Below are 72,089 nucleotides of genomic sequence, written 5' to 3'. Positions count from 1 at the left end.
TACCATTTTCTTAATTGTTTTGGGTTTGTTATTGTAGATCTTTTCCTTCTGTTGTGTTTCCTGCCTAGAGAATTTCCTTTAGCATTTGGTAAAGCTGGTTTGGTGGTGCTGAATTCTCTTAACTTTTGTTTGTCTGTAAAGGTTTTAATTTCTCCATAAAATCTGAATATGATCCTTGCTGGGTAGAGTAATCTTGGTTGTAGGTTTTTCCCTTTCATCACTTTAAATATGTCCTGCCACTCCCTTTTGACTTGCAGAGTTTCTGCTGAAAGATCAGCCGTTAACCTTATGGGGAGTCCCTTGTATGTTATTTGTTGCTTTCTCCTTGCTGCTTTTAATGTTTTTTCTTTGTATTTAATTTATCATAGTTTGATTAATATGTGTCTTGGCATGTTTCTCCTTGGATTTATCCTGTATGGGACTCTCTGCACTTCCTGGACTTGACTGACTATTTCCTTTCCCATATTAGGGAAGTTTTCAACTATAATCTCTTCAAATATTTTCTCAGTCCCTTTCTTTTTCTCTTCTTCCTCTGGGACCCCTGTAATTCGAATGTTGGTGCATTTAATGTTGTCCCAGAGGTCTCTGAGACTGTCCTCAATTCTTTTCATTCTTTTTCCTTTATTGTGCTCTGTGGTAGTATTTCCACTATTTTATCTTCCAGGTCACTTATCCATTCTTCTGCCTCAGTTATTCTGCTATTGATTCCTTCTAGAGTATTTTAAATTTCATTTATTGTATTGTTCATCATTGTTTGTTTACTCTTTAGTTCTTCTAGGTCCTTGTTAAATGTTTCTTGTATTTTCTCCATTCTATTTCCAAGATTTTGGATCATCTTTACTCTGAATTCTTTTTCAGATAGACTGCCTATTTCCTCTTCATTTGTTTGGCCTGGTGTGTTTTTGCCTTGTTCCTTCAACTGCTGTGTGTTTCTCTGTCTTCTCATTTTGCTTAACTTACTGTGTTTGGGGTCTCCTTTTCGCAGGCTGCAGGTTTGTAGTTCCCATTGTTTTTGGGGTCTGCCCCCAGTGGGTAAGGTTGGTTCAGTGGCTTGTGTAGGCCTCCTGGTGGAGGGGACTGGTGCCTGTGTTCTGGCAGATGAGGCTGGATCTTGTCTTTCTGGTGGGCAGGACTGTGTCCAGTGGTGTATTTTGGGGTGTCCGTGAACTTATTGTGATTTTAGGCAGCCTCTCTGCTAATGGGTGGAGCTGTGTTCCTGTGTTGCCAGTTGCTTGGCATGGGGTGTCCAGCACTGGAGCTTGCTGGTCGTTTTGTGGAGCTGGGTCTTAACATTGAGACGGACATCTCTGGGACAGCTCTTGCCAACTGATATTACATGGGGCTGGGAGGTCTCTGATTGTCCAGTATCCTGAACTCGGCTCTCCCACCTCAGAGGCTCAGGTCTGACACCCGGCCGGAACACCAAGAACCTGTCAGCCGCACGGCTCAACCCTCAGGGTGAGAGATGGGACTACCTCAAGCTTTGGTCCCTTTTTGTGCTCCTGCTGTTCACATGGAAAGCGATGATGCTCAAAACCATCATCTGCTCATCTTCAGCTTCCAGAAGGAACTGAACAAGGGAAGTCAAAGTGTCCTAGTCCCAGAGGAGATAGCATGTCCAGCAAGGAATCCAGCAAGGGAAAAGTACCGATAGGTTGCTTTTTAAGGGAGAATTCCAGTTATCTATTGTAGTTTAACAAGCCACGCCAAATCTTAGTGGCTTAAAACAACAATTTATTATTTTCCCCCACAATTCTGTGGGTTAATGGCACTCATTCTGGGCTATTATTGCTTGGGGTCCTTCATAAGGTTATAGTCAGATAGTGGGTGGCACTGGAATCAGATGATGGTTTAACTGGGCTGGACATCAGGAATGGCTGGCTCATGTAGCTGGCAGTTAGTGCTGGCTGGGTGGAGCTAAAAGCTCAGTTGGGCTTGCCAACCAGGGTACCTGGATGTGGCCTCTCCATGTGGCTGCTTTCTTCACAGTGAGGTGGCTAGTTTCCAAGGAGATTCCCAAGAGGAAGTATTATGAACAAGCATCCCGAGGCCCAGGAAGAAGCCATAACTTCTTATGACCCAGTCTCAGAAGTTCTAGAAAGTCAGTTCCTTCTCCTGTTAATGAAGTGGGTTGTTAAAGCCCAACCAGGATTCAAGGGGAGGAAGAAATTAATGGTGGTCATCCTTGGAGACTATCGCAAAAAGAGATATACACAGGAAATAAACATAGGCAAAAAAGCATCTTAATTACCAATTGGTCTCTTTTCCCCCACCAGGCCCCCATTAAAAGAGATTTGAACTTTGCAAGCTTGGTTTCTCCTTTCCCAGTTCCCTCCCACAAATATAATTATTCCCCTGAAGAATAAGAAGCAAAGTTCCTAGACCATTTGTTGGGGTACTGGGTAATTTTAGAGCCAGAGCTCATTGACATTATATACTGTCACCAGCAAAGTGCTCAACTGTCCTTGATGATTTGGCTTTGGAATCCCTCCTCCTCTTACATCTTTTTTGTCCTCCGTTGAGCTCATGACTGCTTCTCCTGACAGCAGTGTGGTAAGACTTTACACAAACGGCGAACAAAAGATAAAAGCTAAAACTAACAGATGTTTTATTTTCCCAAAAATGTGTTTCTGACTTATGTTTTTAACAAATTAAAAAATTTCAGAACAGTTTTAGATTTACAGAATTATTGCAAAGATATTTCAGAGAGTTCCCATGTACACACACTCAGTTTTTACTATTATTAACATCTTACGTTAGTAGGGTATATTTATTATAATTAATGAATCTACCTTGATATATTATTATTAACTAAAGTCCATATTTAACTGAAATTTCTTCAGCTTTTCCTTAATGTCCTTTTTCCATTCCAGGAGCCAATGTACATGTACCACATGTACCTTTAGCTCCCTTGTCTCCTTCAGGTCCTCTTGACTGTGACACTGTCTCAGACTTTCCTTGTTTTTGATGACCTTTGCAGAGTGCTGGTCAGGTATTTGTAGAATGTCCCTGAGTTAGAATTTGCCTGATGTATTTCTTAAGGTTAGACTAGTACAGTGTCATTTGAGGCTGTTTTATTTTTCATCTTTCTGGCTTGATCTGTTCCTTTTAATTAGTCCCAATAATATGTTTCATATTTGGAAAGAAAATAAGGCTGTTAGGGGAATAATATTCTGATTTTTCTTAATCTGGAAACTGACTTGGAAGACCTAAAACTGTAGACTAACTGTTGGAAACCAGAGTTCAAAACACATTGGATTTTTGTATAATGGTATCAAATATAAATATCTATAGGCTAATACATGAATACACATAATTTCTAAAAGTGAAATCACTTTTCTCTGGGGTTTATAAAGCCCTGATGATTCACTCAAAATACCTGCTTGGAGCATAACTGTATTGTGTGTGTTTTCAACCTCACCAAAGAGCAGTCCTTAAAATCTGTCATTTTTCCTTGAATGGGAGAATTTTGGCTTCCCATTTGTGTAAGTAAATTTCATGACAACCTCTCCAGGAAAATTCACAGAGTAAACGGGACTGGTTTGCTCTGGCAGATGAACAGCTTCTCCACTCAACATCGCTTCAATGTGTTGTTTGTACTTCTCTCCTTACAGTTTCCTTTCCCATACGGAGTGAACATATTTTCACGCAAACAGAAATATGTTCATATCAATATTTGGTTGAGATTTTGTCACAATGTTCTCCCTTGGCATCTACTTAACTGCTGTTCAATAACAGACTTTCCATATTTACAGTGTCAACGAATGCTTGGGGAATTTTTTTTTTTTTTTTTTTTAGCCTTTAACAAAATAGTTTTATTAAATTAAACTCTCAGTAGGGAATACTCTGGAAAGCTCTTCCCCTGTCTCTCTCTCTCCCTCCTTCTTCCCTCCTCAGCACACACACACACTACTTTGTAAATAAAATCTGAAAATGAAAAAAAATAGCCAATGCTAGTAATATTTACATTGATTTTAAAATCCCAGCCCAGGTATGAAATTTGTGTGGAACCTTATTTACCAAGAGACTTGTGTTAGCCTTTGTCTTGCCACCAAGTTTCATCCTGGGCAAATTGGGTCCCTCCCTCTCACTGGGGTTCATTTCCTATATTTGAATTTAGGAGGTTAGATTAGATGAATCCTGATTACTCTTCCAACACTAAAACTGTATGACATTGTATTACTTTATTTATAAACTTCCCATAGTACCAGTGGGGTGCTGATAAAGCTGCTCTTTTGGGGGAGAAGCCCTGATTTACAGCATTTGCTAATTTCTATGGAGTAGATACTCCCATCATAGCCAATATCAAGCTACCAACATTTTAGCAACCAGCTTTCAAATTTCCAGGATATTTAAGATTCAGTTAGCATGGGATGGTACAAACTGGCTCCAACACAGCAATCAAGCAGCTGGTAATAATGACTAGGATTAAATTTCATTTGGAATTAAATTCCTTTTGGAAAAATAAAGTATATATATATATATATATATTCTTTCTGATTCAACTAACACAATTCCAAGAGTGAAAATATATTGTGTACATTCTAGAGAACCCCTTTCTGTCTATTCTCACTGCCACCATCTTAGTTTAGCCACCTCAAATTCAGGTTATTACAGGAGTCACCAGAGCTGCTTGAATTAGTTTGGAGTCCCCAGAAGCAGAGCCTGATAAAAGGATTCAAATTCAGGTAGTTTATCTGGGAGGAGCTAGGAACACAGATATGGGAGAAGGAAAGCAAGATTCTATATTGACTGTGTCTTTTATATCTGTATCTGGTGCTTCAATGTCTAGGTTCTTGTGACTCTGGAGGGACTACCCTCCCAGGGTTGGTCAATTCCTAGAGGTTGTTAAGGACTCGCTCTTGAGCACCTTTCAAACACAAACCAACCAACCCAGAGTCCACACAGGAACCACCTCCTTTATCGGGCTCTCAAACACCAGGCCATTATTCACCTGCCCTAATCACCCAGGACCAGGTACCAGACAACTAAGGGGCAGCCCCTATGCGTTAGCACCTGCTGAAATGATTCAAACTTGCCCACCCTAAACCTCCTTATCCTGCCTCATCTGTTCCTTCTCAAGGAAACCACAGTGAGGGCTCTTCCCCACAGATCCCCTCCCCTCCTGCCTCCTTCCCTGTTACTTTCCCCAGCCCCACCCCTTGATGGCACGGTGTGTCCCCTCCTCTTGAGAACCATGAGTCACAAGCTATTTTGCGATGGTGATATGTTGGCCTTCTCTTAATACACTCTCTTATAAACAGAGTCGAAAGTGAAGGTGGTCACTAAAGCATATGTTATCAAGCCAATGGGAGCTTAATCCCACTTGGGGCCAGGGCAGAACACTCACTTCAAAATGACCCCCTTGAGGGGCAAGGGAATTGGGCTATTTATACACCAGATCCTGTTCATCAGTGGGGAAGGCATACTGAGGGAGGGACATTACTATTCTGTCTCTTCTGGTGGCAAAGCCAGCTCCAGAGACAAGAGAGAGCCCTTCAGACAAGAAACCAGGGGCTGCAGCTGAAAGCGAGGCTAGCCCTGAGGTGACACAGACAAGGCAATGTGAATGGACACCTCCCTGACCACACTCTCCCCTGACAGGTCCCCTAGGGATGTCACCGGAATTTGCCTGAAACATTAGAGCCTGTTAATTCCAAAATATGTCACCTTCAACCAGTTGCAAAAATCCATGGTGACCAGGTTCTCCTACTGGCAAGTCCTACTCCAGTGGCTAATGGAACACAGCCAAATCCCTCGCAATCCTCTGGAAACATCATCTACCACCAGCACACTGACTCCTTCCTGAACTGACTACTTTTTTCTACTTCCTCGACAATATGGAAACTTCAGACCCTGCTGGAAATTAGCTCCGCTTTTGTTTTGTTTTGTTTTGTTTTGTAATAACTATTTATTTTTAATTTTTATTGGAGTATAGTTGCTTTACAAAGTTGCTGGAGTATAGTTGCTTTACAATGTAGTTTCTGCTGTACAGCAAAGTGATTCAGTTATACATATACATATATCCACTCTTTTTTAGATTCTTTTCTCATATAGTCATTACAGAGTATTGAGTAGAGTTCCCTGTGCTATACAGTAGGTGCTTATGGTTACCAGGGGGGAAAGGGAGAGGGGATAAATTGGGAGATTAGGGTTGACATGTACACACTACTATATATAAAATAGACAACTAATAAGGAACTTAACACCTTAAATTAGACCCATGTGAAAGCCTGCATGTACCTGCCAGCCGTGCAGCCCAGAGAAGCCCAGGGTCACCTTGTGCCCTCCTTTTCTTGCTTCTGTAACAGCTCTGACCCCACACTCTTATGTGTCCCAAGTTTATCTGAATCCCTACCTCAGTCCTTCCCTCTGTCCTTTGAGCAATCTGACTTCCAAATGTTTCCCGCACTCTGAACAGGCAACCTGAAAGGATGCTGCTTCCAGGAATTGTCTATCTGTCTATTACCCTGCCTCATGTCTCCTACATTAAATACTTGCTGGATGAATGAATACACCCACAGCAATGAAAAGCCAGAGATCAATGTTTATCCTGACTCCTGGTCACTACTTCCAGCTCTCTACTGCAGCCCTTCCTCCTCTGTGCCATCAGCTTTCCCCCTTTTCTAGACTAATATCTAGTCATTTCTCCACATAACCCTAAAGACTTTGCACAGGCTTTCTCCCTTTCCCCAAGGTTTGGCCAGGAACAAGATCGGTTATCGTGGTGGCTTGTCTCCAAGATGACGACCAATGATTTTCATTCCTGTGAAAGCACACTGATTGTCCCATCAAGGGGAGTAGTCTAATTGCCCTCCTCTTGAATCTCAACTTGGCCCCGTGATTTGCTTTCACTAATAGAATACAAGTGATATTCTGGGAGTTCTAGAGCCTTATCCACAAGAGGTCATGCAGCTTCCATTTTTCTTCTCTTGTGATCTGGCCACCATGTAAAAAAGCTTGAGCTAGATTCATAACTGATGAGACATCACATGGAGCGAGAGAGGTTAGGCGACCCCCAGTCATTCTAGAACCAGACGAGTTTCCAGACATGTGAGTGAAACCATCTTGGATATTTCCAAGCTGATTTGCAACCACAGGAGGATTCCAGTGAACCACTTGGAGCAGAAGAACTGCTCAGGTGATCACAGTCAACACATAGAATTATGAGAAATAATAAAATTGTTACTTGCAACCCACTAAATTTGGGGATTCATTACTATACAGCAATAGATAACAGTTTCTTTGGTTCCCTCTCTTAACTCCTTACTCTGCCCATCATTTATTTTACTAATAGAAAATAAATTTAATCATTAAAAAAAGGAATGACTTACAGTAACAGAACTCTGTTAATAGAAACTGGTGACTAGGTCACTGGTGAATGTATAGTGACTTCATAACAAGGCACTGCTTTTTAAAAAAGTCCCCAGTGCTAGCTAGTAGCAATAGCCCAAAATGGAGCCCTCCCAAACGCTCATCAACAATAGAATGGTTGGGGGTCTGGGCAAGATGGCGGAAGAGTAAGACGCGGAGATCACCTTCCTTCCCACAGATACAGTAGAAATACATCTACACGTGGAACTGCTCCTACAGAACACCCACTGAACGCTGGCAGAAGACGTCAGACCTCCCAAAAGGCAAGAAAATCCCCACGTACCTGGGTAGGGCAAAAGAAAAAAGAAATAACAGAGACAAAAGAATAGGGACGGGACCTGCACCAGTGGGAGGGAGCTGTGAAGGAGGAAAGGTTTCCACACACTAGGAAGCCCCTTCGCGGGCGCAGACTACGGGTGGCAGAGGGGGGAAGCTTCGGAGCCACGGAGGAGAGCGCAGCCACAGGGGAGCGGAGGGCAAAGTGGAGAGATTCCCGCACAGAGGATCGGTGCCGAGCAGCACTCACCAGCCCGAGAGGCTTGTCTGCTCACCCGCCGGGGCGGGCGGGGGCTGGGAGCTGAGGCTTGGGCTTCGGTCGGATCGCAGGGAGAGGACTGGGGTTGATGGTGTGAACACGGCCTGAAGGGGTTTGTGCGCCACAGCTACCTGGGAGGGAGTCCGGGAAAAAGTCTGCAGCTGCCGAAGAGACTTTTCCTTGCCTCTTTGTTTCCCAGTGCGCGAGGAGAGGGGATTCACAGCACCGCCTAAACGAACTCCAGAGACGGGCGCGAGCCGCGGTTATCAGCGCGGACCCCAGAGACGGGCATGAGACGCTAAGGCTGCTGCTGCCGCCACCAAGAAGCCTGTGTGCGAGCACAGGTCACTCTCCACACCGCCCCTCCCGGGAGCCGGTGCAGCCCGCCACGGCCAGGCTCCCGTGATCCGGGGACAACTTCCCCGGGAGAACGCACGGCAGGCCTCAGGCTGCTGCAACGTCACGCCGGCTTCTGCCGCCGCAGGCTCGCCCCGCCTCGCCCCGCCTCCTCCGTACCGCTCCCTCCCCCCGGCCTGACTGAGCCAGAGCCCCCGAATCAGCTGCTCCTTTAACCCCGTTCTGTCTGGGCGGGGAACAGACGCCCTCAGGCGACCTACATGCAGAGGCGGGTCCAAATCCAAAGCTGAACCCCGGGAGCTGTACGAACAAAGAAGAGAAAGGGAAATCTCTCCCAGCAGCCTCAGAAGCAGCGGATTAAAGCTCCACAAACAACTTGATGTGCCTGCATCTGTTGAATACCTGAATAGAGGACGAATCATCCCAAATTCAGGAGGTGGACTTTGGGAGCAGGATATATTAATTTTTCCCCTTTTCCTTTTTTTGTGAGTGTATATGTGTATGCTTCTGGGTGACATTTTGTCTGTATAGCTTTGCTTTCACCGTTAGTCCTAGGGTTAGGTCCGTCCTTTTTTTTTTTTTTTTTTTTACTTAAAAAAATTTTTTTCCCTAATAAATGTTTTCTTAATATTTTTTTCCTTATTTTCTATTTATAAAAAATTTTAAAAAAAATTTAATAAGTTTTTTTATATTTTTTATTTTAAAAAATTAAAAAAATTTTTTTCTTAATAAATTTTTTTCTTAATAATTTTTTCTTATTTTTATTATAAATAAATTAATAAATCTATTTTTAAAAATTAAAAAAAATTTTTTTCTTAATAAATTTTGTCTTAATATTTTTTTCTTATTTTTTATTATAATAGCTTTATTTTCTTTTATTTTATCCTCTTTCTTTCTTTCTATTTTTTCTCCCTTTTATTCTGAGCCGTGTGGATGAAACGCTCTTGGTGCTCCAGCCAGGCATCAGGGCTGTGCCTCTCAGGTGGGAGAGCCAACTTCAGGACACTGGTCCACAAGAGACCTCCCAGCTCCACGTAATACCAAATGGCGAAAATCTCTCAGAGATCTCCATCTCAACATCAAGACCCAGCTTCACTCAACGACCAGCAAGCTACAGTGCTGGACACCCTATGCCAAGCAACTAGCAAGACAGGAACACAGTCCCATCCATTAGCAGAGAGGCTGCCTAAAATCATAATAAGGCCACAGACACCCCAAAACACACCACCAGACGTGGACGTGCCCACCAGAAAGACAAGATCCAGCCTCATCCACCAGAACACAGGCACTAGTCCCCTCCACCAGGAAGCCTACACAACCCACTGAACCAACCTTAGCCACTGGGGACAGATACCAAAAACAACGGGAACTACGAACCTGCAGCCTGTGAAAAGGACACCCCAAACACAGTAAGATAAGCAAAATGAGAAGACAGAAAAACACACAGCAGGTGAAGGAGCAGGGTCAAAACACACCAGACCTAACAAATGAAGAGGAAATAGGCAGTGTACCTGAAAAAGAATTCAGAATAATGATAGTAAAGATGATCCAAAATCTTGGAAATAGATTAGACAAAATGCAAGAAACATTTAACAAGGACGTAGAAGAACTAAAGAGGAACCAAGCAATGATGAAAAACACAATAAATGAAATTAAAAATACTCTAGACGGGATCAATAGCAGAATAACTGAGGCAGAAGAACGGATAAGTGACCTGGAAGATAAAATAGTGGAAATAACTACTGCAGAGCAGAATAAAGAAAAAAGAATGAAAAGAACTGAGGACAGTCTCAGAGACCTCTGGGACAACATTAAACTCACCAACATTCGAATCATAGGGGTCGCAGAAGAAGAAGAGAAAAAGAAAGGGACTGAGAAAATATTTGAAGAGATTATAGTTGAAAACTTAATGGGAAAGGAAATAGTTAATCAAGTCCTGGAAGCACAGAGAGTCCCATACAGGATAAATCCAAGGAGAAACACGCCAAGACACATATTAATCAAACTATCAAAAATTAAATATAAAGAAAACATATTAAAAGCAGCAAGGGAAAAACAACAAATAACACACAAGGGAATTCCCGTAAGGTTAACAGCTGATCTTTCAGCAGAAACTCTGCAAGCCGGAAGGGAGTGGCAGGGTATACTTAAAGTGATGAAGGAGAAAAACCTACAACCAAGGTTACTCTAGCCAGCAAGGATCTCATTCAGATTTGATGGAGAAATTCAAACCTTTACAGACAAGCAAAAGCTGAGAGAGTTCAGCACCACCAAACCAGCTTTACAACAAATGCTAAAGGAACTTCTCTAGGCAAGAAACACAAGAGAAGGAAAACACCTACAATAACAAACCCAAAACTTTTAAGAAAATGGGAATAGGAAAATACATATCGATAATTACCTTAAATGTAAATGGATTAAATGCTCCCACCAAAAGACACAGACTGGCTGAATGGATACAAAAACAAGACCCATATATATGCTGTCTACAAGAGACCCACTTCAGACCTAGAGACACATACAGACTGAAAGTGAGGGGACGGAAAAAGATATTCCATGCAAATGGAAATCAAAAGAAAGCTGGAGTAGCAATTCTCATATCAGACAAAATAGACTTTAAAATAAAGACTATTACAAGAGACCAAGAAGGACACTATATAATGATCAAGGGATCGATCCAAGAGGAAGGTATAACAATTGTAAATATTTATGCACCCAACATAGGAGCTCCTCAATATATAAGGCAAATACTAACAGCCATAAAAGGGGAAATCGACAGTAACACAATCATAGTAGGGGACTTTAACACCCCACTTTCACCAATGGACAGATATCAAAAATGAAAATAAATAAGGAAACACAAGCTTTAAATGATACATTAAACAAGATGGACTTAATTGATATTTATTGGACATTCCACCCAAAAACAACAGAATACACATTTTTCTCAAGTGCTCATGGAACATTCTCCAGGATAGATCATATCTTGGGTCACAAATCAAGCCTTGGTAAATTTAAGAAAATTGAAATCATATCAAGTATCTTTTCCGACCACAATGCTATGAGACTAGATATCAATTAGAGGAAAAGATCTGTAAAAAATACAAACACATGGAGGCTACACAATGCACTACTTAATAACGAAGTGATCACTGAAGAAATCAAAGGGGGAAATCAGAACATACCTAGAAACAAATGACAATGGAGACATGACGACCCAAAACCTATGGGATGCAGCAAAAGCAGTTCTAAGAGGGAAGTTTATAGCAATACAAGCCTACATCAAGAAACAGGAAACATCTCGAATAAACAACCTAACCTTGCACCTAAAGCAATTAGAGAAAGAAGAACAAAAAAACCCCAAAGCTAGCAGAAGGAAAGAAATCATAAAGATCAGATCAGAAATAAATGAAAAAGAAATGAAGGAGACAATAGCGAAGATCAATAAAACTAAAAGCTGGTTCTTTGAGAAGATAAACAAAATTGATAAACCGTTAGCCAGACTCATCAAGAGAAAAAGGGAGAAGACTCAAGTCAATAGAATTAGAAATGAAAAAGGAGAAGTAACCACTGACACTGCAGAAATACAAACGATCATGAGAGATTACTACAAGCAACTCTATGCCAATAAAATGGACAACCTGGAAGAAATGGACAGATTCTTAGAAATGCACAACCTGTCGAGACTGAACAAGGAAGAAAGAGAAAATATGAACAGACCAATCACAAGCAATGAAATTGAAACTGTGATTAAAAATCTTCCAACAAACAAAAGCCCAGGACCAGATGGCTTCACAGGCGAATTCTATCAAACATTTAGAGAAGAGCTAGCACCTATCCTTCTCAAACTCTTCCAAAATATTGCAGAGGGAGGAACACTCCCCAACTCATTCTACGAGGCCACCATCACCCTGATACCAAAACCAGACAAAGATGTCACAAAGAAAGAAAACTACAGGCCAATATCACTGATGAACATAGATGCAAAAATCCTCAACAAAATACTAGCAAACAGAATCCAACAGCACATTAAAAGGATTATACACCATGATCAAGTGGGGTTTATTCCAGGAATGCAAGGATTCTTCAATATACGCAAATCAATCAACGTGATACATCATATTAACAAATTGAAGGAGAAAAACCATATGATCATCTCAATAGATGCAGAGAAAGCTTTTGACAAAATTCAACACCCATTTATGATAAAAGCCCTGCAGAAAGTAGGCATAGAGGGAACTTTCCTCAACATAATAGAGGCCATATATGACAAACCCACAGCCAACATTGTCCTCAATGGTGAAAAACTGAAACCATTTCCATTAAGATCAGGAACAAGACAAGGTTGCCCACTCTCACCACAATTATTCAAAATAGTTTTGGAAGTGTTAGCCACAGCAATCAGAGAAGGAAAAGAAATAAAAGGAATCCAAATCAGAAAAGAAGAAGTAAAGCTGTCACTGTTTGCAGATGACATGATACTATACATAGAGAATCCTAAAGATGCTACCAGAAAACTACTAGAGCTAATCAATGAATTTGGTAAAGTAGCAGGATACAAAATTAATGCATAGAAATCTCTTGCATTCCTATATACTAATGATGAAAAATCTGAAAGTGAAATTAATAAAACACTCCCGTTTACCATTGCAACAAAAAGAATAAAATATCTAGGAATAAACCTACCTAAGGAGACAAAAGACCTGTATGCAGAAAATTATAGGACACTGATGAAAGAAATTAAAGATGATACAAATAGATGGAGAGATATACCATGTTCTTGGATTGGAAGAATCAACATTGTGAAAATGACTCTACTACCCAAAGCAATCTACAGATTCAATGCAATCCCTATCAAACTACCACTGGCATTTTTCACAGAACTAGAACAAAAAATTTCACAATTTGTATGGAAACACAAAAGACCCCGAATAGCCAAAGCAATCTTGAGAATGAAAAATGGAGCTGGAGGAATCAGGCTCCCTGACTTCAGACTATATTACAAAGCTACAGTAATCAAGACAGTTTGGTACTGGCACAAAAACAGAAATATAGATCAATGGAACAGGATAGAAAGCCCAGAGATAAACCCATGCACATATGGTCACCTTATCTTTGATAAAGGAGACAAGCATATACAGTGGAGAAAAGACAGCCTCTTCAATAAGTGGTGCTGGGAAAACTGGACAGGTACATGTAAAAGTATGAAATTAGAACACTCCCTGACACCATACACAAAAATAAACTCAAAATGGATTAAAGACCTAAGTGTAAGGCCAGACACTATCAAACTCTTAGAGGAAAACATAGGCAGAACACTCTATGACATACATCACAGCAAGATCCTTTTTGACCCAGCTCCTAGAGAAATGGAAATAAAAACACAAATAAACAAATGGAACCTAATGAAACTTAAAAGCTTTTGCACAGCAAAGGAAACCATAAACAAGACCAAAAGACAACCCTCAGAATGGGAGAAAATATTTGCAAATGAAGCAACTGACAAAGGATTAATCTCCAAGATTTACAAGCAGCTCATGCAGCTCAATAACAAAAAAACAAACAACCCAATCCAAAAATGGGCAGAAGACTTAAATAGACATTTCTCCAAAGAAGATATACAGCTTACCAACAGACACATGAAAGAATGCTCAACATCATTAATCCTTAGAGAAATGCAAATCAAAACTACAATGAGGTATCATCTCACACCAGTCAGAATGGCCATCATCAAAAAATCTAGAAACAATAAATGCTGGAGAGGGTGTGGAGAAAAGGGAACACTCTTGCACTGTTGGTGGGAATGTAAATTGATACAGCCACTATGGAGAACAGTATGGAGGTTCCTTAAAAAACTAAAAATAGAACTACCATACAACCCAGCAATCCCACTACTGGGCATATACCCTGAGAAAACCATAATTCAAAAAGAGTCATGTACCAAAATGTTCATTGCAGCTCTATTTACAATAGCCAGGACATGGAAGCAACCTAAGTGTCCATCATCGGATGAATGGATAAAGAAGATGTGGCACATATATACAATGGAATATTACTCAGCCATAAAAAGAAATGAAATGGAGGTATTTGTAATGAGGTGGATGGAGTTAGAGTCTGTCATATAGAGTGAAGAAAGTCAGAAAGAGAAAAACAAATACAGTATGCTAACACATATATATGGAATCTAAGGGGAAAAAAAAAGGTCATGAAGAACCTAGTGTCAAGACGGGAATAAAGACACCGACCTACTAGAGAATGGACTTGAGGATATGGGGAGGGGGAGGGGTGAGATGTGACAGGGTGAGAGAGTGGTATGGACATATATACACTACCAAATGTAAAATAGATAGCTAGTGGGAAGCAGCCACATAGCACAGGGAGATTAGCTCTGTGCTTTGTGACCACCTAGAGGGGTGGGATAGGGAGGGTGGGAGGGAGGGAGATGCAAGAGGGAAGAGATATGGGAACATATGTATATGTATAACTGATTCACTTTGTTATAAAGCAGAAACTAACACACCATTGTAAAGCAATTATACTTCAATAAAGATGTTTAAAAAAAAACAATAGAATGGTTAATAATTTGTGGTATATTTGAATAATGGTATAATTAAATAATACAGAAATGAGGACTGACTACATGCAACAATATGAGTGAATTTCACAAAGATATTGTTGAGTGAATGAAGCAAAAAAGAAAAGAGTACATACTGTATTATTTAACTCATCTGAGGACAAAAACAGGCAATTCTCGGCTATGCTCATAGAAGTCAGAATTGCATTTACCCCTTAGGAGGAGGTAGGTCTGGGAGGGAGCCTGAGGGTAGCTTTTAGGATGATGGTAATTTCTGCTTCTTGATCTGGGCACTGACTGGATAAGTGTGTTTAGCTTGTGAGAATTCATTAAGCTATAGACTTTTTTTAACCTTTCATTTTTTATTGAATTATAGTTGATTTACAATATTATATAAGTTTCAGGTGTACAACATAGTGATTCACAGTTTTTAAAAGTTATATGCCATTTATAGTTATTACAAAATATTGGCTGTATTCCCTGTGCTGTACAATATATCTTTGTAGCTTATTTATTTTATACATCGTAGTTTGTACCTCTTAATCCCCTGCCCCTATCTTGTCCCTCCTCTCTTCCCTCTACCCATTGGTAATCACTAGTTTGTTTTCTATATATATGAGTTTGTTTCTTTTTTTAATATTCATTAGTTTGTTATATTTTTTAGATTCCACATATAAGTGATATTATACAGTTTGTCTGTCTCCACCTGACTTATTTCACTAAGCATAATACCCTCCAAGTTCATGCATGTTATTGCAAATGGCAAAATTTCATTCTTTTGTATGGCTGAGTAGCATTCCACTGTTGGTGGACACTTAGGTTACTTCCATATTTTGGCTGTTGTAAATAATGCTGCTGTGGACATTGGGGTGCATGTATCTTTTTGGATTAGCGTTTTCATTTTTTTCTGATATATACCCAGGAGTGGAATTGCTATCTTATATGGTACTTCTATTTTTAGTTTTTTGAAAAACCTCCGCACTGTTTTCCATAGTGGCTGCACCAATTTGGTCCCATTTGTTTATTTATCTTTTGTTTCCATTGCCTTAGGAGACAGATCAAAACAAAATATTGCTACTACTTATTTCAACGAGTGTTCTGCCTATGTTTTCTTCCAGGAGTTTTATGGTTTCCAGTCTCACATTTAGGTCGTTAATCCATTTTGAATTTATTTTTGCATGTGGTGGGAGAAAATGTTTGAATTTCATTCTTTTAGATATAGCTGTCCTGTCTTACCAGGTCATCTATTCCTGAAATTGCTCAGCCAGCAGTGTTCATGGAGCAAGTGTGAGGAGTGATGTGGTGGGGCGGGGGGGGCAATCTGCACTAAACCAAGGCTAGTGCCGTTGATTCCTAAATAGTCCCAGCACCAGAAATCGCCTAACATGGGCTTTGGTTTTGTTTAAAAGTGCACTCTTTAAGGAGAACATTTTTTAAAGTCTTATTGGAGTGTATTTGATTTACATTGTATTCGTTTCAGATGTACAGCAAAGTGATTCAGTTATACATATATCCATTCTTTTTCAGATTCTTTCCTCATATAGGTTATCACAGAATATTAAGCAGAGTTCTCTGTGCTATGCAGTAGGTCCTTGTTGGTTATCTATTTTATACATAGTAGTGTGTATCTGTTAATCCCAACCTCCTAATTTATCCCTCCCCCCCACCTTTCCCCCTTGGTAACCATAATTTTGTTTTTGATGTCTGTAAGTCTGTTTCTGTTTTGTAAATAAGTTCATTTGTATCATTTTTTAAAATTAGATTCCAGGGCTTCCCTGGTGGCATAGTAGTTAAGAATCCGCCCGCCAATTCAGGGGACATGGGTTCGAGCCCTGGTCTGGGAAGATCCCACATGCCGCAGAGCAACTAAGCCTGTTCGCCACAACTGCTGAGCCTGAGCTCTAGAGCCTATGTGCCACAACTACTGAAGCCTGCGTGCCCTAGCGCCTGTGCTCCACAGCAAGAGAGGCCACTGAAATGAGAAGCCCGAGCATGAAGAGTGGCCCCCACTTATCACAACTAGAGAAGGCCCACGTGCAGCAACAAAGACCCAATGCAGCCAAATAAATAAATAAATAAATAAATAAATAAATAAATAAATAAATAAATTAGATTCCACATATGAGTGATATCCTATGATATTTGTCTTTCTCTGACTTACTTCACTTAGTATGACAATCACTAGTCCATCCATGTTGCTGCAAATGGCATTATTTCATTCTTTTTTATGGCTGAGTAGTATTCCATTATATATATATGTACCACATCTTCTTTATCCATTCATCTGTCGATGGACATTTAGGTTGCTTCCATGTCTTGGCTATTGTGAATAGTGCTGCAATGAACATTGTAGTGCATGTGTGTTTTCTGATTATGGTTTTTTCCAGATACATGCCCAGGAGTGGGATTGCTGGATCATATGGTAGCTCTATTTTCATTTTTTAAGGACCCTCCATACTGTTCTCCATAGTGGTTGTACCAATTTACATTCCCACCAACAGTGAAGGAGGTAAGGAGAACATTTAAATGATATCATCCACTTGGAATACAACCTATGTCTAGGCTGCTCCTTAAAGAAAATTCCTATTCACTCTTTAATTCACTGTTTGCACCTACTGAAGGCACCAGCAAAGTTGTGAATATGCAGGTTTTGCTTGTCAATGTACAAGGTCAGAAAATAGTTGGATTTAATAACAAGGGATTCTAATCCATTGCAGAAAACTCAGCTAAGCTGCCATTGGTGGTGCTTCAGTCCCCTTTTTGCACAGGTAGATCTAAAAGAGCATCCCCTTTTCTCCATCAAGTTTGCTATTGACTGGTCTTCGCCTGGTTTCCCAAATGCAATCTCACTTATGTAATATGAAAAGTAAGTTTGATTTTTTTTAACCAGCATCTGATAGGATAGCTATTAAAAAGTCACGAGACAGGAAATTGAAGCTAAGAATTCTAACAAGTGGCTTGTTAGTGAAGAATGTCCTGGCTGAAGTAAGGAGCAGGCTTGTCACTTTTTACTCCCATCCTCTGAGGATAATAAGTAAGGAGGACAAAATGAGTGCAGCCCTCCTGGGTCTCCCCTTAAGAGTTTAAAAGCAAAATATTGATTTTGAGTTACCCTGCTTCAACTCAGCTTTGCTCTCATGATATTTTTATTCCCTTGTATATTCCTGGGTCCATTTGTTGCAGATTTTAAAAAGTAAATCACTGGTGAATCTGTGCTGTGTCCATGTAACATTTCTGCACCTAAAAATATGGTCAATTGACACCTTAAAGGTTTCTGAGCAGCTCTAACTCTTAGTGACATCTCCAGTTGCATGCCCAGTACGTTCAAAACAGATAAAGTGGATGAATTGATTTTAGTTGTATAAAACCCTTGACAAAATCTCTTTGTGGCCATCTATGCAGTCTCTTGATGATTTATAAGGAATTTGCTTATGACACAAATGTGATCCTTCCACTCTTTTCCATTTTGTTTTTCAACTGGGTCCACAGTGAATTTCCTGATGCCAAGAGACCAATGCAGAATAGTCTTCAGTACCCAGTGGCAGCCATGGAATCTTTACGAATTTGTATTAAGAGACAACACTAGAATTGTGACTCAGATAATTATCAGTATTATTATCCATAGAGTATTGAACTGGATCAATCAGGTTCATAAATTCTAGCTACTATTGTAAATGAGCTTTCTTCTGTTGTATACAAAATTTGTAGACTAAATTCTGACTAGTGGAAGCTGGAGGAAAGCATACCAACATTCATCCTAAATGAAGTTTAGACACACTTCTTAGGGTTTCTTGGAAAGAGTTAAGAGGAGTTCATATTATAGGATAAATCTAAATTCTTAGAGGATAAGTCTAAATTCTGGATCTTCATTTAAATTTCTCAGAAAGAATTTCCTAGTTTTATTAATAGTTTCATAAGCATCCAAAGGAGTGAATGTCTTTCTTTTCTGTATTCTTCTAACAGAATAGATCTCAGCTTCTTCCTCTGCAAGGGGAGGTTTAGGAAGTCTCCAAAATGCTTTGATTTTAAACCCCAAATGTGGAAGATTGCTCCTGGCTGTGCTATAGGGCTGCTAGGTGGCCTTGATAATTTACTTTCACTCAGGTGTTTTATACCTCTGGATTTCCCTCTATAAAATGAATGTCAGCACATTCCTATGAGACAAATATCTCTCCGTAGAGATGCTGCTAAAATCACCAAAAAGGTAAAAATCCACTTGTTCAATAACACGTTTCAAGACATTTATGCAGGGAGCTTAATAGATAAGCAAGATACAGATCATGGTGAGATACAGGCAAGGAAGCAATGGTCAAAATGCAAATATATGAGGAGAGAAACACAAGAGACTCCACTAATCCAGGTGCGGGGGGGGGGTGATGTCAGAGAAAGCTCCCAAAAGAGGTGACATTTGAGCCAAATATTGAACAATGGGTAAGAGCTCACCAAGGGCCAAAAGGGCACACGAGTCTCCTAGGGCTGCCGTGACAAGCAACCACAAACTTAGAACAATGGAAATGTATTGTCTCCAAGTTCTGAAACCAGACGTCCAAAGCCAAGGTTTCAGCAGCGTCGTGCTCCCTCCTAAGGCTCTAGGGGAGGATTTGTTCCGAGTCTCTCTCCTCGCTTCTGGTAGTTCCTTGGCTTGTGGCAGCATCACTCCAATCTTCAAGTGATGTTCTCCCCGTGTGCACGTCTCTGTGTCCAAATTTCCTCTTTCTCTAAGGACACGAAGGACACGTTGGATTAGGGGCCCATGTACTTCTGTGTCATCACATCTTAACTACTTACATCTGCAATTAACCTATTTCCAAATAAGGCCACTCCTACAGGTATGGGGGTGAGGACTTAAATATATGAAGGGGGTGACCTGTAAAGGGGGGAAGGGCCAGCTAGGACAAGTCAGGGCCTGTACAGTCACTGGTCACCAAGGGAGGACTCCAAGTGGGGCTCAAGTGCACACTGGGCAGAATGAGAGGGAACCGGGCAGAGTCAGATCACAGAGGCCTCTCAGGCCTTTTATCCCAAAGATTATGGGAAGCCCAGGAGAATTCAAATCAGAGGAATGACATAATCAGGTTTCTCTGTTTAAAAAGAGTTCTCCAACTTTAGAATGGAAGAGGGATTGAAAGGGGCAGAGGAGAGGCAGAGAGAGAACTTGGGAGCCCTTAGCAGAAGTTAAGGGAAAAAAATGGTAGCTCATGACTATCTTATGAACTAATTCATTAGTTTAATTATTTAATTAATAACATATTTCCTCATAAGACTAATTCTCTAAAAAGTGGGTTACTCTCATCATCAAGTTAAGGTCTGACTGTGTGCCTGGTGTGGTACTAGGTTATGAGGCTATGGGTCATAATTTACACACAGATATTTATGTCATGGATATGTGATAGATACCTATGTATAAATTATGAAGCACATAAACATGTTGAGAAGGAACTGTTACCTAAATTAAACAAATACAGAACAAAATACATTAGAGAGAAAATAAAAGTCAAATACCAAAACAGTAAGTGTTGGTAACAGTGAAAATCGCAGGAAAGGCTTCTGGAGGATGTTGGGTCTTAAAAGTTAACTAGAATTTAGATGAAACAGAAAGAAACTGAGCTTATGTTTTGACCTCTCATTTCAAAACAAGTTATTACTTTCTTCACCTTCCAGGGGATGAACTAAGAACTCCTAACAATGGTGAGGTTAGGAATGGAAGGGCCATCGTAGCACGCACTCTGAAACTCTTTATTTTATAAACTGCTTTGAATTTCTGTGACTCCACGTGAGAAGATCTACATGGTGTCAAATGCCTTGACTCCACCTTTAACACTGTAACTGGCTAGATGGAGAAAAGTCACGGGGCATTTCAGGGCAAGAACAGCATCACCAGACAGAGGTAAACTATTCACTAATGCCAATCTGCATGTCATGTAAAGAAAACCGAAGAGTCATACAGCCCTCTGACCAGAGGTCAGGAAAGCTGGGGTCATGTCCTGGCACTGTCCACAGCTTTGTGAAACTGGTTCACCCATTCATTTAAATGTTGAGAGCTGGAGGGCAGGCTGGTTATGGTCAAAGGTGGCCTGAGGCCTAACTTGCTCTGGCTCTGTGTTTGGGGTTGACTTTAATCTTGAACGTGACTTTTTTTTTTTTAAGTATACTTTTTTAAAAAATAAATTCATTTTATTATTTTTTAAAATTAATTTATTTTTGGCTGCATTGGGTCTTTGTTGCTGCGCACGGGTTTTCTCTATTTGTGGCAAGTGGGGCTACTCTTTGTTGCAGTGTGCGAGCTTCTCATTGTGGTGACTTTTCTTGTTGCGGAGCATAGGCTGTAGGTACGCAGGATTCAACAGTTGTGGCACGTGGGCTCAGTAGTTGCAGCTTGCGGGCTCTAGAGCGCAGGCTCAGTAGTTGTGGAGCATGGGCTTAGTTGCTCCGTGGCATGTGAGATCTTCCCAGACCAGGGATCGAACCCACATCCCCAGCATTGGCAGGCAGATTCTTAACCACTGAACCACCAGGGAAGTCCCTGAACATGACTTTTTGAAAGGCCTCGGAATCCAGTTTCTTCTGGTTCATTCAGATATGATAGAGTTTGTGTTGCCCTGAGATGAAAAATAAATTCCTGGGCTAGGGGTAGGGGGGACAGCAGGGCCTTAGGCAGGATTAGTCTTCCTCTGAGTCTCACCCTCAGCAGCCCAGTATTTCCTTAACTGATCAGAGCAAAGAGTGCCAAGAGCTCTTGTAGCACCATCCCCGCTCTCCTTCTTGCCTCACATTCTGGAAGTAGCTCCTGCCCTTTGTGGACTGGTGCCTTTTACTCCTTAGATCCAGTGGCTTACAACCAACCTTGGTGTCTTCCTCCCAAAGAAGCCCTTTCCCCATTCCTGCCAGAAATCAGCAGAGAAGTCAAGGAAAATGGAACTGAGCCAGAAATGTCAATTCTTGTTCTTTGGCCAAATGATGGCAAAAAGCCAAGGGCTTTATTCTCAGAAGCTGTTTAACGGAAAGTAGAAAGAGAGGTTTTAAAAGCATGAGGAGGTTCTGAGAATTGGGGAGATTTTGCTTGAAATTTTGACATTACATATTGTTCTTCTAACTCGAGTCCCCCATGACCTTGCAGGGTCCTATAGAGTTTCTCCATGAATTTTGAGGAAATGTTCTAATTATAATCAGTACTCTCCAGAGAGACTTATAGGCAAAGTGAACCATACCTGGGGGAATGTTATGAGTAAAACCCAAGAACTTCAAGTTCCACTGATGCTGAAAACTCAGCCTCTGTGCACCGGTGCCGAATTGAATCTCAGAGTTCTGGGTGAAGTAGAAGAGAATAGCTTTATTGCTTTGCCAGGCAAAGAGGGACACAGTGGGCTTCTGCCCTGAAAACTGTGTGTCCCCACCCAGGAGGATTTGGTGAGGAGTTTTATAGCAAAGGTTCAAGGGTGGGGTTGCGGATAAGATTAGGGTGCGTACACAGCCTGCACTCCTTTAACCTGGCCTCAGGTGATCTTCTGATCAGCTTCTGGGGTTCCTTTAATCTGGCCTCGGGTGGTCTTCTCCGGAATGAAGAATGCCAACATCCTCCATTTGTTGGGGGTTTTAGTTCTGTAAAGAGCTCAAAGATATTGCTATGTGTATCCCTTGAGGGAGAACCAGGACGCTGCCCCAAGGATGGACTATTGTTTCTTGACTGCTCCTCCCTTGTCTCTGCATCCCCTCCCTTCCCTGATTAATAACTGTTTGAACCTGCCCTTTGGGACTCAGGGAAGGTCATGGAGGCTGGAGTCTGTTCCTTACAAACAAGCAACGGGGGACACAGAAAGGCTTCCATGCCCAGGAGCCCCACAGGGTCCTGCTCGGTTTCCTTACCAAGGAAATGTGGGAGGAAAAGGTAAAGGAGACAAAAGACAGTAACCAGAACAAGGGGGTATTTTCAAGGGTTTCTTCTTGGAGCTGAAACTCCATTAAATATCACCTCTGTTTGCAATATAACTTCTGAGTTCAAAAAGCTCCCTTTGAGGGTATTCCCTGGCAGTGCAGTGGTTAGGACGCAAGGCTTCCATTACAGGGGGTGCGGGTTTGATCCCTGGTCAAGGAAGCTGAGCGGCGCAGAAAAAAAAAAAAAAAAAAGCTATCATTGAGATTTTCCTCTCCTTCATAACCCTTGAACTACATTTAAGTCCACAGGAAGCCTCTGTGTTTCTGATGGTATTTGGTCTAAGGCTGCCAGCTTGGGAAAACCTTTGTACCTTATTGATGACTTAGGCAACACTGAGAATTAATGATGCATTGGGTGGAGTGTAAATGTTATAAAAGAGTGATTTTAAATATTCAAATTTGTATTGCTGATTTTAAAAAAATTTTTTGCAATGGTCAAAAAACATGATCTTGCCATTTCAACTATTTTGGAAGCTAAAAAGAAATTTGAGGTTTTCTTTATGAACAATTTTTATAAAATTTCTTCAAACTCTTGAAATGTCCTGCTCCATAACTTTGAAAGTTAATATTAAGTTTCTACCATCTAATTGTTATATTTGGTCCATTGTCTATTGTGAGGCTAAAAATGAAAACCAAGTATTTAGTTTGTAGTTCTCTCTCTACGCCTGTGCCAATCAGATCTTTTTTAGAGAGAAAAGACATAGAAGTTTAATAGCTATTCTTAATGAAGAAATAGCTTCCCTCCCCGTGCTGCCATGCAACATCTGAGAATTTTCAAAAGGAAAATAATTGGCTGCTCTCCTCATGTTCAGAAAGGGGAAATCTGAGGGGAATTGCACCATTTTCATTAATCTGGGACATTTATAATCCTTTATCCCACAAGCAGTTGCTGCAGTTCATTTTGTATTACTGCGTATACTATGAACTCCTAACACAGGAGGTTAATTCAAAGTATACTGTTGTCCTCCTAGACAAAGATAATGTACTGATAACAGTGCCACTTCCTGTATTTACAAGTTCAGTGAAAGAGATGAAAGTGACACCCATTCCTCTTCTTGGGAATCACAAGTTGAATCAAAGTATTCAGCACTGGTCATGCTAGATCTTTAAAGAACTAGGCACACAAAAACCAATAAGTAATCATAAATCCATAAATAATCATTCCTTCACTTAATTAAAGTATTCACTCTTTCTAGATAACATCTTCAAAATAGAATTTTTTCTTTGATATTAAATATTTTTTGTTGTTGTTGACATTGTTTTGTTGGTTTTGGATTACCAGTAACTTTTGTAACTTCTCTTAAAAATAAAAGTAACAATTTTCCAACTGTAATGACTCTAAACATTTATGCCACGCTAAATTATTACATTAAAAACCTGCTTTTTAAATTATATAAAGGGAATTAATAAGAAGTTGTCTATCTAAAAAAATGTTTTTAATTAAACAAAATAAGAGTAACAACAAAAAAAAAGAGTAACAATTTTAGGGGACTAATAGATTTAACAATCCTCAAAGACATAACTCTAACCTTATGAATCCAGTGTCCTTAGGGCTAGCACAGAGCCTGGCACCTAGTAAGTCCTTCACAAATTCATGTTAAATGAGCATATGTGGCACTGTCAAAATGATGCAATCCCAGAAAAAGCACTCTGGCGCCGACCAAGACAAATCACATACTTGCTGCGCGGTTAAGATCCCTTGGCTTATATGGTCTTCTACCAAAGCTTTTCTCTCCATTCTTGGAAGCCCTTTTAATCCAACTCTAGTTCTCTGATGCTAACATTTTCTTTACAATCTACTAAAGAAGGAGGAGTAGGAAAGGGACAAGGGAGAGAGGGGAAAAAAGAAAAGAAAAGGAAAGAAAAAGAGAAAAGAGAAAAGAAAAGGAAGGTATATAGATCACGAAACTTCTCCACCTTCTCCCTCTTACTGCTGTTTGCTCACAATGAGCCATCCAAGAGGTGGATCAAAATCCACCAAAGTCCAGAAAGTTATGGTCTATACAGGTCTATACAGGTGTTCAATCAGGCATCTCATTGTCCACATTCAGCCCACAGATGTGCTTTCTTGGCCTTGGGCAAAACTTTCCCAGATTTTAAGATATTTGGGGACTTCCCTGGTGGTCCAGTGGTAAAGACTTCACCTTCCAACGCAGGGGGTGCAGGTTCGATCCCTGGTCAGGGAGCTAAGATCCCACATGCCTCACCACCAAAAAACCAAAACATAAGACAGAAGCAATATTGTAACAAATTCAATAAAGACTTTAAAAATGGTCCACATCCGAAGTGAGAGAGTGGCATGGACTTATGTATACTACCAAATGTAAAATAGATAGCTAGTGGGAAGCAGCCACATAGCACAGGGAGATCAGCTCGGTGCTTTAGGGGTGGGTTAAGAAGGGTGGGAGGGAGATGCAAGAGGGAGGAGATATGGGGATATATGTATATGTATAGCTGATTCACTTTGTTATAAAGCAGAAACTAACACACCATTGTAAAGCAATTATACTCCAATAAAGATATTAAAAAAAAAATGGTCCACATCAAAAAAACTTAAAAAAAAAAGATATTTGGATCATTTCCAATATTTTTAAATCCAGAAATTTTGCATAAATATCTAAATTCTGCCTTCCTTGAAAAATCAGCAGAATTAACAAAGCTAGTGTCCAGATACTCACCAGTGATGGTGGGCTGGGACTGACTAGGGATTTCCCCTTTAGAGGAGGGCATGTTCTCCTCTGTGCCAGATACCCCACCTCCAATTCTGTCGGCAGTTTCCAACGTCAGTGGTGTTTGTGATGGATGGATTGCAGACAGGCAGCAAGTGCGGTGGCTGGGGGCATGGGCTCTGGACCCAACCACCTGGGTTTGAATCCAGATCCCATAATGTATGACCACTGCTCACCTTGGGGAAGTTACTTAATTGTTCCGTACTTCAATTCCTGATGTGTAAAGTGGGATAATAATTGATACCCACCTTATGATAAGGATTAAATGATTCTATACGTGAAAGAACACAGAACAATTCCTTACACATCACAGGTAGCCAGTAAACATCAATTATTACCATCACCTTGCCTGAGCTGTGTTTTCTTATGGTGAGGTTAAAAAAAAGTGAAATAGCACCTACCCTTCTGTCTCAATCAAAAGTGGGAAATATACAATGGACTCAGAAAATAAAGACTCTTCCTGCATGTGGGCTATGTCTGTGTCAGGGAAAAGGATGATGCCACTATGAAACTACTCATAACAAGAGCTTCAAGCAGAAATTCAAGATAATGGTGGAAAGGATTATCTAAAGAAAGGATTGGGGGTTACAAAAGTTTTTTTTTTCTTTTAATTTAAGCAATGTTGATGTCTTGATGTCTTGATGTAAAACACAGTAATGTATTAAAAGACAAGAAAATGGCATTAACCCTGCTTCTCTCATTTACTTTATCTGCCTGGCCCTTAGAACCATTCAATTTGGTCACCCTGAATTTAGGCTTTAATTTCAAAACAAGTCTAAGAACTATCCCCCCACCAAAAGAAGACAGTTGTGAGGCAAACTGAACTTAAAACCCCAGACATTAGAAAATTCAAGCATAGACCTATTTAGTTTTTACATTATTATAATAACCAACAAGGACCTACCATATAGCACAGGGAACTCTACTCAATATTCTGTGATAAACTATATGAGAAAAGAATCTGAAAAAGAATGAATATATGTATGTGTATAACTGAATTACTTTGCTGTACACCCAAAACTAACACAACATTGTAAATCAACTATAATCCAATAAAATTTTAAAAAGTAAAAATAAAAAATGAAAATAAAAAAATTTTACATTATCATAATAGCAAATTATTTTAAAAACTGTGAAATGAATAATCACATTTCTAAACAATTTAATAATATAGTAAATGTAAGATAGACTTCTGCAGAAGGTGGCCTGGGCTTATAGAACACCCCCTTGTACAAAATGGAACAAAATGAACAAAAGACATAAACTCAAAGAATAAGCCAGCCATGCCAAAACAAAAGGGAAAATAACCCAATATTATCAACTATGGTAAGAACCATCCAGAGACAGAAAAATCTGCAACATGCTGAAAGAAGACTCTGAGAATCAATACTGGGTTGTTATAAAACAAGAGCAGTAAGTCCAACTGAAGATGTTGGTTACACATCTGGAAACTCTCTCCAGTCCCGAGACCACAGCTGGCCCCTGGGGAAGACCAGAGCATCTCAGATGGCACCCTCTTAGGAAGTAACAGGGAGCTAAGGTGTACAAAATGAAGGCTTCAGAGGGTCTAAGGAATAACTGCCTGAGGTATGGGTCACCATACATCACATGCAACCAGGAGGCTTTCATAAAAAGGCACAACCCCAGAAATTCTGATTCAGTCGGTGCTGAGTAGGAAAGGACGCAGCAATGCCAAACGTTATCTATTACAGCACTAACTATAACAGCAAATGTCTGGAAACAGCCTAAATGATCATCAGTGGGGAAACGGATAAATAAACATGGTGCACTTGTGTAATACTCTTGCAACTGACCAAAAAAATGAGGAAGCTCTTTATGTACTGCTATGAAATAATTTCCAACATACATTGTTAAGAGAAAAAGAAAAGCATAATGTAGAAGAGCGCTGTAATATGCTACCACTGGAAAAAATTAAATTATAAATATGCCTCAATTTGAATAAAATATCTCTAGAAGCATTCATAAAGAAACTGATATTATTGGTTGTATCTGGGAAGAGGGACTGAATGGCTGGGAAAAAAAGAGGAAAGAAGATTTCTCTTTTTTTTGTTTTTGTTTTTGTTTTTGTTTTTAACATCTTTATTGGAGTATAATTGCTTTACAATGGTGTGTTAGTTTCTGCTTTATAACAAAGTGAATCAGCTATACATATACATATATCCTCATATCTCCTCCCTGCATCTCCCTCCCTCCCACCCTCCCTATTCCACCCCTCTAGGTGGTCACAAAGCACCAAGCTGATCTCCCTGTGCTATGTGGCTGCGTCCCACTAGCTATCTATTTTACATTTGGTAGTGTGTATATGTCCATGCCACTCTCTCACTTTGTCCCAGCTTACCCTTCTCCCTCCCCGTGTCCTCAAGTCCATTCTCTATGTCTGCGTCTTTAATCCTGTCCTGCCCCCAGGTTCTTCAGAAGCATTTTTTTTTTTTTTTTTAGATTCCATATATATGCGTTAGCATATTGCAGCTCTATTTACAATAGCCAGGACATGGAAGCAACCTAAGTGTCCATTGACAGATGATTTTTTTTCTTCAATTTTAAACCACGTGAAGGTATTACTTATTCTAAAAATAAATAAATGTCTTAGAAAAATAAAAAAGAAAGAGGAAAGAAGGACAGAAGGAAGGAGAGAGGGAAGGAGGGAGGGAAAGAGGAAAGAAGATCAGGTTATAGGAAAATAGCACCTGCAAAGTTTTCCTGAAAAAAAAATCTGTGTAATAACAGAATCCAGTCATGCAAAAGAGATTAGATATGTAGAGGGCGGTGCACAAAGGACTGGTAGGAAGCTCAAGATCCATTTAATTATAAATAATGGCAAATCATTACAGCAATTGCAATTATAAAACAAATTTAAGTGTTCATTTTTTAAGAGAAAACAACATAATGTCAAACTTACAAAAATATAGAATAGGTATAATATAGATATAATGAAGTGGTCCCTAAACCTCAAAGCCTGCTGTCAAAACTTCAAAGGTGGGAGCCAATGACTGCTCTAATTCATTCACCCAATCACGCTCTATGTATCACCCATCTGCTATGTCAGAGACCACGTGCTAGAAACTGCGGATAAAGCAGTGATTAAACGGCCAAGTACCCACTGTGTCCTGATACTTCCATTTTAGCTAGTTCTGTTTCACAATAGTTTATGGATGTTGTTTTATTTCTTAGGCTGGGAGGAGAAAAGCATAGGTATATTATCTAAAGCCATAAAAATAATCATTAAGGACAGGCATTTTCTGAACTACTAATAAAATATGGGGAAGGAGAAAGGAAGACAAAAAATATATATAATATATATCACACACAGCAAAAGAAGAAAATGAAAAGGGAATCAAGGAAGAAGTAAAATCATAAACTAAGATGGCAGAATCAAGGCCAAACATAAAACATGACTATATTACTATGTAAAATAGATTGCTATATTATATAATTATACTATTTGGTGTAACTCTCTGCTAAAACATTTGAAATTTTAAGAATTAAATAGACCTATAAAAATAGGAGAAAAAAATGAAAAAGCTTGAAAAGAGTATTTCTGAAGTCCTATTCATTTCAGGGATAAATTCTTATTAAACTGACACTTGTAGTTAAGTTGTTTCATAGAGAATAAAACCAAGTCCCCAAATTATTTTTACAAAGTTAGCATATCATTGCAATCAAAACCTAACACAGACAACACAGACCAAATTCCCTTTTAAGTACTGATGCAAAACTTTCAGATAACAGATTAGCATGAAGAGCCTAGCAATGCACTGTGGGTATAAAATATGACCACAGCCAGTTTACTCCAGGAATGCAAGTGTGTTGGCTATTGGAAAATCTTTTAGTAAAATTCACCATAATGATGGATTACATGGAGGAAAATATACTAATCACCATAGAAACCAGGGTTGCCAGGGACCGAGGGTTGGGAAAGAAAACTGACTACAGAGGAACACTTGGGAACTTTGGGTGGTGAAAATGTTCTAATACATCCGATTGTGGTATTAGTTACACAAGCACATACATTTGTTATAACTTATCAGCTGCATACTGCTAAAATGGGTGAATTTTTACTGTATGTAAAGTAAACCTTAACAAGCTTGACTTTCAAAATAATTCTTTTGAATCAACATATTTCAGATTTGAAAAAAAAATGGGACATTATCTCAGATAAAATAAGAATCAATGGCAAATTTCTTAATTTGTATATAGCCGCAAAATACATGCACAAATATGTACTTATAAAAACATATTCAAATGTATCCTAAATTCCTATATTTGTTATATCTATTCAAAATTTAGCATCAGGCTGGATGATTTAGCATAAGAAGGATTCCCGCTAAAGTCAGGTATAACACACGATTATTCAACTATTTTTTAACTATTTATTTATTATTTAACCATTTATTTATTATTTAACTATGATTTAGCTATTTTAACTATTATTTAACATTTGTTCTGAGTGACAGCTCAATAGCCAAGAGTTAAACTATTGGAAAAGAGGAGGAAAATAATCATGTCCAAGGGAACAATGCAGAAAAACAAAAGATAATCAAATAAATACAAAGCTACTCAAAGGAATTCAGAAAGTAGTTAATAACATGATTTATAAAAAAAATCAATAGCTTTACTATAACAAATAAGATCCAGTTAGAAAATGTGACAAAAGATTCCCTTTACAACAGGAATAACAATATAAATACATAATGATAAATTTATCAAGAAGGATATAGGCCTACGAAACACACAGCTATACTGAGAGAAGTGTTGAGTAATGTTAGAGACCCATATATTAATTTTAGAAAGAAAGTTTATGTTGTAAATATATCACTTTTTTCTTTAAAAGTCTAAATTCAGTACAATTCTGATCAAAACCCCAGTTCTCAATTTCATCTAGAAGAATAAAATAAGAGAATAGTCAAGAAATTGCTTTAAAAGAAAAGTGGAAATCATAAAAATCCTAGAAGAGAACATAGGCAAAACATTCTTTGACATAAATTGTAGCACTACCTTCTTGGATTGGTCTCCTAAGGCAAAAGAAAAAAAGCAAAAATAAACAAATGAGACCTAATTAAACTTAAGAGCTTTTGCACAGCTAGAATGAAAAGACAGCCTACAGAATGGGAGAAAATATTGCAAATAATGCAACCAATAAGGGGATAATACCCCAAATATACAAAAAACTCATACAACTCAGTATCAAAAAAACACACCACCTGATTAAAAATGCACAGAAGATTTGACTAGATATTTCTCCAAAGAAGACATACCGATGGCTAACAGGCACGTGAAAAGATGCTCAACATCGCTAATTATGAGAGAATGCAACTAAAAACCAAAATGAGATATCACCTCACACCTGACAGAATGACTATCATGAAAAAGTCTACAAATAACAAATGTTGGTGAGGATGTGGAGAAAAGGGAGCCCTTGTACACTGTTTGTGGGAATGTAAATTGAAGCAGTCACTGTGGAAATCACTATGGAAGTTCCTCAAAAAACTATAAATAGAGCTACCATATGATGCAGCAATTCCACTCCTGGGCATATACCCAGAAAAAAAAAAAAAAACTAATTTGAAAAGATACATGCACCCCAATGTTCATAGCAGTGTTATTTACAATAGCCAAGATACGAAAGCAACCCAAGTGCCCATCAACAGACAAATAGATTAAGAAGATGTGATACATCTAATCTATATATATAATATTCTAATATATAATCTATATGTATAATATATATAATATATATATAATATAATCTCTATATAATATTCCATTATATATAATGGAATATTACTCAGCCATAAAAAAGAATGAAATACTGCCATTTGCTGCAACATGGATAGACCTAGAAAATATTATGCTCAGTGAAATAAATCAGACAAAGACAAATACTGTATAGTATCACTTATATGTGGAATCTAAAAAAATAATACAATTGAATGTATATGCAAAACAGAAACAGACTCACAGACATAGAAAACAAACTTGTGGTTACCAAATGGGAGAGAGAAAGGGGGAGGGACAAATCAGGGGTATGAAATTAATAGATACAAACTACCATATATAAAATAGATAAGCAACAAGGATATACTGCATAGCACAGGGAATTATACCCAGTATCTTGCAATAACCTATACTGGAGTATAATCGGCAAAAAAACTAAATCACTAGGCCGTGCAACTGAAACTAACACAATATTGTAAAGTAACTATACTTCAACTTAAAAAATCATATCAAGGGGGAAAAGGTTTTCCATATATATATATATATATATATATATATATATATATATGGAAAATTTATATATATATATATCAGTGGAAAATCTAGACTTGAGAATTTACTGGTATCAGCTAGAAAATTTCAACCTAGGCAATTGCTAGAATATCATAAATATATAAGGTGAAACGTAAGCAAGGGGTTCCTTCTGGCCTTCTGGCCCCAATGCCTGTCTGCTTCGCCAATCCTCTGACCTATGGGTGTTCAACAATTCGCAGAGGAAATGTAAGCATTCATAAACATTCAATGCTTAAATACTAGAATACAGAACAATCTCTTTGTCTCCTTTTCATCTTGCCTCCCTTCTTTAACCTGATACCCTTCCCTTAATGCTCCTAACCATTGACACAAGTAAGTCCTAAGAGTATAAATTGCGTGATTAAATAGCCCAAGATTTTAAAATGTTACTAGCTTTGTTTAAAAATATATAGTCTGATCTCTATGAATTGTTCAACAACGTTCATACCAGCAATATCCATAATAACCCCAAACAGTGGAAACAACCCAAATGTCTCCAGCAGTAGAATGAAGAAATTATATATTCACACATTGGAATATTACACTGCTAGGAGAATACACAAATGCAATTACACGTATCAAGATGAGCGAATATCCCGAGCAAGTTGAATGAAAGAAACCAGACGCAAAGACCACACTGTAAGATTCCATTTACATAAAACTCAAAACTCAAGAAGGCTAATCGATGGTGATAGAAGTCAAAATAGTGGTCAACTCTTGGGCTTGGGAGGCTTCTGGAGTTCAAGCAACACTGGATTTCTTAGCATGGATGCTAGTTATACAAGTATGTTCACTTTGGAAAAACTAACTGAGCCTGAAAAAAGCAGATATCATTTCTTTATAGGTTCTTTTAATAGATGATATGAATGCTCTCAGCCATATAATACTGATTTATCACGTGATTTTTTTTTACCCCCCAAACAGTTACAAAACTGAGGTCCAACTGAAATGGAGATCTCAGCCTACCACTTAGTTGAGCTCTCCAATCCTTCCTCTCCTCTCTCACCTCAGGCCCTTCATTTTAACCTTTCTGAGAGTTGACTTAACTGGACATTTTCTCAGCTTTATGTGGTGATTGAGCACAAAGTGGGTTTATATCCAACCTCTGCAACTTGGTAATAGTCTGACTTAAAGTAGCTTACCTTAAGGTGCCTCAGTTTTCTCATCTGTAAAATGTTACTAATAAATAATAGTCCCTGCCTCATATGGTTGTTGTGAGGGTTAAGTGAGCTAAAAGGTAAGCTGGTTGGTTAGCCCTGGCTTGCATCAATTCTATGACACACCTTTTAATTTCTCAAAATCCAGATGCAACAATCAATGGGGCTTTACAATCACTGTTGTCAGGTGACTGTTGTGGCATAGCTGTTACTGCCTGTTCTTACAGCTTTAATTGTGTGTATGAGTGAAATATGGAAATAACACTGTCAAAGTAAGCCATTCTTTCGATAAGCACAAAATAAAAATTTGAGGATCAGCCATTTTTTTTTCTTAGTGGCAAACAAAATAGCGGTGGGTGTTAATGGATAGCATCTTAGATTTGATGACATGTCCACATGAGGTACTTCAAGAAGTTGCTGTCAAAGCTTTCCAGCATTATTCTATTTTCAAATTATTTCCATGCATTATTAGACTTTTAAATTATGTTGAAAACGCAATCATTTTAAACTAGATATTTTCCAGTAATCTTTAAAGCTTCCCTAGGTGTTGGGAAATTGAAAGACCGTCCGGGAGGGGCGGGACGGGACGGGGGGATAGTGGGCAGAGCACTGTGACCAGATGCTCAGCCATCACTTGCTTCCTTGGCTCTTAAAACGCCGTTTCTCCTTTCTCCACAGCCAAACCCAGAGCACCAACAAGCACGGGACCCGGCGCAGGGTGTTCCCGTTCACTTCTGGGCCCAAACGCCAATTCTTCCAAAAGACTGCCACCAACCCCCAAACCCATAAGCCCAGTAGTTCTCTAACTTTGCTCATATTGGAATCATCCGGAGATCTTTCAGTGATACTGATACCTGGGTCTCACTCTCAGAAATTGATTTAATTGTTCCGTGATGCCACCTGGGCACGGGGATTTTTAAGAACTCCCCAGGTGATTCTGCCAAGATTGGGGACCATATTCTCTGATAATCTCTTAACTACTGACTTGGTGCTGTTTGTATCTTCCACCAGCTCCCTGGGACATGGAAGCTTTTTCTTGTCAACCTCGTTCAGCCCCTCACCCAGCGTCCCGCCCCTGCTTTAAGCTGAGCCTCATAAGAGACCTCGAAGGAGAAGCGCAGGGAGCTTCGGCCTCCTCAAGGGTCGCCATTGAGTCTAAAGGGTATTTACGAAGTAATTCAGATCGCGTCACTCCTTGGGTCTTTGGCAACACGCATTTCTGGACCGCATCTGCCCAACTTCATCCGCCCCCGGCAGCCAAGCCAAGCGGGATGTTATTGGGGCTGACTGTCCCCTCCAGGTCCTCCGCTTTGATCAGCAACGGCGCCGTCTAACAGATCGCTCTCCCGCACAGGAACCCCCGGAGCACCGGGTCCGGGCACAGGGTCCGGGAGCTTGTTTACTCGCTTCTGGGGTCTCAGGTGACAAATAATGGTTGTGTCTCAAAGAAAGAAAAACTCCCACAGCGAGGCCGGGGCGGGGTTCCGCGCACGTGGATCGAGGGGGTTCTGCGCCTCCCGCGGCGCAAACCTCCTCTTTCGCCGCGCGCTTCCGGGAGCGCAGACCCGCGGGCGGCCTCCCAGGGGACCGCGACTGCCAGGAGAGGCCCCTACCCCCACGCAGCGCCCGCGGCATTTAGCTAAGCGTTTCCCGCCAATTGTGCCCCCTGGTTGTGCTGAGCTAGCAAAACCCCGACTTCTCCAGGAACTAAGTTAAAGATGTATTTTAAGTGAAAAAAATCAAAGTGTTTAATAGTGTATATAAAAGAGTGCGGATGGGTGGGGGACAGACAAGGGGAAATTCAGGTACATATCTATTGGCTGGTGCAAACACATAATAAGCCCCGGAAGTACACACAAGAAATTAACCGTGGTTGCCAACAGGCCGAAGCGCCAGACGTTGCAACCTGGCGGCTTTTCGAGTTTTTTTAAGCCTTCTGCAGATCTGTTTTAAAATATACATTGATTTTATATATTATATACTGTAGGGTGTTGTACATAACATATTCTATTGTCAAAGATATTATATTTTATTATATGTAACACACTACAATACATTATATGATACACATACACATTTATCTCTGGTTGGTGGAGTCAAAGAAGTCCAACTTAGTTAGCCTCTGCCTTCGAGGCTGACCTAACACACAGGGGGAAAGGTTCGTGGCGTGAAAAGGCAAAGAGCGAGGACGGGGGAATTATGTGGGACCCACCCCCAATATCTTTTTATTCCAGACAAAGGGACCAAGGGGAACTGAGGCGCTCCACTGCCCGAGGGCAACCCGGAGTGCCTTTGGAGTTCGAAGCCGGCCGCGGGGCAAAAACCGGGAACCCACGCTCGGGGAGGCCCCTCCTGTCCCGGGAGCAGACGTCTGGGTTCCAACCCCTGCCTGGAATCGGCATTTTTTGCTCAGGACGCCTGCCGGGCCGTGGTGGGAGCGACGGTGCACGGTGATGCTGGCTTTCGCCGGGAGCGCGGAGCCCTTGGAGACTCCCTGGAGGCGGAGTTGGCTGCTCCGCGGGCGCCGCGCGTCCCCGAGCTGCGCGTCGCGGGGTTCGGGCGGCCGCAGAAGCCCCGCTCGCAGCGGAGAGCCTGACCCACCGGGCAGTCTCTCTTCCCGACCCGGGCGCGATTCAGAGGCTTCGAGCGTCTGCCGGGGAGACGAGAAGGGCCCCGACGTCCCCCAAATCCCAGCCCGGGCCCAGGTGGGACCAGCGGCCCGCGCAGCTGGGTATGCGAAGAGAAGAGGAAATAGGCGGGCAGGGGGTCGAGAACTGTCCGTTGCTTCCGCGCCGCCCCTTCAGCCCACTGGCCCTCGATAAAAGCTCGAGGCCGGGAGACCCCAGTTTTCTATTCAAGTTTTCAGAGTTCCAGGGAAAGAGAGCGATCTCCCCAGCTTCCCGGTCCGCCCGGACCTGCTGTTCACAAGTTGCACACCCTCAGGCAAGTTTACTTTGCCTCTCCCAGCCTCGGTTTTCTTATCTGTAAAATGGGGATGATAGAAGTACCTACGTCTGTGAGGTGGTAGTGGGGGTTTACATGGGGTATTATTGTGTGCCCAGGGCTTGACCCAGCCCTAGCTTGCAGAGAGCGGTGCACCCCTGCTATGGTTACCCCAAGCAAGAAGGACCGACTCGAACCCAGGACTGGGATTTAGGCTGGAGCTATGGGGCCCAGCTTCCTCCAAAGAGATTCATTCTTAAGGTCCAGCGGCCACAGATGGGCACCGAACGCCGTCCACTCGCTTCCTCCGAAGCCACGCGGGGTCTCCATTCTAACATCCACCTCGGAGCCTTCCCCCTCAAAGAAACCCCGCACTCCGCCCCATTCACACGTACTTAACCCCTCCACTGGGAGCCCCGCAGCTCAGACCTCCTGGATTCAAATTCCTGGGCTACCATTTTTAGCTGTGTGCCTTTAGACAAGGGCCTTCACCTCTCCAAGCATCACTTTAGTCTCCTGTAAAATGGGATGATAACATTCTAGGGTGCTAAGTTTAAAAGGTCGTACGGGTAAAGCAGAGAGTCTGGCCTATAGTCAGCCGCTGCTTCTTTCATTGTTTTCCTCCTTTGGCTGTAGATTCGAGGATCAACTCTATGCTTGAAAAGTCAGCCCCAACTGGGTGGAGAAATGATCCCAGCTGCTCTCTGCTCCCCCTAGAGACTCCTTTCCTGTGAACCCTCAGAATCTGTAGGAAAAGGCGCTTCCACGGGCCCCCCGGACCTGCCGAGCGGTTAAGCCTCCCAGGTCGACCTGGGCTTGGGAGCCTCCTCCATGCCGCCCCCCTCGGTTGATCTTGCCCAGCCCTGTCCTCTCAACTTGAGGCCGCAGACGGCGTCCTTTTCGGGGACTCCCAGTTCGGGGTGCCCCGCGGGAGGCTTCCGACTATTAACTTAACTCCTTCCTCCTCGGGCGTTTAACCAAGTAGGTGGAGAACAAAACCTGAGCTAAATACCCTATTTTCTTTCTCCGGCTAGTAATCGGCAGGAACGGCAAAATCCCGGCGGGGGGCGGGCGGGCGGGAAGCCTGGGAAAAACAGATGCTAATGGGGGCCCGGGGCGGGCGGAAGACGCACCGGGGTCGGGCGCCCGCCGCCTCCTTTTGAAGTGCACCTCCCCGGCCGCGCTCCCGGGCCTCGCTGGGCTTCCCCCGCTTCTGGGGAAACTGAGAGGAGCTGCTGGAACGAGTGGGGACTCTCCTCTCAGGTTCTGACTGAGTCACTCCCGCTTTCTACCTCTGGTCCACTTTGCCCTTGACCAGTTTGCTCCTGGCCTGCTCCCCCATCAGAATGGGAATTTCTGGAGGAGAAAGACTAAGGTTCCTGAGCCCTCATTTAGCCCAGTGTCCAGGGCAAAAAAGTGAGCTCAGCGTAAGTGTGATTGGAGTGATAGGAAAGACTGCAGACTTTCCTGTGTGCTGGGTGCTGTGCTAACTGCTTTCCATTCTGTATGTGGTCACGACACGTGGAAATTGGGGACAGACATGTTAAGGAACTTGCTGAGACCCACCAAGCTAGTGAAAGGTGCAGCCACAAACCCAGACGATTCCGCATACAACTTTCGGCTTTTCTCTTAGGGATCTGAAAAGACAGGTTTAAGGAATGATCTCTTTGGTTTCTGTTTCCTGTCGACCTTCCTTCCCTCCTCCGTCCCTCTCACTCTCCTTCCTTGGTTATCTTAAGGGCTTAACACGTTCTTCTGAGAACTCCCCAACCCAGACTTCCCCTCTCCCCCTTTCTCACCTCGGGCCTGGATGGGAGATTCCAGCTGCCCATGTCACCTGAAGCTCTGGTCAACAGGATTTGATTCTGCCCACCTGTTGTGTAGACATCCTGCCACACCTGCATCATAGAGGTGCCTTCTGTTGAAACATTAATTTCCATTGATTCTGCTGATCCTGTTAGTGATGTGCAAGTGATTTCAGGATAATATTTCTCAGTGGCTACATGGTGGTTGTTCCCATCAACAGCTGTCCTGCAATTCTGGCATTCACTTTTCTGTTTTCCTGTGGAAGAATGTCCACATTAACATGCATACAGAAAGCCTTGCAATAATGTAAGAGCTCTGGATTAAGAAAGGTCTAAAGAAAAAGATTTAAAACATCTTTTAAGAATCTAAAAAAGGTGAAAATGCCGGGTCCATTAGTTTAGGAAGATCTGTGTTTTCTTTTTCTTTTAGAAAAAAAAAAACCTTTCACTTTCATCTCTATGGTTATAAAGCCTGAGCCCTGACACTGTCCTTGGGCTATTTTGTCTGTTCTAGTCTGCAGATTTAGTAACCTCTTTCTTTCAGTTAAGAGATGAGCACCTACTAAGAGTCAGGCCTTTTGAGGTACGAAAGTAAGCAAGACAGGGAGAGCCCTATATAACTCATATTTTAATGTAGCAATGATTAGCCAAACATTCCCCTACTTTATTTTTGAGAGTATTTCACTTTATTTTGCCTCATGTAGCCTTTCTTGTTATTTATGTGGATCTGTAACTTCCATAAATATGATGTTGATGATGATGATGATAGAACAGCAGTTAAATCCAGGAATTCATTTGCAGTTTAAAAAATACTTTCATAAGGAAGATTCTTGATCCAATGTTTAAGATCACTTATTTTTTGTAATAAGCAACTTTTGGTATGTTTATTAACTTTCATTCCCCAATCCCCACCTCCTCATATTTTAACAGTGAACTACACCTGCACTTGGCAATCAAAATACATAGATTGATAGCTGAAGATAATAGTTTAAATTGGTCGTTTTGTTTGAAAAATACAGTGGGTTTAATATAACCCTTTGCCTCACTCATTTGTGGACACATTTGTGGATTTCTTTTAAAGCAAGTGATCAGTCTATTTCAGGGTCATGGTGAATTCAAATTCTTATAAAAAGTGAAACTGTTGATGGGACTATCTTGCTGTTCTCAGCAAAATCAACACTACTTGTCCTTGCCAATGGACATTTTCTTAAAAAATGTTATCTTACGGGACATTTTCTTTAAAAAAAATCTAAACATGAACAACCTTACCGTGATGGAAGCCCCCTCCCCCTTCAGAAAGCCTAGTGGAGGTGGGAATCTGGCCATCAGAGAACAAAGGGCCAAAGAGTGAACCCGCGATGGCGAAATAAAATGTAACATCAACAAAGAAAAGGCCATAGATAAATAGTAAAAGGACCAACTCACCACAAAAAACCCATTGACGTTTGCCCAGAGTCCAGGCGAAGCGCTGGTGACCGGTTAATGTTGGAATGTTTTCCTAGGGTTGAAAGGAGAACCGGCAGCAAGTCTGCTCAGAATTTACAAAGTGTTTGAATAACACGGACAGTGTTTTGATAACACATTTTTAGTAGGGGTGAAAATAATAGAATTTATTGGGACATTTATATGGGCCCCCTTGGTTGTGGCAGGGAGGGGAGGTAAACCATTTCTCACTGCACTCATTTATAACTCACCCCTGTAATTTATTCATACGTTTGTATGTATCTGTTATGTAATACCGTCTTACAGCCAAATGCTTCTCAGTTTTGCCTTTAAAAGCTGAATGCACTGATATTGGTTACCTTTAAGGGGGAGAAAGGGGTGAAGAGGTGCCCTGGCCAGGTTGGCAATAACTTTGTGTTATCAGTTTAAGACAGTAGCATGAATCTGGCATTATTGCTCAAGACAATACAGCATAAGACCTTTAATAGGCTCACACACAGGCATAACCTTGGCTTCCTTGTAGCTTTCAAAGGGTCCTGCTCCCTCCAGTCTCAGGCTGAAAGGTGCAAGATTTGAGTTAATCCAGCCAGCACTTGGGTCTGGGGTTCCAAGGGTTCTCCACGTTTCCTCCCTAGTGTTGATGTTTTTGTTCAATGTATTCCCGTACACTGTCAGTTGAGCCACATAAAACCAGGCACCTTTCAATAAATGTCTCATTTGGATTTCATGAAGCTTGGGGTGTAATTGAAATCAAACAGCAAACAGGCTGCAAGGCTGTGCTATTTGCCCACCCAATCGAAGGAGGGTGCTGCCTGACTTGTTCACTGAAGCCACTGCTTCAGCTTTCTTTTCTGTTCCTGTTTCTGGAAAAGAGTGATTACATTTTAAAGTGCGACTAGGACGTGTGAAAATAATTTTTATGCCTCTTTCCCTGGTTATCAGTAAAACTGAGCCAGCAAAAGGAAAGCCCATTTCAAGTAGGAAATCAGTCACAGATTTGCTCATCTATAACTCTCCAGGCATTTAGACTAATATATTCCATATGTAATAATAATAATGTAATTAATACAAAAGAACCGTTAAAGGAGATTTCTTTATCTCTATGCAGTCAGAAAAAAAATCATCTTTAGTTGAAACAGTGCTTTTCATTATGTTCAAAAGGAATTTGTAATATATATCTATAAATGTAATATAAATTATGGGTATATTTTCCATGTTCCAAAAATCCGGGCCCCAGAGCGGTTTTGTAGAGCCCGAATTTTTATTCTCTTTGAACTTCTCTTTGTTTCTCCGCCTGTAAAATGTGTTCAAGTTTGGGCAAAAGGATAGCTATACTGGGGAGGTGGGGAGATATAAAGTGCAATTTCCTGCCTCAAGAATCAACACTAATCCTAATTACACATACCGTGTATATATTTCATAATTAGGTAGCACTCAAATGAACCCACGCGCTTTCAAGAGCCTGCTCTGTGGCTGGAATAAAATCAAGCCTTTCTGATGTGGCACGGGGGACAGCTGGCTCGCGTTATTTGCGCCAGAGTGGGTCGGAGCGATGCCTGTTGCCTGCAGTGGCGCTTTGCCACGCGCAGAGCTTCCCTGGCCTCCTCGAAAGCAATTCGGGACACCGAGGCCCGCTGTCTCACTGAGATCAGGCGCAGAACTGCGATCTAACCCCAGCCACTCTGTCTCCAAAAACGTGAGATCTGATCTCCTCCCTACTTTTTCCTCAAACATCCTGCAGCTCAGGTCAAGGCTAATGTGGAAGAGCCTTGAGTGGTAACAAGATCCCCTAGCCCGGGCTCCCCCGCCAAGCTGCCCTTTCTTTCCTTGCTCTTGATCTCGTGAGTCCCGCTCACAGAACCTCCACGTTGAATATCTTGAAGTCTCGAAAAGCACAAAGTACTTGAAAAATGCAATTCTCCAAGACTTCCCTGAGTCAAAAGAAAACTAAAGCCGACGAGGTGGGAGTGGACGGTGGGGTGATCAGAGCAGAGAGCCAAGCCGAACCCGAACTAAACTGGTGGGACGACACGGGAGAAGTGCTGGGCTGAGCGCGCTCCGGGCCAGCGTTCCAGGAATCTGCTCCTGGGCTGCTGTGCCCGGACCTGCGAGGCCCCCACCCGGGCCACTCGCCTAACTTGCTCTCTCCCCCGCCCTGGCTGGGCCTTGACCCTGAAAACCTTCTCGCGCTCCCTGTTTCCACTACCGCGAAGACCTGGTAACCGCGTCCGAGTGCATTAAGAGCCGCCTCACTCTCTAACTCAGACGTGCCAGTATCGATGCTGCTGTGGTTTGAACCTAGGTTGGAAAGCTTCGAGCCGTTCTGCACCGGCGTGTGCGCGCTCAACGAATCCCGCGACCGCCTCGTGTTGCGGGTGAAGAGTTTCCCGTGTGATCGCGCTCGGTTGGGGAAGCAGAGTCCCGACCTCTCAGCCGGAAAACGCGCTCCCGGAGCGATTACAAGCCGCGTCTGTAATTGCTTATTAACAGCAAATATTCAGGCTTCTCCTTACCCGCAACGAAACGTGCGGGTATTAATAAACAATACAATAGGACGGCATCATCTTGCTCTGCTGTCTGCAAAAACGCAGTGGAGAAACAGGCAGCTGGGGCAAAAGGGCTTAATTCCATATCAAACTGATTATTTCACTAATTATTCCACCTTCTGTGTTGCGCTGCAGAGGAGAGGCGCAGGGAATCTTAACCGGGAGGCTGCTTTGTTTCTCGGTGTCAGGCCCAACTGAAGATGGGAGGGGGTGGGATCCGAGATTCAGGGAAACTGAGAGTGGATTTTAAATTGTGGGGAGTAAAAGTGATTGCCTCCTGAAAGCAGGCGTGATGGCGTGGGGATGAGGGTCTTCCCAGTATCCCACCCCACCGGGGCTTTTGATTCATAAGCTGACGGCTTCTGTCCTCAAGGACTGCAGTGTGCTCTCGCCGCCCCTGGAATCCCAAAAGCCCAACGGCGGGTTCCTCTCCACAAACACTTCCCACTGAGTAAAAGGGTGGGGCCGAACAAAAAGTGGTTCCTGCTTGTTGAAGGCCAGAGAGTCCTCTCCAATCGGGAAGAAAGTGTGCCTGAAGTTACAGCCCCCGACCAGGGAAGAGACTTCCTTGGGCCTCTCTCCAGCTCGTCCCAGATCCCCACCCTCAGAGACCGGTGCCTCCCTGCAAGCCATTAGCTTGCAGAACATTTCTACCTCCGGCCTCTAGAACCTGCTCCCGTCCCCGCATCCCCCGGCTCAGAGCGCTGTGACGACTTCTGTGTCAAGAGTGGACCCTGCTACGGAGACCTCAAACCCTGTTCCACTAAATTCCAGCGAAATACAGACACCAGGATTGATTCTCACAGCAGGACTGAGTCTCAAAAAAAAAAAAAAAAGAAAGAAAGAAAGAAAAGAAAAAGAAAAAGAAATAAAATCAAGCTAAAGGAAAAGAAAGTCGCAGGCTACTTGATCCAATTAGTAAATGCCTAATTGAATTAGTGTCACCTCCACCAGCCAATAGGAGGTTCCCGAGGCTGTGGGGCCGCGAAGCCCCTCCCCGGCCTCACATATATAAAGCAGCCAATGACAGCCTGCAAGTTTCCAAGTGGTCAACTCGACCGATAGTTTTTCAGTCGAGAAAGGCAGAAAGGCTAGCGCTGGTGGGTGGATGGGGAGAGAGATCTAAGACCTCTTCTTCCCGTGTGTGCGGGGGAGGAAGGTGGAGGTCCAGAGAGGCAAAAGGGACGCGGAAGGAAAAGGAGAGGGCTTCTCGGTCAGTTTTCGCCTCCTGCCTTCAAATTCAGTGCCCTTTCCTTGTGGAAAGGGCGCTGGGGTCGGGACGCGCGAGTGCGCGCCTTAGCGGTCCGCGTGTCGCCAGGTGGGTAACCCGGCACAGGAGGAAGGGGAAGTTACCTTCCCCTCGGAAGAGGGCGCTGGCTCCCTCATCCTGCCTTTATAATCAGGCCGCGGCCGGAGAGGAAGCAGCCAGCTGCCGTCTGCGCTCTGCAAAGCATGCAGTTAGGGGAGCAGCTCTTGGTGAGCTCGGTGAACCTGCCCGGCGCGCACTTCTACCCGCTGGAGGGGGCGCGAGGCGGTGGCGGCGGGAGCGCCGGCCACCTCCCGGGAGCGGCCCCCTCGCCTCAGAGGCTGGACTTAGACAAAGCGCCCAAGAAGTTCTCGGGCAGCCTCTCGTGCGAGGCAGGGAGCGGGGAGCCCGCAGCCGCCGGTGCGGGGGCCCCCGCGGCCATGCTCAGTGACGCCGACGCCGGGGACGCCTTTGCCGGCACCGCGGCCGTGGCCAAGCCGGGGCCCCCGGACGGCCGCAAGGGCTCCCCCTGCGGGGAGGAGGAGCTGCCCCCCGCCGCCGCCGCCGCCGCCGCCGCTGCCGCCGCCGCCAGCGCGCGCTACTCCATGGACAGCCTGAGCTCGGAGCGCTACTACCTCCAGTCCCCTGGGCCTCAGGGCTCCGAGCTGGCCGCGCCCTGCTCGCTGTTCCCGTACCAGGCGGCGGCCGGGGCGCCCCACGGATCTGTGTACCCGGCTCCCAACGGGGCGCGCTACCCCTACGGCTCCATGCTGCCCCCCGGCGGCTTCCCCGCGGCCGTGTGCCCACCTGGCAGGGCGCAGTTCGGCCCGGGAGCAGGCGCGAGCGGCGGCGCGGGCGGCAGCGGCGGGGGAGGCGCCCCGGGCGCCTATCAGTACGGCCAGGGGGCTCCGCTCTACGGGCCGTACTCCGGGGCAGCAGCCGCGGGTTCCTGCGGAGGACTGGGGAGCCTGGGGGTTCCCGGCTCCGGCTTCCGCGCCCACGTCTACCTGTGCAACCGGCCTCTGTGGCTCAAATTCCACCGCCACCAAACCGAGATGATCATTACGAAACAGGGCAGGTGAGCGCAGCGCGGAGGGGCCCCGAAGCGCGGGGGCAGAGAGGACCTGTGTGGTCCTGAGGGTGGCCGGGAATGGGGGACCGCCGCCCGCCCGCTCCGCTCTTGGCTGGGAGAGTGAGTTTCCGTGCGCAGCCAGTGGAGACGCCGCATCTCCAGTCCGATGTCCCTCCCGTCCGCGCACCGGCGGTTTGTGCAGGGCGCTAAGGCTACGGCTGCTTCCCCCCTTCCCTCTCGTCACCCTCACCTGGACTGACGAGGAGGAGGCGGAAATGGAAACTGGGGCTTGTCCACAAAGCTGGATTTCCTAGGTACGCCCGGCCGGCGGTACGCCGGTCCCTGAAGGCGGGCGAGGAGCCGCGGATGCGGGAAGGCTCCAGCGGTGGCTACCCTCTCTGAGCATAGGGCATGGGCTCCCGCAGTTTTAGGCGCCAGGGTCTCCGCGGGGCGCATCCGGGCGACAAGCGCGAAGACCAGAGCGCCGGCAACGAGGGCTGGTCCGGGTAGTGGGTTAGGCCGGATCTGGAGTCAGACGGGGCTGGGGTCCCAGGCCTGAGAAAGTTCGGATACACATCCCACTGCGGGCAGTGGTTACTTCTGGGGAAAGTGAGGGGTGGGTGCTGGGAGAGGGACGTCCAAAGGGGACTTTTAGCCTTACCAGTAGAACAAAATTTTTTTTTTTTACGAGAACAACTTAATGTTCTCTGGCACTTGTACATACAGAAAATAATGATTTTTAAACATCCTGGAAGAAAATAAATGAGCATCTGAAAGGGTCAAGAACTTGAGTGAGTGGTGCAGAAGGGCGGGGATTGGGGCAAATTATTTCAGAAAAGAGATGTTCCGAGAGTTGCCAACTCAAGAATATTTTACGTAGTGAGGGCCACTTTATCTACCAGTATTCTGTTCGTCTGTAGACTTCTAAATGTCGTCCTTGAGCGTGGGCCTGTGCCCGGGCGTTCCGATTTAAATCTCCTGGTTCTATTCCCTTGCACAGACGCATGTTTCCTTTCTTGAGTTTCAACATAAATGGACTCAATCCCACCGCCCACTACAACGTGTTCGTAGAAGTGGTGCTGGCGGACCCCAACCACTGGCGCTTCCAGGGGGGCAAATGGGTGACCTGCGGAAAAGCCGACAATAACATGCAGGGTGAGGAGAGAAAGGGCCTGGGCAGGGTGGATCGGCGGGAGCCCCCGACTCAAGACACTCAAGACTCAAGGCACATTTAAATCTCACATCCCTCCCTCCACATCCGGGGCCTGGAAGTGTTAGGAGTTTCTTTGTGTTGATTGTTTGATTAAGGGAGAGAATTGCTAAGTCAGACTTCTTGCCTACTAGTATATAGAATTTTAACCATGACCCTACTCTAGCCCTTCCCTCCACATCCCTACCTTTGAGAAAGGAATTGCTGTAAACTCTCCAGGTGGCAAGGGCTCCTGGCATTCTAATCTTCACTTGAGAAAAGGCCTCCCCAAGGTTGAGTTCACCATAAAAATCCAACCACCTTCCATCAGATCTTGCCTGTCTAGCTTCAGAAGCCCCCAAGTTAACCTTCAAGAGGCATTGCCTACTGGCTCCATTTTTGCCTTGTCCAAGGAAGGCTGGAAGCACAGGGGCCCTGGGAGGGGAATCAGTAGAGTCTAGTTGGTCTCCACTGGCCTTCTTAAACTGCTAATGATGGGAGACGTGTTCTAAGTCTAGCTCTTAAATCTTGCCCGTAGGTAGTAAATACCCCTCCCCTACCTCCATTTGCAAACAGCCCTTTATGCTTGGGTTTTGTGTTTTGTTTCATTTTCTCTTAGGCAACAAAATGTATGTTCACCCAGAGTCTCCTAATACTGGTTCCCACTGGATGAGACAGGAGATTTCCTTTGGGAAATTAAAACTCACCAATAACAAAGGCGCAAATAACAACAACACCCAGGTAGGATTGACAGAAGAGGTGGTGTCTTCTGGCTGTGAATCTCTTTTCTAATGAGTTTCCATACTCTTCATTGTATTTGTAATATTTGCAGGTACCTGTTGCTTGCCTCTTTCTAGTCTTTTTTTTTTTTCTTTTGACCTTTCTCATTTTTATTTATTTATTTTTTTTCCTACTAGATTTCAATAACAGTGAGTTAACTGTTAGGAGCAGAAATACTGAAATCTTTTGGCGACTTAGGAAACCAAGAGGCAAGAGTGTTTATTTAAACACACACACCCAGCTATGTTTTAAGTTTCAAAAATGGCAATAGAAAAGTTAGCTGTTGCTGGGGAGCAAGCAGGAGTCGCATTCCAAAATACAGAATTTGTCAAAATCGACTTTACTTTTTCGATTTGGCAGCTCTTTTCTCTGTACCACTTGCAGATGATAGTCTTACAGTCTTTACACAAGTACCAACCACGACTGCACATCGTTGAAGTCACAGAGGATGGTGTGGAGGACTTGAACGAGCCCTCCAAGACTCAGACCTTCATCTTCTCAGAAACGCAGTTCATTGCAGTGACTGCCTACCAAAACACCGATGTGAGTGCCCCATGGTCCCCAAGAATCCCTGAAGCTCAGTCCAGCGTGAGAGAGAAAACACTCAATGACTGTTTTTTCTCCCTTGTCTAGATAACTCAACTAAAGATTGATCACAACCCCTTTGCAAAAGGCTTCAGGGACAACTATGACTCGTAAGTGCACCTTTATTTTTCCTTGCCTGGTCATCTTTGAACAAGACATATCGAATCAGACACTTTCTTGAGACCATATTCTAGGAAGAGCTTTCACGGTTGGGATTTTTGCCTATTTTTATTTTTGCATATTTTTGGCCTTGACTAATCTTGCTTTAGAATTTTCACAGAAGGGTTTTGTTCATTTCTAAAGAAATGTTAAGGGCTTAAAAATGAGGAGTTTTTTTTTTTAACATTTGAGTGGAGATTTGAAATTTTCATAATCTGCATTTATATGCCTTCCTTTCCATTTGATCCCAGTTTTTTTATTCTCTCAGGAGCAGGGATTATTATTCCCTCTCATTTTTTTACATAAGAAAAACCTGACACTAAGAGGATGTCATTTTCACAACATCAAACAGCAAGGCCCCACAAATGCCTTTTAAATCTGGGATTTCTACCCACCATGGCCAGCATTCCTTCCCTACCACTGAAGGGAGAGTTGCTCCAAGTTCTTCCAAGTTCTAGGACTTGCAAAGATGGATTTTCTACAGTTTAAATACTTAATGCCTGGGAGGAAGCTTTTTCTTTCGTGGTGGGAAATTTGGCCGCAATGAGCCAAGTCCAGCTAAAATGGGCCAGTGCATCCCTACTACCTCCACCCCTCCACTCGACACACCAGCACTCCTGCTCTAGAGCCTTCTTCATTTCTGGGAGGTAGATTGTTTGGGGACAACATTAGGGGTTTTTTTTAAGTGTTTCTCTTTATATTGTAGCATGTACACCGCTTCCGAAAATGACAGGTTAACTCCATCTCCCACGGATTCTCCTAGATCCCATCAGATTGTCCCCGGAGGTCGGTACGGCATTCAGTCCTTCTTCCCGGAGCCCTTTGTCAACACTTTACCTCAAGCCCGATATTATAATGGCGAGAGAACCGTGCCACAGACCAACGGCCTCCTTTCACCCCAACAGAGCGAAGAGGTGGCCAACCCTCCCCAGCGATGGCTTGTCACACCCGTCCAGCAACCTGGGACCAACAAACTAGACATCGGTTCCTATGAGTCTGAATATACTTCCAGCACCTTGCTCCCATATGGTATTAAATCCTTGCCCCTCCAGACATCCCATGCCCTGGGGTATTACCCCGACCCCACCTTCCCTGCAATGGCAGGGTGGGGAGGTAGAGGTTCTTATCAAAGGAAGATGGCAGCTGGACTCCCATGGACCTCCAGAACAAGTCCCCCTGTGTTCTCTGAAGATCAGCTCTCCAAGGAGAAAGTCAAAGAAGAAATTAGCTCTTCTTGGATAGAGACACCCCCATCCATCAAGTCTCTTGACTCCAATGATTCAGGGGTGTACACCAGTGCTTGTAAGCGAAGGCGGCTGTCTCCTAGCTCCTCTAGCAATGAAAATTCTCCCTCCATAAAGTGCGAGGACATCAATGCTGAAGAGTACAGTAAAGACACCTCAAAAGGCATGGGGGGGTATTATGCTTTTTACACGACTCCCTAAAGAGTTATTTTAACCTCGTCAAAATGAGCTAACTTTTTGCCGATGGACTTGGTGGTGTTTTTTGTTGTCTTCTTTGTCTAGGTTGCCAAAAAGACGTTTGCCTTCCACCCTGATGCATCCCGTTTTGTGCAATTCTCTAAAAGAAGGTGCCAAAGCTTTTTGATTGCTTCAGGTAACTGAAACAAGCCTAGCATTTTTTTCTTTTTTAATAAAATTAATGGAGGACTTTCAAGTGTTTTTAAATTTGAAGGTGATTCAAAGTTATGGATTTATTTATTGGAGACACTAGACATTCAGAGAACTGGGCTGTGAAGATTGAGTGCCTAGCGCCATCAAAGGTGTTGAAAGCTTTGGTTCTCATTTTTATTTGTAAATCTGTAAGCAAATAGAAGCCCAGAGTGGTAAGATGTTTTGCTTCTGGAATAGAAGGGTGAGCCTTAACCTTCAACAAGGGACTTTTGCTGTTAACTTTCTGCTAGGGACAAAAGATGTTAGGCCTGGGAGGCAAGAACTTTGTGAAGGTGCTGGTTTGACCTGACTTTGATTCTTCCCAGGCTTTTGAAACAAGCCATGTTTGCCCTAGTCCAGGATCGCCTCATGTACTAGGCCTCTGCTGTGTGCCTGGGTGGCTTGTAGGACTTAGGAGACAGCAAGGGAGGGGGGCACCAGAAAACAAACAAACAAAAATGGAGAATTTTAAAGTGTACAGTTGTGTGCTTAGATACACTGTAGAATAATGTGGAAAATATTGTACAAATAGTCTACGTAGGTATATGAGATTATGTAAAATTGGTGCTTTGGCTTTGTAAAGAATTTGCAATTCACCGGACCACAGCTGCAGGAGCAGGGGAAGTTCCGTCATCCCCACAACATATGGGAATATTCTGTTTACTTCTTAGTTAAGAATGTATTCAGCTACTGTACTAACTTGAAACGTGCTAAGGAAAACCCCCATGTCATCCTCTTCCTCCGCCACCCCCACTTCCCAACTTGGTAACGTGAGGAAACAGAAACCTGACGCCCCAGCTCCTATAGGCTTTCTAGAGACCTTGGATTTTTATGTACAGTCGTAGTCATTTTTAATAAATGTGGTTCATTAAGGGAACAGGCATAGCCCTGTCTTCTGTACTATGGGTTTTCATCTTTGTTTCAAAAATCTTAGTTTGCTTCCTCCTCCACCCTCCTCCAGCGGGAACCCTGTCCCACCAACCCACTCCCCCACCCCAAGTAAGCCTCTAGAATCTCTAAGTGGACAGTGTCTTCGTTGAGGGGGTGGGGATGCTCTTGTTTATCTTTTTTCCTTGAAGATGAATGGGGTTATTTCCTCACCGCACTGGGAAGTCTGGACAATGGGGATTGGAGCTGGGGAGGGGGAGGAGGGTTGCCGCCGAGATGCAAGATTGCCCACAGCAGGCTTGATATGAGCCTAGGAAACCTCCACCCCCAGCCCTTGGCGTCCGGGCCTCTCCTAGACCTCCTTGGGGTCTCCCATCCCCGGACCCACATGGGCTCCCCGGGCACCCTCGCGGCCCTCTGGGCGCCCACGAGTTCCGGATCCCTGAGGCCAGGCGGGAGCGGGCCGCCCCCACCCCCGCTCCCGCTGCCACCTGCGGCTTCCTTCTTCCCGGAGCCCCGGACGCCGCAGCGGGGGCAGCTGCGGGCCGGGGCGCTGGGGATGCGGCGGGAGCGCAACGCAACTCTGCGAGCAGCGGCCGGGGAGCCGGTTGCCTAGCTTTCAGCTCCGCTTTTTCGGCTCTCAATCCGCGGGAGGGGCCTGGGCCCGCGGAAGAGTTAAACCAAGGAGTGCGGCGAAGGGCCCTTTGTCCCCCAGCCAGACATCCTGCCGCGCTTATCTGCAGACGGCTTCTGGCCCGGCTTGCAATCCTTTCCAGCCCCCTCCCGACGCTCCCGGGGTAAAGGTCTGGCCGGGAGTGTCATTCTGCTAACTGCGTGGCGCGGAAATGCAGCTGCTAAGAGGATTAGTTCTGGGAGGCGAGCGATCGGCCCGGCCCTCCTCCCCTTCTGCGCCCAATTAAGGCCGCCGCGAGCTCGCACCTCGCTTCTCCGCGGTTTCCAGTTCCCACCGCCCTTCCCGGTTCCGAGTCCTTCTCGCGCCGCCTGTGACCTTGGGGTCTCGGACTCTAGCCCCGCGGCTCCGACGATGCCTGTTGAAAACGCTTTGCCCAAACCGCCCCGAATTTTACTGGAGCTGGAAGCGAAAGCCTTGAAATTTGGTTTATGTGTGTTTACTGTGGATGACAGACTCAGACTGGGGGAGGAGGACTAGGAGCCCCCTAACCCGGTCTGCGCGCCCCCCGCCCCAACCCCAAGGAACCCGAGCGTATTGGGAGATGCGATGGAATTTCGAAACGGTGTTCTCCTCTTCTGCCCTCTAGAAAGACAGCAAATGCTAATCACCTCCGGGATAAAGCAGACACTGGCCCCAGTCTATTTCCAGTCCTGTATATTTTTGCACCGTACAGTAAAAAGAACCTGGTACTTGTGAAAAGTCCCTCACAGTGTTTAATAGAAACGTAAGTGGCTGAGTGGCCCCAATTAACACCTTGTGATAAGGCATTCCTACGATGGAGTGTCAGACACCAAATTGTGAAGAGATGTATCTAATTAATCCTCCTAGGATGACACCGATAAACAAGCCTCTATTTAAATAAAGATCAAGGACTCGGCGCCCCGTTTGTTTACATTCTCCGCCGGAGTCCCAGCGTTTGCGCCCTCGCAGGCGGCGTTCCCTGCGCTGGGGCGCGAGGGCGAGGGCTGTCTGGGTGGGGGAGCACCGGCTTGGGGGGTCGCTGGTTCGCCTCCGTTCTAGCCCCAAACAGAAATATGCAATTAGACAAACTGCAACGAAAGAGGAAAAAGAAGTGCAAAAAGGACACGACTCTGACTTGGAAATACTATTGTTTGTCATTTTCCACGCGTGTCCTTTACATTGCCAAACACTTTTTGGTTGTCTGAGTTTTTAAAAGGAAGGCAAACAAAAAAGCCTTCCACTCGTAGCCCCAGGAAGTCTTTTCTGCTTTGGGAAGAACTCGGAGCTGGACCTTCCCCGCCCCCCACTCCGCACGAGTTCGCTCCTCGCTGCCCCGGGATTCCTCCTCCAGGGTGCTGAAGCCCAGAAGCGCTGGGGTGAGGGGTAGCTATCCTGGGGGGTGGGGTGGGGAGCCACCCACTGGGAAAGGCAAGGAGAATCTGGAAAGAAATAGGGGAAGAGGGGAAGGTGCAGCCAAACTCTCAGTCTGTAAACCAGGGCCGGGGCTTGGAGCCCGCTCGGAGTCAGCAACAATGCACATCCCCACTCCTCAAAGGGGAGTTTCAAGGCTCCAGATCAGCTTTTGGTCCAGGCTCCTTCCTTTCCAGCCGCCTCTGATTAACTTTCAACCTGGGGGTAAAGGCAGACTCACGATCCTCCCTTTCCTCTGCAGGCTCTTCCTTCTTTCTGAACCAAACAAGGGGGGGCGGGTACGATGCCCAGTTTTTTTGTTGTTTATTCTTTTGTTCTTGTTGTTTTTAATTCTGCAGGTGTTACGGAAACGCTCCGAAATAAAAAATTCCCTCCTGTCCCTAATCGAAATTGAGTCTCCAGTGGGGACAAAAATTAAAATCACTCTTTCTCCACTGGCCTGGACGCTTCCCTTTCCCCGCTCGCGCCACGATGTCCCCCCGCCCAGCTGCCAGCCAGCTCGTAGAGTTTGGCTTTTCACCGCGCGGAGATTTCGGCATCATCGGGAGGCACTTTTAAAAGGCAATTTGCAAAACTCTGTTGGTGGGCCTGATCGAGTCCCCTTATGTGAACTCCCCATCCCTTGGGTTTAAGGTTTCGAGTGCACGAATTCCGCCGGTCTAGCCCCCGGGATACTCGAAACCGCGGAATCTGTCCACCTGCGCCGGTCTTCGTCGGGGGTCGGAGTCCCTCCTGCGCTTCGCGGACGCCTGGGCGCAGCGCCTGCACTTGGCGTTCTCATGGGTTCCGCCAGCCCGAACCCGCAGGAGCTGGATTTCCTTCCCCGCCCGTGAGCTGAGCGGTTGGTGGGCAGCCTGAAGCTACGACATTTTTTTTAAACATGATGGGGACTCTGACCTTGGTGGTCACTGAATTTCTCCTTATTACAGCTTAAAAGAAGTAAACTTCTGGAGACCCCTCCACCCTCTCCCCCTTTCTCCTTCGGCCCTAGGAGTCCTTTGCGTGTCGCCGAGGACGCATCGAGTCACCGAGGGAAGGATGTTGCTGCGCCAGACACGGAGCAGGCCCTTGGAGGTGGTCCCCAAAGTGCCCGACTTCTGATGGACCTCTGGCCGCCCTCGAAGCGCCGGATCTCTGCTTATTTGGGGCAGCAGAATGTGAACATCCACCCCCACCCCCGGCCATTTAAATTTTCCTCGTCTCCCTAAAAAGTCCTTAGCGTCCTTCTAGAAGTTCTCGTGAAGGCAGCGGGGCGCGCACAGGAACTTCTGTAACCCCAGGCTGGACCAGATTTCCTCGCACTGTTGGCGCCGCGCTCTTGGCGGTGGCTCCTGCAGCGGTTCCGAGGAGGCTGCGGGGTCCGGGCGGCGGGCAGCCTTCGCCATCTGGCGGCCGCGGCAAGTAAAGCTCTTCCAGCCGAGCAGGGCCTCGTTACAGGCGCTGCCGCTTCTGCATCCCGCATCCCACTTCCCCTCCTCCTTCGTAAAGCTCCTCGGTTTGGGGGGAGGAGCCCGGAATTTGGGGTTGGAGGACTTTAAAGTCTAGGCCTGGACCACTGCTCACTAGCTGCCTTGGCTCATCTGTGAAGTGAGGATTCGAACGACGCCTGCCTCGCTGAATATCATCCGGGGCGAGGGAGGAGAGAATGAACTTAACTGCTTTGCAAACCGTTGAGTAGCTCAGAGTATTAGTAGGCATAATTAATTACTAATTTTATAACAAGGTATGTAGTGGTAAACACAAGTGCATTGCAAATGAAAGATTTTTTTTCTGTAGGATTTTTAAATTTTTATTTTATTTTTATTGAACTATAGTTGATTTACAGTGTTGTGCTAATTTCTGCTGTACAGCAAAGTGACTCAGCTATACACATATATACATTCTTTTTTAACATTTTTTTCCATTATGGTTTGTCCCAGGAGATTGGATGTAGTTCCCTGTGCTATACAGGACCTTGTTGTTTGAAAGATTTTTTTAATTAACTCAAAAATAATTACGGACATTTGCAAACATACACGAAAGTAGAGAGCAGTGAACCCCCATGTATCTGTCTTCCAGCTACACCAAACATCAATTCACGCTGCTCCTGTTTTATCCTGTAAATCCCTACCCATCCTCTACCACAAACCCCAGAAATCCCGGCAACTAATCCACAATTATTTCCATACATAGCCCTAAAAGATAAGGAATATATATATATATATATATATATATATATATATATATCACACCTATAGAATCAACAGTAATCTCTTCAAAATATGAAATATCCAGGCTTGTTTCCCTGATTGGCTCATAAAGTTTTTGTTGTTCCTCTTGTTTGTTTTTTACAGTTGGTTTATTTGAATCAGGGTCCAAAAAAGTCTCGCACATCTAGTTGATTTTCTTAATTCTCTTAATTTAGAAGTCTTCCCTCTTTTATTTTTCCTCGCCATTTATTGAAGAAGTCTGAGCATTTATTCTGTCTAGTTTTCCAGGTTCTGGATTTTTCTGATTGCATTCCTGTGGTGATAACATGATTCTCTGACCCTTGTATTTCCAACAAAATGGTAACTAGATATGAAAACTTCATCTGATTAAAATTCTATTTTTTGGCAGCAATATCTCATCAGTGGTCTATTCTACCAGGAGACCCTTCACATCTGGATTGTTTCTCCTTGGGCCTGCTATTGTCCACTGATGATGTTCACCAGGTCCATTTTTTCATTGAAGATTTGACAAAGGAGGTAAGTTTCAGTACAGCTATTGTTACATATGCAGGAGAATGTTTTACTCAATGGTACTTCGGTTTTTTTCTAACATGTGTTTTTACCCCCAGCTTTACTGAGATATAATTGACATATAACACTGTGTATGTTTAAGTTGTACAGCCTGATGATTTGGTCCATGAATATATTGCAAGATGATTACCACAATAAAGTTAGTTAGCATGTCTATCACATCACATAATTACTACTTTTGTGTGTGTGGTGAGAACATTTAAGATCTACTGTTTAGTAACTTTCAAGTATATAATAAAGTATTGTTAGCTATAGTCACTATGCCATACATTGAATCCCCAGAGCTTATTCATCTTGTAACTGAACCCTTTATAATCTTGTACCCTTTGACCATTTCCCTCACCCCCCAGCCCTTGGCAAACATCATTCTTTTCTTTATTTCTGTGAGTTCTGCTTTTTAGATCCACATATAAGTAAGATCATACAGTATTTGTCCTTCTCTGTCTGACTTAAGATAATGCCTGCCATATATCTGGAGAAAAACATGGTTCGAAAGGATAATGCATCCCAATGTTCATAGCAGCACTATTCACAAAAGCCAAGACATGGAAACAATCTAAATGTCTATCAACAGAGGAATGGATAAAGAAGATGTGGTGCATATATACAGTGGAATATTACTCAGCCATTACAAAGAATGAAATAATGCCATTTGCAGCAACATGGATGGACCTGGAGAGGATCATACTAAGTGAATTAAGTCAGAAAGAGAAAGACAAATATATGATATCACTTACATGTGGAATCTAAAAAAAATGATACAAAGGAACTTATTTATAAAACAGAAACAGACTCACAGACTTAGAGAACGAACTTCTGGTTACCAGCGGGGAGAGGGGGAGGGATGGATTGGGAGTTTGGGATTGACATGTACACATTGCTATATTTATAATAGATAACCAACAAGGACCTACTGTATAGCACAGGGAACTCTGCTCAATAATCTGTAATAACCTAAATGGGAAAAGAATTTGAAAAAGAATAGATACATGTATATGTATAACTGATTCACTTTGCTGTACACCTGAAACTAACACAACATTGTTAATCAACTATACTCCAATATAAAATAAATTTTTTAAAAAATGTATAATGCCCACAAGGTCCATTCGTGTTGTTGCAAAAGGCAGGATTTCCTTCTTTTTTATGGCTAAATTGTATATATGCCAATTTTCATGTATCCATTCCCCCATGGATGGGCACTTAGGCTGGTTGTTTGCATGTTTTGGCTGGTGTGAATGATGCCGCAATGAAAGTGGGGGTGCAGATGTCTCTTCAAGCTAGTGAGTCACAATGACACTTTGATTGTGACATTAAACAGAGTGAACCAAAAATCCGAGGTCTCTTCTCTTTATATATTACCACAGGAAAGTAGCTGTAGCCCTCTGGGGAACATGGGTCATAGAAAAACAAGTAAGAAGATGGACAAAGTACATCAATTGATAAGATTTAGCAGATGATCCATGTTTATTGAAACAGTTTGCTACACACAGATTGCTAAGAAATCACATTAAACCAGTGCATAACAAAGTGATAAAGAGTGTTTCTATTTGTTTTTCTACTCCCAGGACAAATTATCAATCTCCTAATCTCCTTAAAAATATATTTCCAGAATTGATAAGCATCATTTGGAAATCATAAGTGGTGAAAAGGACTACCAAATAGTTTGGTGGTTGCTATGGGGAGGAGATGATTTCGTCCATGATAAGTAAGGAGAATTGGTTTCTTATCACGGAGTTTGGAGTGGAAGGAACGTGTGGGGAGGGGATCTGGGGAAGGGAATAGGTGGGGGAGAGTCCATGGAACTGCGGGTTACTATCCACAATTCACAGCCCAGAACTCCTGGAATTGAGATGGAATTGGTGACTGAGAATATCATGGTAATTCTATGAATAACAAGGATAGATTTAACCCGTAGATGCATTACTATGCTCCTGTCCCCTTCCCCAACCACAGGCCACCAGGCAGTCATAATGTTGGCTGAAACAGTTTGTCTTTGGTAGTCACCATTTCTTCATGGAATGTCCCAATTTTAATGTCCTGGGAAACTGACCTTCTCCTCAGCCTTTGAGTCCCTGAATGGGAGATCTGGGAGATACCTCAGTGGGGTGCAGCTCTGTGCACACCACGACACAGAGGCAGAGCCTTCGTTGGCTGCCATGCCCCCTGAGGAGTCTGTTGGCTCTGTAGCATACCATGGGGTGGACCCTATACTTTAAAAGGCGGAAGATTTATATGATCTGAAGAGAAACCAGAGTGCAAACCCTATACTTTAAACATAAAATGTTTCAGAGGCATGTGAAATATTTAGTCATGAAAACATTAAATTCTAGAGCATAGTTTTTAATTATTTTTTCTGTTGTTTTTCAGAACAATATTTGAAATGAACAATATTTGAGATCTAAATGAATCAATGATTAATCTTTCTTCTTTATTTTTTTCTAAAATATAAGCCTGTCATGGAGTTGTGTCTATTTCTTCTTGCACTTTGACCTATACTCAACTCTGGGGTAGTGAATTTACCCTACATATCTGTTGCTTTTCTTAATCCTGGTAGGTGGGTTTTATCTTTATATTATAAATCTAAAATCCAAGAACATTTACTTCTTCCAGGATTCCAGTTTTTTTCCTGTGCACCACCTTTTCAACAAAGTGATTGTTGATCTAATTAACCAACTAACCAACTAAGTAGACTATGCTCATCACTAAATATTTAGAAGGCTGCAGGTAGAGACCACATAGCTGTTGCAGAAAAGCACAGAGAAACGCAGGTTGAGTTAGTGTGCAAAAAAGCACATACATGCATGTATGCAAGAGTGTGTATTTGTGCTCCAGGGCTGAATACTATTAAATTGAGATCAGAGAGAGTGAAAAATATGATTAGAATAGAATGATATGGTGGTATCTAATATTTCCTTTAGGGACCCTTTTGCTCAGAGCTGTCAAAACAGTTTGTGTAAATAGACCAGACCGAGGGCGGTGCTCCTAAGCATACTGATGAAATACTCTTCTGAAAGACAGGATGCAAACATAAGAGAATCTCTAAGAATACAATTACACCTTAATCTGGGGATGGTGCCTCAAAAATGATTCCCTCCCATCCCTCTTTCCCTTTCAGAAAAACAAAAACAAGTAAAAACTCATTGGGAAAGGGCAAAGCAAGTATTCCAGAGTTCTATCATGCCCTCTTTCCCACTGGAGTTTTAGGAAACAACTTGTGAGTCACATCTTAGCCTGGTACTGAGGAATTAAGGTTCTTGCTGGAGTCTCTGTAGCTGGGGCAATAATGTCTACCAAGTATTCCACTGGTTTCTCTATGTTTCCCAGCCCCTTGCACTTAGGTAGAGTCACTGGAACCCACAGAGAGAACAGTATAGATAAGGATGGATAAGTATGGATAAGCATTTACCAAAAGCTACAGCCTTTTGAAGAAGGATTTGGCCAACCTGTAGCCAGTCAGAAAATAGGAAGCCAAACTTTCCTTCCACCTTCTACTTCCTTTCCAGTGCCTCTGATTGGCTGAACTCAACAGGAAGCCAGAGGGCCAGGAAGTCTGTGGATGCAGTCATAGAAGTCAGCATCATGGGACCAGGGCAGGATGGAGAAGAATGGAGCGTGGAACTGGGGGCAATGACGAAAATACCCAGCCCCACTCTCACCCCCCATGCAAAGCCTTGATTGCTAAATGTTAGCCTTCTAAATACCTTCCTGTTGTTTTGAGATATCCCCAGGAAAGATGTTTCAAGAATAGCTGGAAATCTGCATTCTTATGTGAAAATCCCATTATTTTTCATTTCTATTTCTATTACTCTATAATAACCTAAATGGGAAAAGAATTCGAAAAAGAAAAGATACATGTATATGTACAACTGAATCACTTTGCTATACACCTGAAACTCACACAACATTGTTAATCAACTGTACTCCAATATAAAATAAAAATTTAAAAAGAGGAAACATGGAGAAAACTACACCAAGGCTTATATTAATCAAATTACTTAAAACCAGTGACGAAGAGCAAAACGAAAAAGCAACCAGGGGGAATAAAAGACACATTATGTACAAAGAAACAAATATCAGAATGACAGCAGAACATAAGTAGGCTAGGTGACAAAGAAACATCTTTAAAATACTGAAAGAATAAAACCATCAATGTAGACTTCTATACCCAAGGAAAATATCTTTCAAAAACAAGGTGACATAAAACTTTTTCAGATGTATGAAAACTGAGAGAATTTATAACCAGCAGAACTGCACTACAAGAAATGCTAAAAGAAATGCTTCAGATATAAAGAAAAGGATACCAGATGGAAATCTGGGATCTACATAAGGAATGAAGAGCTATGGAAATGGTAACTACATGAGTAAATATAAAAGACTTGTTTTCTTATTTTCAAAATCTCTTTAAAAGAAAATTAACTGTTTAAAGTGAAAATAACAAGATGTATAGTGTTTATAATACATATAGAAATAAAATATATGACAATAGCACAAAGGCTGGGAGTAGAGAAATAGAGATATATTATAATACATCAAGTGATATAGTATCACTTGAGATAAACTGTGGTATGTAAAAGACGTTTACTAAAAATCCTAAAGCAGTCATCAAAAAAACAAAATAATTACAACTAATAAACCAACAAAGGAGATAAATTGGAATAAAAAATATTCAATTAACCCAAAGAAGGCACAAAAAGAAGGAAAAGGAAACAAAGAACAGGTGGAATAAACAGAAAACAAATAACAAGCTGGTAGATTTTAACCCAACAATATTAATAATAACAGTAAATGGTTAGCCACCCCCATTAAAATTTTCAGAGATTGTCAAATTGGATTAAAAAGTGAGGCCTTTCTATATGCTGCCTATAAGAACAAATTTTAAATATAAAGACATTACATAGGTTAAAATTTAAAAGATTAAAAAGATATAGCATGCTAACACTAATCAAAAGAAAGCTAGAGTGGATATATGAATATCAAAATAGATTTTAGTGTCAAGGAAAACAGATCATTTAAGAATGATAATGGAATAAATTTATGAATAGGTCCTAATAATCCTAAGTGTTTATGTATCTAATAACAAAGAGTTATCTGAGGTTCATGTAAAGTTAAAAATCAATGTAAATCACCATGTTTATAGACTAAAAGTGAAAAACCATGATTGTCTCTATAGATGCAGAAAAAGCATTTGACAAAATCCAACATTTATTCTTGGCAAAATCTCTTAGCAATGTTGAAATAGAAGGGAATTTCCTCAAGGACACTCTTACTAACATCATACTTAATAGTGAAAAGTGGAATGCTTTCTCCTCCAGACCAGGAACAAAGCAACGATGTCTGCTGTCACTGTTGCTACTCAACATTATACTGAAGGTTCTAGCCAGTGCAGTCAGGCAAGAAAAAGCATCAAAGTCTTCCAGATTAGGAAGGCTGAAGTAAAACTGTCTTTATTTGCCAATAACATGATCATCTACAGAGAAAAGTCTATAAGAAGGCCATTAGAACTAATAAATTATTTTAGTCGGACTGTAGGATAAAAGATTACTATATACAAGTCAATCGTATTTTTATATACTAGCAACAATCAGAAATTTTATTTAAAATATTATTTAAAGATAACATCAAAAATATGAAATGCAAGGGTCTTCCCTGGTGGTCCAGTGGTAAGGAATCCGCCTTCCAATGCAGGGAATGTGGGTTCGATCCCTGGTCAGGGAACTAAGATCTCAAGTGCCGCAGGGAAACTAAGCCCACAGGCCGCAACTACTGAGCTCGGATGCCTCAACGAGAGAGCCCGCATGCTGCGAACTACAGAGCCCACGTGCTCTGGAGCCTGTGCGCCACAACCAGAGAGAGAAAACCCACACGTCACAACTAGAGAGAAGCCCACATGCCACAACTAGAGAGAAGCCTGCATGCCGCAATGAAAGATCCCACATTTTACAACTAAGACCCGACACAGCGCCCCCCCCCAACAAAAATAAAGAAAATAAATTTAAAAATATGAAACACAAGACCTATGTGCTGAAAACTATAAAACATCACTGAGAGAAATTAAAGACCTAAATAACTAGGGAGATACATTGTGTTCATAGGTCCAAAGGCTCAATATTTTTAAGAAGGTAATTCTTCCCAAATTGATATATAAATTCAGCAGGCTTTTCTTTGGTTGGCATTGACAAGCTGATTCTAAAATTCCTTTGGAAATGGGAAAGACTCAGAACAGCCAAAAAACTTTGAAAAAGAAGAACACTGTCTGTCTTTAAGATTTATTATAAAGCTGCAGTAATCAAGACAGTATGAGATTGGCATAAAGATACACAAAATAGACTGATGGAACTGAATAGAGTGTGTAGGTGTAGACCCTCACAACTGATTTTCAACAAAGGTGCAAAAGCAATTCAGTGGAGAAAGAGTAGTCTTCTTAACAAAAGGTGCTAGAGCAATTGAACAATCATATGCAATCTATAATTTGCATGATATTCAAATATCAGTTTAGAATGGATCAAGCTGTAAAACCTAATACTATGGCATTTATAGAAGAAAATATTGGAGAAAAGCTTTATGATTTTTGGTCCAGCAAAGACTTCTAAGTTCTGGCACCAAATGTACTATTCATAAAAAAAAATGTCAACAAATTGGACTTTATCAAAAGTAAGAACTTCTGCTCTTTAAAAGACATTGTTAAAAGAATGAAAAGACAAGCCATAAACTAGGAGAAAATATTTGCAAATCATGTATTTGATAAAGGCCTTGAAACCAGAATATATAAATAATACTTAAAACTCAAGAAAACAAGTTACTCAGTAAAATATAGGCAAAAGATTTAAATAGATATTTCACCAAAAAAGATATATGGATGGCAAATAAACACATGAAAAGAGTCAGCATCATTAATTATTAAAGAAATGAAAATTAAAGCCACTGAGAGATACAAGAGATACTATTACAGATCTTTTAGAATGTCTGAAATTAAACAGACTGACAATACCAAGTGTTGGCAAGGACGTGAAGGAACTGGAACTCTCTATGTGGCTGGTGAGAATGTGAAATGGTGCAACCACTTTAGAAAATAGTGTGACAGATATATACCTACCGTATGACCCCGACATTCAACTCCTAGGTATTGCAAATATATGTCCATAAAAACACTTATAAAATATTCATAGCAGTTTTATTTGTAATAATTCAAAACTGAAAATAACCCAAGTGACCATCAATCTGTGATTGGATAGATAAATAGGTATATCAATATGATGAAGTAATGCTTGGTAATAAAAATGAACTATGATACAAACCACAACATGAATGAATCTCAAAATAATCATGCTGAGTGAGAGAAATCAGACAAATAAGAGTATATACTACATGATTCTATTTGTATAAATTCTAGAGGATACAAACCAATCTATGGTGATAGAAAGCAGATCACAGGTTGCTTAGGGTTTGGGAAAGAGTACAGGGAAAGGTGAGCAGGAGGAATTACAAAGTGAGGTGATGGTAATCAATCAAGTACTTAGAAAGTTACAATGCAATAAGGTAAGTGCTATGATGTGGGAAGGTCAGGGCATTATGGGAGCACCAGAAAGAGTGAGAGGTGGGATACGGCAGGAGTGATGTAAGGAAGGGATCACAAAATGTTTTCTGGATGAAAAGACATCTAAATTAAGCCCCAGACAAAGAAATCAGGTGAGGAGCAGTAGGAGTGCTTGTAACTGATCTTTTCATGAAAAGAAACAGCATGCCCCCCCAAAGCCTGGGGATGTCAGATCACAGGGCACAGCAGAGGAAGTGAAAGAAACACAATACAACCAGTCATCCAGGATGAGAGGTTTAGCTGGAGAAGGAGGCACGGCCTTCTGTGCTGTTAGGGTTTAGACTGAACCCAGAAGCAGTGGGAAGGCATGAGCAGATTTTTCTTTCTTTCCCCTAACATTCCTAACCACATTTTCTAAGTCTCTTTTTATGAATATTTCAACATTGGTGTGCTTTAATCTTTTCTTTTAATGTTAATTTCCCTCCCCAAATTAGCAAAAATAATTAACATTAATTTATTCTTATAACATGGGATTGTTAGGTCAAAAGCTTGAATATTTTTAATTGTAATTGTAATACATGTAGTTACTTTTTCAAGTGAGGTAGCAGTTCTCACTTCTACCAGACACAAGTGAACATCTATTTCCACACGCTCTGCATGTCATCAGTCTTTTAAATTTGTGCCAGTCTAATAGATAAAAATTGGTGCTACTTGTAGATTTCTTTTTTCCTCTTTAATACTGGTGGTATTACTATTGCTCCTATGTCCACTCCTCTTCCTCCTCCTACTAATGTTACTGCTCTTTACTGAGCGCTTACTATGTAACAGAAAAAACTCTGCAAACTTTATCTTTTATCAGTTAACCTTCATAAACCTACAAGGTAAGTACCACCATTAGCTCCATTTTACAAAAGAGGAAGCTGAAGGTAAATAAAGTAATTTTCCCCCAGTCATATGGCGAAGTTTTTTTTTTTTTAGACATCTTTATTGAAGTATAATTGCTTTACAATGGTGTGTTAGTTTCTGCTTTATAACAAAGTGAATCAGTTATACATATACATATGTTCCCATATCTCTTCCCTCTTGCATCTCCCTCCCTCCCACCCTCCCTATCCCACCCCTCTAGGTGGTCACAAAGCACCGAGCTGATCTCCCTGTGCTATGCGGCTGCTTCCCACTAGCTATCTATTTTACATTTGGTAGTGTATATATGTCCATACCACTCTCTCACCCTGTCACATCTTACCCCTCCCCCTCCCCATATCCTCAAGTCCATTCTCTAGTAGGTCTGTGTCTTTATTCCCGTCTTGCCACTAGGTTCTTCATGACCTTTTTTTTTTCCTTAGATTCCATATATATGTGTTAGCATACTGTATTTGTTTTTCTCTTTCTGACTTCACTCTGTATGACACACTCTAACTCCATCCACCTCACTACAAATACCTCCATTTCATTTCTTTTTATCGCTGAGTAATATTCCATTGTATATATGTGCCACATCTTCTTTATCCATTCATCCTATGATGGACACTTAGGTTGCTTCCATGTCCTGGCTATTGTAAATAGAGCTGCAATGAACATTTTGGTACATGACTCTTTTTGAATTATGGTTTTCTCAGGGTATATGCCCAGTAGTGGGATTGCTGGGTCGTATGGTAGTTCTATTTTTAGTTTTTTAAGGAAACTCCATACTGTTCTCCATAGTGGCTGTATCAATTTACATTCCAACCAACAGTGCAAGAGTGTTCCATTTTCTCCACACCCTCTCCAGCATTTATTGTTTCTAGATTTTTTGATGATGGCCATTCTGACCAGTGTGAGATGATATCTCATTGTAGTTTTGATTTGCATTTCTCTAATGATTAATGATGTTGAGCATTCTTTCATGTGTTTGTTGGCAATCTGTATATCTTCTTTGGAGAAATGTCTATTTAGGTCTTCTGCCCATTTTTGGATTGGGTTGTTTGTTTTTTTGTTATTGAGCTGCATGAGCTGCTTGTAAATCTTGGAGATTAATCCTATGTCAGTTGCTTCATTTGCAAATATTTTCTCCCATTCTGAGGGTTGTCTTTTGGTCTTGTTTATGGTTTCCTTTGCTGTGCAAAAGCTTTTCAGTTTCATTAGGTCCCATTTGTTTATTTTTATTTTTATTTCTGTTTCTCTAGGAGCTGGGTCAAAAAGGATCTTGCTGTGATTTATGTCATAGAGTGTTCTGGCTATGTTTTCCTCTAAGAGTTTGATAGTGTCTGGCCTTACACTTAGGTCTTTAATCCATTTTGAGTTTATTTTTGTGTATGGTGTCAGGGAGTGTTCTAATTTCATACTTTTACATGTACCTGTCCAGTTTTCCCAGCACCACTTATTGAAGAGGCTGTCTTTTCTCCACTGTATATGCTTGCCTCCTTTATCAAAGATAAGGTGACCATATGTGCATGAGTTTATCTCTGGGCTTTCTATCCTGTTCCATTGATCTATATTTCTGTTTTTGTGCCAGCACCAAACTGTCTTGATTACTGTAGCTTTGTAATATAGTCTGAAGTCAGGGAGCCTGATTCCTCCAGCTCCATTTTTCGTTCTCAAGATTGCTTTGGCTATTCGGGGTCTTTTGTGTTTCCATACAAATTGTGAAATTTTTTGTTCTAGTTCTGTGAAAAATGCCAGTGGTAGTTTGATAGGGATTGCATTGAATCTGTAGATTGCTTTGGGTAGTAGAGTCATTTTCACAATGTTGATTCTTCCAATCCAAGAACATGGTATATCTCTCCATCTATTTGTATCATCTTTAATTTCTTTCATCAGTGTCCTATAATTTTCTGCATACAGGTCTTTTGTCTCCTTAGGTAGGTTTATTCCTAGATATTTTATTCTTTTTGTTGCAATGGTAAACGGGAGTGTTTTCTTAATTTCACTTTCAGGTTTTTCATCATTAGTGTATAGGAATGCAAGAGATTTCTGTGCATTAATTTTGTATCCTGCTACTTTCCAAAATTCACTGATTCGCTCTAGTAGTTTTCTGGTAGCATCTTTAGGATTCTCTATGTATAGTATCATGTCATCTGCAAACAGTGACAGCTTTACTTCTTTTCCGATTTGGATTCCTTTTATTTCTTTTTCTTCTCTGATTGCCGTGGCTAACACTTCCAAAACTATGTTGAATAATAGTGGTGAGAGTGGGCAACCTTGTCTTGTTCCTGATCATAGTGGAAATGGTTTCAGTTTTTCACCATTGAGGACAATGTTGGCTGTGGGTTTGTCATATATGGCCTCTATTATGTTGAGGAAAGTTCCCTCTATGCCTACTTTCTGCAGGGCTTTTATCATAAATGGGTGTTGAATTTTGTCAAAAGCTTTCTCTGCATCTATTGAGATGATCATATGGTTTTTCTCCTTCAATTTGTTAATATGATGTATCACGTTGATTGATTTGCGTATATTGAAGAATCCTTGCATTCCTGGAATAAACCCCACTTGATCATGGTGTATGATCCTTTAAATGTGCTGTTGGATTCTGTTTGCTAGTATTTTGTTGAGGATTTTTGCATCTATGTTCATCAGTGATATTGGCCTGTAGTTTTCTTTCTTTGTGACATCTTTGTCTGGTTTTGGTATCAGGGTGATGGTGGCCTCGTAGAATGAGTTGGGGAGTGTTCCTCCCTCTGCAATATTTTGGAAGAGTTTGAGAAGGATAGGTGCTAGCTCTTCTCTAAATGTTTGATAGAATTCGCCTGTGAAGCCATCTGGTCCTGGGCTTTTGTTTGTTGGAAGATTTTTAATCACAGTTTCAATTTCATTGCTTGTGATTGGTCTGCTCATATTTTCTCTTTCTTCCTGGTTCAGTCTCGGCAGGTTGTGCATTTCTAAGAATCTGTCCATTTCTTCCAGGTTGTCCATTTTATTGGCATAGAGTTGCTTGTAGTAATCTCTCATGATCGTTTGTATTTCTGCAGTGTCAGTGGTTACTTCTCCTTTTTCATTTCTAATTCTATTGATTTGAGTCTTCTCCCTTTTTCTCTTGATGAGTCTGGCTAATGGTTTATCAATTTTGTTTATCTTCTCAAAGGACCAGCTTTTAGTTTTATTGATCTTTGCTATTGTCTCCTTCATTTCTTTTTCATTTATTTCTGATCTGATCTTTATGATTTCTTTCCTTCTGCTAGCTTTGGGGTTTTTTTGTTCTTCTTTCTCTAATTGCTTTAGGTGCAAGGTTAGGTTGTTTATTCAAGATGTTTGCTGTTTCTTGATGTAGGCTTGTATTGCTATAAACTTCCCTCTTAGAACTGCTTTTGCTGAATCCCATAGGTTTTGGGTCGTCGTGTCTCCATTGTCATTTGTTTCTAGGTATTTTTTGATTTCCCCTTTGATTTCTTCAGTGATCACTTCGTTATTAAGTAGTGTATTGTGTAGCCTCCATGTGTTTGTATTTTTTACAGATCTTTTCCTGTAATTGATATCTAGTCTCATAGTGTTGTGGTCAGAAAAGATACTTGATACGATTTCAATTTTCTTAAATTTACCAAGGCTTGATTTGTGACCCAAGATATGATCTATCCTGGAGAATGTTCCATGAGCACTTGAGAAAAATGTGTATTCTGTTGTTTTTGGGTGGAATGTCCTATAAATATCAATTAAGTCCATCTTGTTTAATGTATCATTTAAAGCTTGTGTTTCCTTATTTATTTTCATTTTGGATGATCTGTCCATTGGTGAAAGTGGGGTGTTAAAGTCCCCTACTATGATTGTGTTACTGTCGATTTCCCCTTTTATGGCTGTTAGTATTTGCCTTATGTATTGAGGTGCTCCTATGTTGGGTGCATAAATATTTACAATTGTTATACCTTCCTCTTGGATCGATCCCTTGATCATTAGGTACTGTCCTTCTTTGTCTCTTGTAATAGTCTATTTTGTCTGATATGAGAATTGCTACTCCAGCTTTCTTTTGATTTCCATTTGCATGGAATATCTTTTTCCATCCCCTCACTTTCAGTCTGTATGTGTCTCTAGGTCTCAAGTGTGTCTCTTGTAGACAGCATATATATGGGTCTTGTTTTTGTTTCAATTCAGCCAGTCTGTGTCTTTTGGTGGGAGCATTTAATCCATTTACATTTAAGGTAATTATCAATATGTATGTTCCTATTCCCATTTTCTTAAATCTTTTGGGTTTGTTATTGTAGGTGTTTTCCTTCTCTTGTGTTTCTTGCCTAGAGAAGTTCCTTTAGCGTTTGTTGTAAAGCTGGTTTGGTGGTGCTTAACTCTCTCAGCTTTTGCTTGTCTGTAAAGGTTTGAATTTCTCCATCAAATATGAATGAGATCCTTGCTGGCTAGAGTAATCTTGGTTGTAGGTTTTTCTCCTTCATCACTTTAAGTATATCCTGCCACTCCCTTCTGGTTTGCAGAGTTTCTGCTGAAAGATCAGCTGTTAACCTTATGGGGATGCCCTTGTGTGTTATTTGTTGTTTTTCCCTTGCTGCTTTTAATATGTTTTCTTTATATTTAATTTTTGATAGTTTGATTAATATGTGTCTTGGCGTGTTTCTCCTTGGATTTATCCTGTATGGGACTCTCTGTGCTTCCAGGACTTGATTAACTATTTCCTTTCCCATATTAGGGAAGTTTTCAACTATAATCTCTTCAAATATTTTCTCAATCCCATTCTTTTTCTCTTCTTCTGGGACCCCTATAATTCGAATATTGGTGCATTTAATGTTGTCCCAGAGGTCTCTGAGACTGTCCTCAGTTCTTTTCATTCTTTTTCCTTTATTCTGCTCTGCAGTGGTTATTTCCACTATTTTATCTTCCAGGTCACTTATCCATTCTTCTGCCTCAGTTATTCTGCTATTGATCCCATCTAGAGTATTTTTAATTTCACTTATTGTGTTTTTCATCATTGCTTGGTTCCTCTTTAGTTCTTCTATGTCCTTGTTAAATGTTTCTTGCATTTTGTCTATTCTATTTCCAAGATTTTGGATCATCTTTACTATCATTATTCTGAATTCTTTTTCAGGTAGACTGCCTATTTCCTCTTCATTTGTTAGGTCTGGTGTGTTTTGACCCTGCTCCTTCACCTGCTGTGTGTTTTTCTGTCTTCTCATTTTGCTTATCTTACTGTGTTTGGGGTGTCCTTTTCACAGGCTGCAGGTTCGTAGTTCCCGTTGTTTTTGGTATCTGTCCCCAGTGGCTAAGGTTGGTTCAGTGGGTTGTGTAGGCTTCCTGGTGGAGGGGACTAGTGCCTGTGTTCTGGTGGATGAGGCTGGATGTTGTCTTTCTGGTGGGCACGTCCACGTTTGGTGGTGTGTTTTGGGGTGTCTGTGGCCTTATTATGATTTTAGGCAGCCTCTCTGCTAATGGATGGGGCTGTGTTCCTGTCTTGCTAGTTGCTTGGCATAGGGTGTCCAGCACTGTAGCTTGCTGGTCGTTGAGTGAAGCTGGGTCTTGATGTTGAGATGGAGATCTCTGAGAGATTTTCGCCATTTGGTATTACGTGGAGCTGGGAGGTCTCTTGTGGACCCGTGTCCTGAAGTTGGCTCTCCCACCTCAGAGGCACAGCCCTGATGCCTGGCTGGAGCACCAAGAGCCTTTCATCCACACGGCTCAGAATCAAAGGGAGAAAAAATAGAAAGAAAGAAAGAAAGAGGATAAAATAAAATAAAATAAAATAAAATAAAGCTATTATAATAAAAAATAAGAAAAAAATTATTAAGAAAAAATTTATTAAGAAAAATTTTTTTTAATTTTTAAAAATAAATTTATTAATTTTTATAAGAAAAAATAAGAAAAAATTATTAAGAAAAAATGTATTAAGAAAAAAATTTTCATTTTGAAAATAAAAAATATGAAACAACTTATTAAGAAAAAAATTTTTTTTAATTGTTAAAAATAGAAAATAAGGAAAAAATTATTAAGAAAACATTTATTAAGAAAATAAAAATTTTTAAGTAAAAAAAAAAAAAAAACAACAACAACAACAAAAAAAACCGGACAGACCGAACCCTAGGACAAATGGTGAAAGCAAAGCTATACAGACAAAATGTCACCCAGAAGCATACACATATACACTCACAAAAAAAGGAAAAGGGGAAAAATTAATATATCCTGCTCCCAAAGTCCACCTCTTGAATTTGGGATGATTCGTTGTCTATTCAGGTATTCAACAGATGCAGGTACATCAAGTTGTTTGTGGAGCTTTAATCCACTGCTTCTGAGGCTGCTGGGAGAGATTTCCCTTTCTCTTCTTTGTTCATACAGCTCCCGGGGTTCAGCTTTGGATTTGGACCCGCCTCTGCATGTAGGTCGCCTGAGGGCGTCTGTTCTTCGCTCACACAGGACGGGGTTAAAGGAGCAGCTGCTTCGGGGGCTCTGGCTCACTCAGGCCTGGGGGAGGCAGGGGTACAGATGCGGGGTGAGCCTGCGGCGGCAGAAGCCGGCGTGACGTTGCAGCAGCCTGAGGCCCGCGTGCGTTCTCCCGGGGAAGTTGTCCCCGGATCACGGGAAGCTGGCCGTGGTGGGCTGCACCGGCTCCTGGGAGGGGCGGTGTGGAGAGTGACCTGTGCTCGCACATAGGCTTCTTGGTGGCGGCAGCAGCAGCCTTAGCATCTCATGCCCGTCTCTGGGGTCCGCGCTGATAGCCGCGGCTCGCACCTGTCTCTGGAGCTCGTTTAGGCAGCGCTCTTAATCCCCTCTCCTCGCGCACCAGGAAACAAAGAGGCAAGAAAAAGTCTCTTGCCTCTTCGGCAGCTGCAGACTTTTTCCTGGACTCCTTCCCGGCTAGCTGTGGTGCGCTAAGCCCTTCAGGCTGTGTTCACGCCGCCAACCCCAGTCCTCTCCCTGCGATCCGACCGAAGCCTGAGCCTCAGCTCCCAGCCCCCACCTGCCCCGCCGGGTGAGCAGACAAGCCTCTCGGGCTGGTGAGTGCTGCTCGGCACCGATCCTCCGTGCGGGAATCTCTCCGCTTTGCCCTCCGCTCCCCTGTGGCTGCGCTCTCCTCCGTGGCTCCGAAGCTTCCCCTCTCTGCCACCCGTAGTCTCCGCCCACGAAGGGGCTTCCTAGTGTGTGGAAACCTTTCCTCCTTCACAGCTCCCTCCCACGGGTGCAGGTCCCATCCCTATTCTTTTGTCTCTTATTTCTTTTTTCTTTTGCCCTACCCAAGTACGTGGGGATTTTCTTGCCTTTTGGGAGGTCTGACGTCTTCTGCCAGCGTTCAGTGGGTGTTCTGTAGGAGCAGTTCCACGTGTAGATGTATTTCTAATGTATCTGTGGGAAGGAAGGTGATCTCCACGTCTTACTCTTCCGCCATCTTGCCCAGACCCCCCTGGCCAAGTTTTTAAAACTGAGTTATATTTGACATATAAACTGTGTAAGCTTAAGATGTATTCCTTATTGATTTGATCCATTTATATTGCCATATGATTGCCATTATAGTATTTGCTAACACCTCTGTCACATCACATAATCATTTCTTTTAGTGTTGGGAACAGTTAAGACCTAGTCTCAGCAATTTAATGTTTATAATATTTTTGTTGTCTATAATCACTGTATTGTGTATTAGATCTCCAGGACTTATTTGTCTACTAGTTGCAAGTGTGTACCTTTAAACAACATCTTTCCCATTCCCCCACTCCCAGCGCCTGTTAACCACCATTTCACTCTCTGCTTTTATGAGTTCAGGGTTTTTTGTTTTTTGTTTTTAGCTACCACCTAAAAGAAATCATACAGCATTTGTCTTTCTCTGTCTGACTTATCACACTTAGCATAATATTTTCAAGTTCCATCCATGTGGTTGCAAATGGCAGAATTTTCTTTTTTCTCGTGGCTGAAGAGTATTCCACTGTATGTATGTGTGTGTGTGTGTGTCTATATATATATATATATATATATATATATATATATATATATATATATATATAAAACATTAATCCATTGATGGGCATTTAGGTTGTTTCCACAGCTTGGCTACTGTGAATGGTGCATAAACATAGGAGTGAAGATATCTCTTCAATAACCTGTTTTCATTCCCTTTGGATATGCAGCCAGAAGTGGGATTGCTGGATCTAATAGCTTCCACCTTTATTGGTAGCTTCCAGTTTGGAGCTATTACAAGTAGAGCTGTTATGTTCAATCTGCTACATGCCTTTTGATAAACATGTGTATGTATTTCTTCTGAGAATATACCAGAGTAGAAGTACTACATCAAGTATTTATCTTTAATAGATATTGCCAAGCAGTTTTCCAGTCTGGCTGAAGCAATTTTTAATCGCACAAGCAGTGCATGAAAGTTGTACTTGATCCACTTTCACTTGACATTATATTTAATTTCTGTCATTCTGGTGGGCATGTAGTGGTATCCCAATGTTTCTGTAAGTTTTTGGAGATATTCTTTTTCAGACTAATTAAATACTCAGTCCAATTTTATCATGAATGGGAATAGTCTATTACTTTTATTTTATGATATATTTTTAGGATATCTGTATAGAAATACTTAACTTTTATTTACTAGAAGATGTCCAACATTTTCTCTTTGGACTTTTGTGTTTCCTGCATTGTTTTAAAAGGTGTTATCACTCCAAAGGTCTCTTAAATTCTTTTCCAACATATTTATTGTTTGTACATTTGTGTTTAAGTCTTTACCTGGAATAAACGTTTTAATCTCTATAACTTCCTGATATTTTAATATCTTCCTTCCCCACTCTACCCCCAAACAATATTTTGCCAGATCTGGGGGAAGATGTTGATCTTTAAATACTTTTACACCTTCCTCCTTACTCCACCTCAGAAGGAAAAAAAACACAAAAACATGTTGTGATTTTTAATTTTATTAATTTGGATTAAATTGATCTTTTTGTGATATTAACCCTTTCCAGGATGGAAAGGTATTATATCTTTTAATAATAGTATCTTTTAAAAACATTTTATGCTTTTCTTTTTCAGATCTTAATCTATTGTTGCTAAATTTATTTCTGTGTATTATATAGATTTATTATGTGTATGGAGACTTTGTATTTTTCATTTTAAAATTTATTGTTGATATTTTAAAAGAAGCTTTCTTACCACATTCTCTAGTTTGCACTCAAATTTTAATAAAATTTCTTAGGGTTTCTAGAGAGTCAATCATGCATGCCATCAACAAATAATGTATATCTTGTGTCTTTATTTCTACTATATGTAACATTTATTTTGTTTCCTCTCCTTACTGCTTCAGTTAGGATCTCTAAAACAATGTCCCCTTAAACCACAGGGAGAATTTATTGGAAGGGTGTTGACAAAGGCTGAAGAACCAGGCGTGGCACGAGGGCACTACTGGGTATTTTCTTCCATTTATACATCAGTTTTTTCAAGATTCAAAGTCGTGGAAGGGCAGTTCCAACTTGCTGAACTTCAGTCTTTCGCCCACACTTGG

General features: G+C 42.1%; 1 protein-coding gene across 2 annotated transcripts; it reads left to right on the top strand.

Annotated features, from left to right (window-relative positions):
• The first annotated feature begins 43,156 nt into the window (after positions 1–43,156).
• EOMES (eomesodermin) lies at positions 43,157–48,180 on the top strand. 2 transcript variants are annotated; one of them, XM_061195205.1, is made up of 6 exons: positions 43,157–44,028; positions 45,023–45,177; positions 45,831–45,952; positions 46,376–46,534; positions 46,625–46,686; positions 47,499–48,180. In XM_061195205.1, the coding sequence occupies exons 1-6, from the start codon at positions 43,157–43,159 to the stop codon at positions 48,178–48,180; spliced, it is 2,052 nt and encodes a 683-aa protein (XP_061051188.1). The 2 variants fall into 2 exon arrangements, with proteins under 2 accessions (XP_061051188.1, XP_061051186.1); XM_061195203.1 differs by having other exon boundaries at positions 47,442–48,180.
• The last annotated feature ends 23,909 nt before the right edge of the window (positions 48,181–72,089 follow it).

The sequence above is a fragment of the Eubalaena glacialis genome, chromosome 7, assembly GCF_028564815.1.
Source record: "Eubalaena glacialis isolate mEubGla1 chromosome 7, mEubGla1.1.hap2.+ XY, whole genome shotgun sequence".
Lineage (NCBI taxonomy): Eukaryota > Metazoa > Chordata > Mammalia > Artiodactyla > Balaenidae > Eubalaena > Eubalaena glacialis.
Note: the sequence above shows the minus strand (reverse complement) of the source record. Positions and strands in the feature narration are given on the sequence as shown.

Bases quoted from the DNA above. Each gene is read 5' to 3' on its own strand.
- EOMES (XM_061195203.1), top strand. From the start codon at position 43,157: ATGCAGTTAGGGGAGCAGCTCTTGGTGAGCTCGGTGAACCTGCCCGGC. The intron at 46,535-46,624 runs GTGAGTGCCCCA...TCCCTTGTCTAG, and splicing joins CTGCCTACCAAAACACCGAT to ATAACTCAACTAAAGATTGA. The intron at 46,687-47,441 runs GTAAGTGCACCT...TTTATATTGTAG, and splicing joins TTCAGGGACAACTATGACTC to CATGTACACCGCTTCCGAAA.